Below are 72089 nucleotides of genomic sequence, written 5' to 3'. Positions count from 1 at the left end.
AACATTCATATAGTGTGCTAAACCAGGATGCTTTACAACAAATTACATAGGGCTGCAATGAGTCCCTGCCACAATTTACAATCTATGAGGATAATCTTCAAAAGAATTTACATGCTTAAAACTGGATTTTACATATACAAATGTACTTTACACATGTAAGTGGGCTTTTGAAAATTGCTACAATATGTGCTATTGAATTGTCAATAGGTTTTACATGTGTAAGTGCACTTTTTAATTTATTTATCAGATTTTACAAACTAAACAATAGGGATGTGAATCGGGCACCCAATCGTTCCCACTATCGGGATCGTCTGGCCGCGGGAAAAAATCGTTTCACCACGTTTCCCCATTTTTTTTTTAGCGAAAAATCTTTTTTCGGGTTAGTGTGCACTAACAAAAAAAATAAACGGTTTTTTGTTAGTGCGCACTAACCCGAAAAATGATTTTTACGAAAAATCGGGGGTAAAATTGATCGTTTCCTTCTTTTAACCAATTTTTAATGAATTTAAAAATATCGTACGATATTTCAATTCATTAGAAAAACGATTCACATCCCTACTAAACAAAGCATAACACTCTCCCACAGAAATAAGTGACATAACATAAAAAATCATACAAAGTAATCTTTAAAAAATAGATACATTTAAACTCTTTAGTCTCTATAACCAAAATCTAACAACCTTCATGAGAAAGGCAGGAAAATCACAGGGAGTACAAAAAAAGAAATTAAAAAATCTCATAGTTAAGAAACAGGCTTGACATGGATCAAAATAGCACAACACAAATGCCCTATTAAATAGACACTGAAGAAGATGTCACAGGTGTCCTGGATTTCAAGAACTCTTTAAGTTGACCAGGTAAAAAGAATATGAAACAATTGTTAACGCATCTATAAGGTTAGTGAAGTTTAAGAGAAGATTAGGGATGTGCAGAGCAAAATTTTATGTTCATATTTTTTATGTCCAAAAGGGGGTCCCACTTGCGGCCAATATGGACATAAAAAAAATCCAATGAGTTGGGTATATGTACATATGTGCAAAAAAAAAATTTAAACCCCCTCACCCTCCTTAATCCCCCCCCCAGACTTACCACAACTCCCTGGTGATCGAGCGAGGAGTGAGGACGTCATTTCTGCAATCCTTGGCGAGAAGCATGTGACGTCGGTGGCACGTCGAGTGACGCGGCATCACGTGATTCCCGGCTCGTTCGCGCCGGACAGCTCGTTCGGCCCAAAAAGAACTTTTGGCCAGCTTGGGGGGGCCTCCTGACCCCCCCAAGCTGGCCAAAAGTTCTTTTTGGGCCGAACGAGCCATCCGGCGCGAACGAGCCGGGAATCACGTGGCGCCGCGTCACTCAGACGCGACGTCACGTGATTCCCGGCAAGTTCGCGCCGGACGGCTCGTTCGGCCCAAAAAGAACTTTTGGCCAGCTTGAGGGGGTCAGGAGGCCCCCCCAAGCTGGCCAAAAGTTCTTTTTGGGCCGAACGAGCCGTCCGGCGCGAACGAGCCGGGAATCACGTGATGCCGGCGTCACTCGACGTGCCGCCGACGTCACATGCTTCTCGCCAAGGATTGCAGAAATGGCGTCCTCACTCCTCGCTCCATCACCAGGGAGTTGTGGTAAGTCGGGGGGGGGGGGGATTAAGGAGGGTGAGGGGGTTTATATTTTTATTTTGGCTCAACAATCGCGATTTCCCACATATCGAACATATCTATGTTCGATATGTGGGAAATCCGATCGTTTATGTCGAATCAATTTTTTAAGTAAAAAAAAAATATGAGTTGCGTTTTACTAATGCGGTCAATCCGAATGCACACCCCTAGAGAAGATCCTATAGTGATGGCTTCTTGCAGGGGGCAAGAAAACCTCTACGTTGATCTTGTGTTATCCGAGCTAGATCAGAGAAAATTCTAACTACCTGACCATAAAATAATGCAGATATATTCCTAAAATACATGTGCATTACCTTATTTAAATCCTGAGAAGAAGGAAAAAGAAACTAAAGCTCTGCATTTGATAAAATGAGCAGTAGAATTTTATAAAATGTTAGTTAAATCATGCAAAGTATTAGATACAACAGAAGAATTTTAGGAAGAAACAATAACCGAGAAACAGAAGGCAATTGGTCAAAAGAAAAATCCAAAATTTCCAAAAAATATCTTCTAATGATGTAGTTTCAAATTCAAGTTCCTGGTGTAATTTTCAAGATGTTCTATCTTTCTTGAAAGAATATTGCAGTCCTTAAGTGTTGCCTCATTGAAGGTTTGAATTTGCTTTAAGTTATCTTCAATAATAGAAGCCTTAGAGCTAATAGCAGCGATTTGACCCTCATTGTTAGAAACCAATTGTTCAATTTTCGATGAAAGAAAATTCATTTTTTGTATACAATAGTTCAAGGACTTCCCAAAGCCTATTAGTTCCCAAAAGGAACCTAGTGTTACTACAGCTGGCCAAGCTGGAATCACAAGGAAGTCACAGGATGTATGCTTGGACTCACCCAGGGCAAAGCAGATGAAAAAGTGCCCAACCCTTCCTCCAGCTGACCCGAATTCAAAGCAGCTGGAGGAGAAGGGAAAGACACCATCAGACCTTGCTTGTGAACATCTTCTGCAGGCGAAATCAAAAGCAACCACTCCAATGCAACTGCACCACCAGCTCCCTCTACCGCAGTCACTTCAGCCACATCAAAGGTGGGCGCTGCGGAGCTGGAAGTTGAATCGCATCTTTGTACCGGCGGTGGTCAAAAATCCAAAGGGCTCAAAGAAAATCCTCTGTAGGCAACTGCCACGCTCCCTCACGGCGGGGCACATCAAGGTCATCGGTTGCTTGGAATGCTGAAGATTGGGAGGTGAAAGCAGTAATAAGCCGCTGTCCCAAAGGGTATAAGTGTTCAGAGGGGTAAACCCTAACCCATCTCTTGCGCTTAGAAAGCATATTTCCAGAGAAGAAACTACAAAAATAGTAAGGTAAGGAGCAGCAGCTGAGCATCTCCTCTACCATGCCACCATCTTGCCCCATCTTGCCAAATACCTTTTTTAAGCACGTAAATGGGCTTTTGAAAATTGCATACGATAGTATATTTACAAATGTAGCTCCTTTGAAAATTACTTCCTAAATTAGTTCCTGAGACGATGACAGATAAAGTGACTTGCCCAAGGCCGCAGCAGGTACCAGTAGAAAAAAGATAATTTGAACCCAAGGTTCTTGGATTCCAGTCTATTAATCTAACAACTAAGCAACCTGCTTCTATAAGTAGAGCTGTGTTTTGGGTGTGAGGTAATGGGGAATTGGACTCAGACAGCCACCAACAAGGGCCCTGACTTTGATGGTCCGGGAAACTGATAAGTATGGAATAACAAGTATGGCGCGGCTGATGTTAACATAAGCAAGCTGGGAAGACTAGATGGACCATTTGGTCCTTTTCTGCTGTCACTTCTATGTTTCTCTATAAGCAGGAGATATCACTCTATAAGGTAGTGCAGCTTACTACTATGAATTTTTAATATGGGTTGGTCATGCTTGCTATGTATGAGCAATATCACATTATTGTATGTGTCTTCTGATAGCCCCACGGTCATGGTAATAGCCACAAATTTTGTGCACGAGAAGCAAATAAGCAGTTCATGTATATTTGGGTTAGCTGGTGTTTATTGGGGTGTATACACAGAATTATTTTTTTTTCCTTTAGCTTTTTCTTTCATTTGTTGTTTGTTTCATTTCATTTCATATATGTAAATTAAAAAAAAACTATGAACATTTTTTTAAAGTTGCAAGGCAAAACAAAATTAAAAAAAAAAAAAGATTGGATCTTGAGCCAGCTGCTCCTCCCATCATGAAAACAAAAAATGCTCCCAAGTCTTCTCCCAATTACTCCCAATCCCCAGTCCATTATTACCTCATCTATGATATAAAAACAGGCAGAAGTTATCACCAGTTGCTCCTGTCCTGCTAATGCCTATTCCATAATAGTGCCAGATAACTCAAGGCTGGCACTATTTTGAATGTTTGCCATACTACAAAATGGCACTGGTCACTTGCTGACTGCTGGAGAAATCCACAAAAAGAGGATGGAGTGAATGCTGCACTTCAAGCATACATTAGTGGACAGAAGGGGAAGCGCAGCAGATTTTAATAAGTCCCAAAACAACTTCAACGTTGTAAATTTTTCAACACTTTATTAGCGGCAACTCCATTGCTTAAAGAGACACAATGTTAAAACAGGGCCCCCGACACGGACCCGTGTTTCGAAACACGGGTCCGTGTCGGGGGCCCTGTTTTAACATTGTGTCTCTTTAAGCAATGGAGTTGCCGCTAATAAAGTGTTGAAAAATTTACAACGTTGAAGTTGTTTTGGGACTTATTAAAATCTGCTGCGCTTCCCCTTCTGTCCACTTGTTGTCTGCTGCCATTATTTTGTATGGCAAACTTTCAAAATGATACCTGCCCCAGGTCAGCAGGTACCATTACGGAGTAGGCACTAGCAGGGCAGAAATGACTGGGAGTTGCTCCTATCCTGAGGGACAATCCCTAGCATAGCCACTAGATGAAGAAGAAATCCAAGGGTCTCTGTGGGGGCATTGGGGAAGCTTCAGGGGCTGTTTTAAAACTTTTGGCCACATTTCTACAAATGTTGGCACTAAACAAAAAACAAATTATATTTCATTAGTTTTTCTTTCATTTTATTTTGAAAGCAAAATGAAATGGGTAATGGCATTCACATTTCCTATTTCATTTCAAATGACAGCACATCCCTAGTATTTATGATTATGTCTATGGGTGAAGTGAAGCATACTATTGGAGCATCTATAGCAAATCTTTCACTTGTGTTTTCCAAATAATGTTTTTGGGCTCTGCCAAATACCTTTTTTTTTTTTGCTGAATATCTTATTAATTTCTCTTTTTATGACAACTGTTATTTGTCAGGGGGCAAGACAGAGGCTTGGATCTCTTTTTTCCTATGTGAGTTATCTTCCATACACTTCTGAATACATTTCAGCTAACTCTTTCTATCTCTGTTTCTTATATATTTATGTTCTGTCCTGTTCCCTGGTTGGTTCTGCCTGTGTTCATGCTTCATCTTGTCTTCTGCTCTCAGATTAGCAAAGCAGGAGCCCAGTCACTATCACCCATGTCCTATGTAGATGTCATGATATAATTCTACTTTTTTCAACTATTAGCCCTCAGAGCCTAGAAATAACCCAGCTGAACTGAACCCTATATGGCTATGTAATTCTAACAACCAGCCCTGGATCTATCAATAGGTAACCATTATGCCTGTGCCTAGGGTAGCAAAACTTTAGGGGCCCCAGGCTGGCTAAATTTTGCTCCCTTCCAGCTCTGCTAAATCTCATTCATTAGAGAACAACCCTCCGTTACCCTGAAACAGATCCTTATAGGAGGTGGGAGGTTGAAAGCACAAAAAAATGCTAAAACCTAAAGTCATCCCTGCCTAGAACATATTTTACCTAGCTGAAGTTTACAACCATGATAAAAGTTTCTACCTATGAAGAATTTTCTGAAGTCTTTCAACTGCAGTAGAATCAAAAAAGCATTTTAATCAAACTAGAATTACAGACAGCTGAGTGTACAATATGGTGCAGCAATGTGCCAGGAGTAAATATTTGTGAAACCCACCTCCCAAGGGAGATGTAGGTTAAAAAGCATGCTACCATTTAAGTGAACTGCAGCAGAGAAAATAAAAGGGGACGATGCAGCTATGTAACATGAGCCACCAGCCCAGAAAACCCAGGATGTGATTGAAAAAGTTGCCAGACCGCTTACTATGAAGGTGCTTAAATTACCATTGAATAGATGAGTGAGAGACTCAGGTAGGAGATTTGCTTGTCAAAGCCCTGCTGGACTACTGTTGGTAACTTGCAGAGAAATATCACTTTAAATCAAAGGAAATTAAATCCCAAATTACAGAACTATGACTGGAAAAGTCAAACATTGGAGAATTCTGAATGAGAGAGGGATTTGTGAGAAAAATGTACTGAAAAACAGTTCTAGAAAGTAAACAGATTCTCACCCTGACTAACAAAGGGAGTCAGACCGTTGGGTATCCAGGTCTCAGACATAAAGCCAGGCAGAATGGAAGGGTAAAGACCCAGTCTATTTCCATTGTCCTGCCTGGGTCTTGGCCTTTTGGCTGAGAGAAGGTGACTCATCTATGCTGGGTAACAGCAAATGATTGGCCATGAACTTAGTGGAACTAACTGAAAGCTGAGACTGTGGAAGGCCTGAATCACTGAATATTAAATAAGCCATGGGCCTAATGGAACTGTAAACTCAAGCCAAGAGAAAACCCTCCAACCAAGGGAGGTGATTCTGGGTCCCCCTTGAGCAAGGGGACCCTAGCAGCAGATCAAGTGGTCCCCCAGGAGGGTGTGGACTCCAGCTGCAGATTGAGTGATTCCCCATGAGCAAAGGGACCCCAGTGGCAGGGAAGAGTGAGTGGTCCCCCAGGAGGGTGTGTTCCCAGCGGCAGATCGATTGGTCCTTCAGTGAGAAGGGGACCCCAGTGACAGGTCCAGAAGCACAGTCGGGTTCCCCAGGAGGGCATGGGACCCAGCAGCATTCCAGGAGGCAGAGTCGGGTCTCCCAGGAGGATATGGATCCTAGCGACAGACCAGGAGGTGGAGTCAGGTCCCTAGAAGAGTGTGGACCCCAGCAATTGCATGGACCTTTCTGCGGAGCGGAAGAGGCACCAAGGAGATGATAGCGGTTTAGATTTAACGGATCCCCCAGGCCAACACTGCCCACCAGCCCAGTTGCATCTTTTCTCATGGGTGAGACTTGGGATAAAAGGGGGAGGATAACAATATTATTTGATTAAGCGGGAAAGCAAGAGGTCCCTTCTATATTGTGGTATACTGTGGCCAGCAACTCTAAATTGCCAAATATTAAATGTTCTTGCTACCTTGTAGAAATGTATGTAGTTGAGTGGCCTGAGACTATTAATCACAAGTAGATAAGTGTGCTGTTTGACATCCTATTAGCATGTACATAGTCATGTAGACATGTATATACTTATATAGTCTAATAAACCTATATATATTTGTACATACTGCTAGCCTTGTTCACATTCCCATCTGTTTTCCTGGGGTGAAGGGAGGGAAATCCCACCCACCTACACCATCTTCCCCAGATGGAGGCACCAGGCACCAAGATCGTGAGGACTAATGGTCTCTGCCCTGGGGGGGCTCCTGCCAGGTCAGTCACAGACCCAGGAATGCCCTGCGAGGTAAGCGGTCAAGAGGGCATTACAAATTATTTTCTACATGTCTATGGAAGTTAGAATATAAATTTTAGTTAGCTTGAAGAATGTTTTTGTTCAATATTTTATCTGTACGGGAGTAGGGCTAGAGAAAGGGTTGTAAGTTCAGAGAGCATTTAGTCCGTTCATTGTGAGAATGCCGAGGGGGGGCCTTCATTCTCGGGTTTTTATTTCTTTAATTTTTCCTGAGAATTTATCAGGGTTTATTATGACAAGAACAAAAAACAGGAGATAATCACTCAGTGGAAAATGTAACTCATCATTCTTCTGGGTGAATATCAGAGTTTATTTTGTTGACAGAAATAAAGCAATATTAAGCAGATTTTGCCACTCACTCAGCAGCATTCCTTCCTCTATCCCCCATCCCCTGCCTAGCATGTCACTTTCTCTCCCCACACCCAATGCAAATTTCCTTCTCCCCCAATTGCAACAGGATTCATCCTTACCAGTGGTGGCTCCAGATTTCTCCTGTTTCCTTCGGCAGCAGGCTTGCTGAGGCTCCCATTTTCTGCAGGACTGCACTTCATTTTCACGAGGCCACTGAATCCTACTGGGAAGTGCTTCAAATGCTGCACTGCCGGCACCAAACAGCAGGCATTTTGGCTGCTGGGGGAGGGGAAGACAGGAGGCGGGACTTGAAGCTCCACATCGGTGGCATTGGAGGGTGAGCGCTTTTTATGGTGGGGGTGGGACTTGAAACACTGCAAATGCTTTGGCCCACGCTGGCTTCCAGCAATGACCGGAGGCCTTGAGACGCTGCATCTGCAGCTCTGGAGCTGCTCTTTAATCAACCTAAAATTAGGGTGAAAACTGGTTTAAACTGAAAATGAAAGACCCTAGAAATGCCTAACATCAGATACATAAGTGATTTTAGCTAAATTAAGATTAATTACATTTTGAAATAAACATTTAAATCATTAACCCACTAACTGTTGCCTTTTGAATATGTATGAGAAGCTGTGCTCAATTGGCTAAATATATATCACAATGCAAAAAGTTTTCTGTTTCAGACAAAAACACAATGTTTTTGCAAAGCCTGAAATAGTTTGTGCTAATTTACGAGCTCATGTAGAATTAATTGCTGGAAAATGTCATTCATTTTTCTATCATTCAGTAATAAATCTGTGAATCCTGATTCTAACAAAATGCATTTTCTGAAGTGGATAACAGAACACTTTAATTACTTCTGAGAAACCTTATATTGTTCCATAGACTTGAAGGTAGAGGTAGTAATCTTATTGCATCCAAACACTGGGAAAGTGCATCCAATTTAGGTTCAGGAAAATCAAAGGTGACAGGATAATTTAGAGTTCTGTCTCCCTTCACTAGAAAATCCAAGCCTGAAGTGCACACAGGAGGGCAAACTGAAAACAAGGATAACAGTCGAAATGATAGTCTTGTCTTGAATGTCAACTACTTAAAAAATAGCTCACCTGAATGTTCTATGATTTCCTTTAGCAATGCTTCCTGGGTCTCGTTCTCGGGGTTTCCATATTCCTGTTTAAAGCATTTTGGGCCAGATTCATTAAGGCTTTTCTCCCGTTTTGTGTCTATGGGAAAAACCCTTAGTGAATCAGGTCCTTTGTTATCTGATGTTCTTATTTTTAACTGAAAGATAAGACTACAGAGACCAAAAGCATATGGAATGAGTCTGCAATTCCTAGAAATAAGTGATTAATAAAAATGTGGCCGGATCCTCCAGTCCGCCACTATATGTCCCTGGGTTCCAGTCTAGATATTTCAGTTCTATTAATGAGCCATCCATCCCCCATCAGTCCCTTCCACTTGGAGGGCTGTGGTTGGGTGCCTTAACCCTATTTAACCCTGACATTTTGTCATCATTTGGTTAGACACAGGGCAAGAATGATGCTTGGTTTCTCCATCCTGGTGAGGCCTCCCTGCCTCCTCAGGCTGTTGCTTTTTGAAGAGGAACTCCACTGTGCACTCCCTGCCAGAGGGTCCCTCTGTTCTGAGTTTCAGTAAGAGAGACTTTTTTGCCAGAACCCCTGCGGGTCTCCCGTTCCAGGACTGAAGACCAGTGAGCCCATTCACTTCATGAATGTGCCAAGCATCTGTGACAGGCTTGGCAGAGTGAGATGCTTGATGGCTTGAAAATATCTATTTTTTTGAACAGGGGCTGTGTTTAAACCGTGCTCCTTTGGGGAAAGTCATCCTCGCTGGCCAGACACAGAGGACAGGGGCTGGAGATCAGTGAGCCCGTTCGCTTCTTGAATGTGGCAAGCACCTGTGACAGTAAAAGACCAGTCAAGGAAGATTTTGGATTAAGGAAGTATTTTCTCTTTTGTTAGGAAGAGGTTTTTTAGCCACCCCCTCCTCACCGGGATCCAGGCTTGTACAGCAGGTTCTCAATCCTTGAGACTTTTCTACACAAGGAGTCACTATTTAAAACAACTAAGGAGACTAAGCAAGACCTGGAGATTCCCTTCCGGATCTCCACCTCAGATGGGACCAGAATATATGGCTGGGTGTTTAGAAATGATCTGAATACTCGGGTAGGACTGTTTTTCTGTATTTGAAGGGACCATGCCACTAGAATTCCCAGTAGGCCAATGGGATATCTTTAGTGCACTTAAATATCACCAAACGAAGCTCTGCCCAGATTGCTGAAGTAAAGGAAACCTACCCAGGAGAGACACCCCTATCTATTCTATACTAGAGTCAGATGTAAATGCATATCAAATGGTCTTTAATTTGGACTTTTAACAAATTAGTAAATTTATGATTTAACACCCAGTGCCTTATTCTTTCTGGGTTTTCTTAGCATCTCTCCCCTTGGGATGCCGCAGCTATCAACACACACAGGGAATAACACTCCACTGCCCAGGCCGTAAGCGAGAGCTTCCTCTCATAAAAAGAATCCACATCTGGGATGGAGAGTACAAGTCATGGGAGGAGCGCTAGCTGGAGAAGCCCCAAAAATATAAATGTTAGTGTGCTTTTGGGACTAACCACCCTGCTAAGGATTACAAAAATAGTCTTTTTGTGAGAGGAATGTCAGTGCAGGCTACAATGGCTCCAAGTGGCCTGGAAAAAGCAGAAAATGTGAAAGGGCTTAGCTCTTTCACATTTACTGTTAGTGCTTACCTAAATACTTGCATTGTTCCAAAGGGAATTTCCATCTGGAGTTCATAAAATCTAATATGTATAGGCAATATATCAAAGGTATTCTTAGAAATTCCTTTTAATCTGACTATGTGAGATTAATGTACCATAGGCGTGTTAGTGTAGTGTACTACTGTCCCATTGGGAGGGTTCTGTATGTTAACAAATCTCCTGTGCCTATGTGACATAGGGAGAATCTAGAATCAGCCTGAGCACAGGGTTGAGAGAGCAGAAAAAGTTATAAATTGCTACTAATAATAAGACCATTAACTACCAACCATCAAGGGAACTCCCTGATGTGTGGTGATGTGCGGTTGCTATATGTGAGGAAACCACTCTGTGATTCTCTCATTTAATAGCTACCTCCTTTATTCTTTAAATACTTTATTTTGCATATTTTTTTATTTTTTATTTTTTGCAATTCAACTATGTACTTCTTATTCATGAATCAACCATGTACTTCATTTCGAGTAAGTGTCCTCCCCCTGGCAGTCAGCTCGACCTTATTTAGTGTTCTCGCTCCTTTATCTGAGTACTTATCGGTTCTGGACAAACTCCTGCCACTTCTGAGGTCGAAGGTGACATAATTGAATTACAAAAAAATAAAAATATATGCAAAATAAAGTATTTGAAGAATAAAGTCAGTAGAGAATCACAGAGCGGTTTCCTCACATATAGCAACCGCACATCACCACACATCAGGGAGTTCCCTTGATGGCTGGTAGGTAGTTAATGATCTTCTCAGAAGGAACAGAGGTTTGGTTGTTGTTTAGTGAACACTAATAATAATAATATTTTAGTTCTTTCAGAATTCTGGGATGTATACCATCCAGTAAAGGTGATTTTTTTGCTCTTTAGTTTGTTGATTTGCTCTATCTTCCTGGTTCACTGTTATTTGATTTGATTCCTCTGAATCATCATTCTCAAAGAATGTTTCTGAAAAAGGTATCGCCCCAACACCCTCCTAAGTAAAAACTAAAGAAAAGAATTAATCTAGTTTATCTTATTTGGTCTTGTTTTCCAAGTGCCCCTTTTGCCCCTTAGTCATCTAGTGGTCCAGTCGACACCCTCATAAGCTTCTTACTTCAGATATACTTGAAAACGCTTTTGCCTCTCCAGAAAGCTTCTTTTTAAATTCTCTTTTGGCCTGCCTTACTAATCTTTACATCTAACTTGCCAGTGCTTATTTGCTCTTTCCTATTTCCTTCATTTGGATCCAACTTCCAGTTTTTGAAAGCCGTCCTTTTGGCTTTTATAGCCTCTTTCACCTCTCCATTCACCATGCTGGCAGTTGTTTGGTCTTCTTCTATTTTTTTAATGCATGGAAAACATCAAGTCTGGGCCCCCAGGATGGTGTTTTTAAATAGCAATCATGCTGGATGACCTAATTGTGCACTTCTATTCATGGAATAACTGGATCTTGTCCAAAATACCTCTTCATGATCCTCTTGGACGCCCTGACATTTCATAAAAATTTGGTGTGGCTCAGACGCAAAACAAAAAATGTTATCAGGAGATGACAACTGGGCATGCATATTCATGGAATAGGCAGATGGAAAAAATGACTCCTTCAGAATCTTCATCTTCCTCTCGACATATCCTGACAATTTGGTGCAAATCAGATAAAAAACAAAAAGTTATTAGGTGACATAACTGCACATGTATATGCGTGTAATAAGTGGATCCCTCCCAAAATATCCTTTCATGATCCTTTTGGACCACATGGCATGTCAGAAAAGTTTGGTGAGGCTCAGATGCAAAATGGATGCAAAGCCAAAAAGTTATCTGGGAACGATAAATGGAATATATAGAATATATGGATCCAAAATTAATACCCTGTCAGAATCTCATGTCCCCCCTGACATGTCCTGAAAATTTGATGTGGATAAGACACCAAGCAAAACACTTATTAAGGGGGGACACACACACTGGTATAAAGGCTGATATACTAACTAGGTCCATTTTATTCAATTTTGCAAGGGATATTAATGAACTCTGAGCTCATTAGCATTGGTAGCAAAATTGTGTATGATTTTTTTTGTGTCACAAATCACTGCATGGATTTAAAGGGACCTCATAGCCTATCTGAACATCTGCCTAAATGTAAGTGAAATTGCCTGGTGGTTATACTGGCCTCTCCACCCCAACCTCCATGTCCCTTGTAAGGCCTCAATGTAATGTCCAAACCCCTTTGAAAAGCCCCCAACCCATCTCTCCCCGCCCCTTTCCCCCCCAAATCACCAAGGGGGTCAACCCCCTCACTCTCCTGTATCCCCAAATTCTAACTCCATTGAAGGGGTGGTCTTCTGGGAGCAGAAAGAGTCCCCATTCCCTCCGACCCCACCAGCATTTTGTTGGTTGACCACATGAGCATCTTTCCATGTATCAAAGGAGCTCCTGAACTTAACTGGTGCCATTTTGAAACTGGGCACTCATGACTCATGGAGCACAGGGATTGGGGGGTGGCCACAAGAACCACCAGGCAATTTCACATACAATTAGGGGCTTGTTCACATGGGCTGCAAAGTCCCTTTAAATCCACACAGTGGTTCACCTGAATTGCCATTTGCTGGGCCTGGCGTGAAAAATAACTACATCTCACTAAGATGTGGTTTTTTTATTTGTGAAAATGGGCCCGCAAAACTTCGCACACCCATTTTTGCAAAATTCCCTAGTAACAAACTATCTTGCATGCTTTTAATAAGTATTTATTTTGTAACCACCAGGCAGGTAGTCTCTGATATGGGCCAAGGGTCTCACATGTCCATTCAGGTATTTAGTGCTCGGTTCTCAAAAAGGTGTTAAAATTCTCTGAAGGACCAGAATTCCCTATGCGGGAAAGCTTAACCTCTAAGCCCTTTCATGCTGTCTTGATAATAAATTGCCCTTTTTGTCCCTTGTAAGCAGCATTGATGATCTCATAAAAGTGTATAGCAGCAATAATCACACTGGAAACTGGATGGCTTCCAATTCAATTTTACTGGTAGTTAAGATGGATGAAAAGATCTCTACCAGTCACTGATGTTAAAGTCCAATTGATTTACAATCAGAATTCGAAATAAATTTGTTACTTTCAACTTCCAGCCAATGTCTTCAATTAGATAAGCCAATTACTTTAACAATTTAGCGCCTTCTCCAGTCCAATTAGTGAATTTATCTGTTGCTTCTCCCCATTGTGGAATGGTTAAAATCTAATCCCAATTAATTAACGAATGAAAAGTCCCATGGTCAGTACCAGGTTACTTCTCTCCTTCTAGGAGGTGAATTTGAAAAGCCTATCGCACGCCAGAATCAGGAGATATGTACACAAGTTGGGCTAGTTCACGCCCATCAAATGTTAAAAGCTGCCCAGATGTGTGCGGATCTCCCACTGCACACATCTCACAAGTTTTCAAAAAGGGGCAGAGAATGGACGTAGTCTGGGCTGGACATAGATGTTTCGAGGTGTGGCCAAGAGATGTGTGTGAAATACTTATGCACTTGGGTGCGTACCCAGATCCCCTGCCACGTAAATTTACTTCTGCTAGGGATGAGGTATAAGTTAAAAAATAAAAAGAAAGAGCCATTTCTCAGAGATTTAAAGTGTCTGGGGTAAATGGGGGGGACTGCAGGGGGGTTTGGAGGACCTAGCTATTAACTGGTGGATGAATTTGTAAAACTGGTAACGGCATGGATACGCACCCCTTTTTAAAATCCCCTGCTTTATGCAGTAGAAGCGGGATTTGCTTGCATAAGTGCCTGCCCACTTAAAACTGGGCGCACATGTGCACGCAGTCAGGCTATTTTATAACATGAGTGCACATACGCATGCAAGTTCTAAAATGGTCGTGGATCTGTGCAGGCGCCAAAGAGCGCCCACAAGCCAGTTTGAAAGTTACCTTCCCAGTGTTCCTTGCCGGGGGTCAGTAGTAATATGCTCTTGAATGATACTCTCAAACTCCTTCTCCCTCTTGGAATGGGAATGTAGGAGTAACCTAGTGGTTAGAGTAGCAGGCTATACACCTGAAAAACCAGGGCTTAAATTCCACTGCTGCTTTTTGTGACCTTCAGCAACTCACTTTACATCCACTACCTCAGGTCCAAACATAAAGGCGGATTTTAAAAGCCCTGTGCACATAAACTGGAGGAAGCGCACACAAGTCAGGCTTACGCATGCCCAGTGAATTTTAAAAGCTTCCCAGCTGCATGCGCCATCTCTCACAAAGCACACTTCTCACTTGATTTAAAACAAAGATTTGGGGGTGGGGGTGGGGGTGGGGCCAAGAGATGTGTGTATAAATACTTACATGCCTAGATGGGCGTCCCCAGGTCCAGTACCACATAAGTTCACTTCTGCTATGGAGGAGGTGTAACTTAAAAAAAAAATTTAGCTATTAGGGATGTGAATCGGGTGCCCAATCGTTCCCGCTTTCGGGATCGTCTGGCCGCGGATTCTGTTTGGTTTTTTTTTAGTGAAAAATCATTTTTCAGGTTAGTGTGCGCTAATGGGAGTTAGCGTGCACTAACAAAAATAGCAAAAAGTAAAAAAAAAATAACAAAAACAAACATTTTTTTGTTAGTGCGCACTAACCCAAAAAACGATTTTTATGAAAATTCGGAGGGAAAAGTGATCATTTCTTTTTTTACCCGATATATTAACGAATTTAGAAATATCGTACGATATTTCAATTCGTTAGAAAAATGATTCACATCCCTATTAGCTATTTCTCATGGGTTTAAAGGGTCTGGGGTAACTGAGGGGAGTGCAGGCTATTAAACCAGGGGAGGTTTGAGGACAAACTGGTGAAATTGGCAATGGAGTGAACACGCGCCAGTTATAAAATACCCTGATTTACATGGTAGAAACCTGATTTACGCGGCTAAGCATGAGCACACTTAAAATTGCGTGCACATGGGCGCGTGGCCAGGCTATTTTATACTTGTGCACTTATTTATTTATTATTTTTATATACCGACATTTGATCTCAATTGAGATATCACACCGGTTTACATTCAGGTACTGTGGGTATTTCTCTATCCCCAGAGGGCTTACAATCTAAGTTTTTGTACCTGAGGCAATGGAGGGTAAAGTGACTTGCCCAAGGTCACAAGGAGCGACAGCAGGACTCAAACCCTGGTCTTCTGGTTCATAGTCCACTAACCACTAGGCTATTCCTCCTCCCTATGTGCATGCACTAGGCTAACCTCCCTATCTGCATGCACTTGTCTAACCACTAGGCTATTCCTCCTCCTTATGTGCATGCAAGTTATAAAATGGCTGCATCCTTGGGAACACATTGTCATACGCACACTAATTTGAAAGTTACCATCCCTGTTTGTAAACCCTCTGGGGATAGAGAATTACCTACAATACCTGAATGTAAAGTGCTGAAAAAGTGGAATTTATACAAATAATGGATGTGAATTCATTCCTTTACGATTTCACAGCTATTCTTCAGGTTCTTTCTAAGCGAAAGGTACCACTTCCTTCTAGATGACCCTGTATCCTACTGCACACAACAAATAGAAAAAGGAAAAATCTTACTCAAACGGACCCAAGCAAGAGGCAGGAAGGATGGAAAAACGTTCCATCCTTCCTGCCTCTTGCTTGGGTCCGTTTGAGTAAGAAAAGTTTCCAAAACCATGGGCAAAAATAAGGGTAAGGCATTCTGTTTTCTTTTCTTTACCAAGGCCTCTGTCCACCAGAATCCTTTTCTCATAATCAGAAATGAGGATAGCACAGATAGGCTGTCCCTGTGAGGGGTTAACTCAAGAAAATCAAACTAGGAATCGAGATGGTGGCAGGCGTTTATAAACTGTTAGAGTACAGCATTTATATCTTCCATAAGGGGAGCCAAACCACAACTATTGCTAACCACATCAATCTTCTCCTTCCCCCCCCCCCCCTCAAGGTATTGGTTCAGTCATTCTGGTAGTGGATCCTTTAGGTTCACTACTGTTTAAAAGGATTTGTTTCCTGCTTTATAAATCATTCAAGGCGGGGCACATCAAAACATGCATATTTAATACATTGCAGCAGCTCATCACTGGGGAATTTGAATAAACTTTCACTTGTGGCAGACTACATAGGAAAGTTCACTACTGCAAAGCTGGCTTTTGCAAAATTTTTCACAAAAGGATTTTTTGCAAAAGGTTCAAGCAAAACAACCACATTTTAGCATTGTTCCACATTTGTGGGCGCTTTCCACTATTTCTCATGCAAAAACTGCTTTTGCAAAACAATTTGCACTTTAGCCCATCAGCCTCATAGTATTTCATAAGCCTTCTTTTTCTTCAGGTAATAGGTGAATAAATATTTTGAAAAACACTCTGCTGCTTCAAGTTTCAAGCAACTAGTATTTTTTTTTTCATTTTCTTATTAAAAAAAAAAAAAGAAAAACCCTGCTGTGATTTACCAAGGGTAGCCTTGAACTCCCACCTCACTAAAATGGTTCTAGGGACTCAAGTCCAGCCCTGTTTAAATTTAAAAAAAAAAGATTCTGAGAAAAGAAGTCATAGGATTTAAGGGAGAGAATTAGAATCCAGGCTAAGGGACAGAAAATAGATGATGGAGAACAGGAGCTGAAAGCAGCTCCTTCCACTATCTGACCAGCACTCTCCCAAGTCTGCTTTTAGAAACTATTCTAAATCATAAAATCACAGAACATAGTTAAACATGGTTTAATGGGACATAGTCAACATGGATTTACCAAAGGAAGTCTTGCCTCACCAAGCTTCTACATTTTTTGAAGGGGTTAAGGACATAAGAACATAAGAAATTGCCATACTGGGTCAGACCAAGGGTCCATCAAGCCCAGCATCCTGTTTCCAACAGTGGCCAATCCACTGTTAATAAACATATGGATAATGGTGAGTTGCTGGATATCATGTATTTCGATTTTCAGAAGGTACCTCACAAAGTCCCTCATGAAAGACTCTTCAGGAAATTAAAAAGTCATGAGGAGACAATCTCATACCGTGGATTATAAACTTGTTAAAATATAAGAAACAGACAGTAGGAGTGAATAGCCAGTTTTGTCTGAGGAGGAAGGTAAATAGTGGAGTGCCCCAGGGATCTGCACTGGGACCAGTGCTTTTTAGTATATTTTTAAATAATTTGGAAAGGGAAACAACAAATGTGGTGATCAAATTTGTAGATGACACAAAATTATTCCAAGATGTCAAAATACAAGGGGATTGTGAGATATTGTAGGAAGACCTTGAGAGAGACTGGGCATTCAAATGAAAGATGAAATTTAATGTGAACAAGTGCAAAGTGACACACATAGAGAAAAATAATCCAAACTGTAGTAACATATTGGTTTCCATTTTAGGAGTCACCACCCAGGAAAGGGATCTAAGCATTATCTCTAACAATACACTGAAATCCTCAGCTCAGTGTACGACAGCAGTCAGAAAGTAAACAGAATGCTAGGGATTATTAGGAAAGGAATGGAGAATAAAACAGAGAATATCATAATGCCTCTGTATCGCTCCATGGTGCAATCACACATAGAGTACTGTGTGCAATTCTAGCCACCGCATCTCAAGAAATATATAGCAGAATTAAAAAAGGTAAAGAGAAAGGAGACCAAAATGATAAAGATGATGGAACAATTCCCCTATGAGGAAAGGCTAAAGAATTTAGAACTCTTCAGCATGGAGAAGAGACAGCTGAGGGGGAGAAAGGATAGCGGTCTATAAAATCATGAATGGAATGGAATGGGAAACAGAGAAACTTGAAGGCAAAAAAAATCCATCTGGCCTATCTATCTAGTCCACCTATCCACCCAACTAATTCAGCTTTACAATTCCTGTCACTCTCTCAGACATCCCCTGTGCTTATTCCATGCTTTCTTGAATTCTGATGCTGTTTTTCTCTTTACCACATCCACAGGGAGGCTGTTCCATGCATCTGCTACCCTCTCTGTAAAGACATATTTCCTATGATTACTCCTAGGTTTACCTCTTTTACCCTAATCCCATGACCCCCTCATTTTAAATTCTCCTTTCCATTGTAAAAACCCCACTTTCTATACAAGGTAACCTTGGAGGTATTTAAATGTTGTTGTTGTTATTATTATTATTATTATTATTATTAATAAACATTTGTTACACACACTCACATAGTTCATGGTGAGTTACAGAAAAAAACCTACAGATTAAAAAACACTCATAGTCAAACAATAATCAAACAATGTTCAGACCAGCAAAAAAAATTAAGCTCATAAATAGCACATCGCTACTCAGATACCTGTTTAAATAGAAATGCCTTCCTGAAAGATGCATGGCAAAAAAATAGAATGAAGCTATGTTGAGAAAGTATTCCAAAAGACAGGGCCTGCCACTTAGAATGATCTCACCTGAGCCTCAGACAGGTGGATCATTTTCGGGGATGCAACATCTAGAAGACAAGCCCCATTAGTCTGAAGTGTTCACGAAGGTCTATACAAAACTGATACACACAGGAGCTTGGTCATTTAGAACCTTCTATACCAAGATGGCAACCTTAAATTTTATCTGCCAAATGTTCGGAAACCAATGGATAGACTTTAGAACTGGAGTGATATGGTTTCGGGAATGCAATTCAGAAAGGATACAAGTGGCAGAATTCTGAACAATCTGCAATGATCTAATAATGGTGTCGAAGTTACAATAATCCAGCCCTGATAATACCTGGGACTGGAGCACAGGATGAAAATCCATAGATGACAAGTAGGGCTTTGACCTATGTACTAATCTTACAGCTAATTTTAAAACGAGCACGCATGCACCCATACACACACACATATCGGCATACAAGCAGAGATTTATTTATTTATTTATTTATTTTTATATACCGACATTCAACGCATGTTATCACATCAGTTTACATAGAACGAGTTGAGAAGGTTATATTGTAACAGGGTGTGGTAACTGGGAGAGAAAAACAGGGGGAGAGAGATTTAACAAGCAGATAAGGCAACTAAAGAAACATTTAACAAGCAAATAGAGCAGATAAAGAATAACTTTGGGAGAGGGTTTCTCTTATGTTCATTTAGGTATATGGAGGTTTGGCATTCTGCATTAATTGAGTCACACAGGTTCAGTGTAGGAGGGCGTGGGATGGATATGGGTGGGTGGGAGATTGGGCATTTCATGGAGGAGATGGGATAGTGAGTGGAGTGAAGGGTTAGTGGGTGAGTGAAGAGGGGGGAGGATAGGATGGGGCTGGGGAGGGACTGGGTGTGAGTGAGTTGAGTGGTGATTGTTCTCATGATGTCGTAAAGGCTTTTTGGAAGAGCCATGTTTTTACTTTCTTTTTGAAAGTTTGTGAGGTTGGTTCGAGTCTTAGGTCAGAAGGGAGGGTGTTCCATGGGGGGGGGGGGGGGGGGGTCCGGCTATGGAGAAAGCACGTTCTCTGGTTGAGTTGTGGTGGGTTAGTTTTGGGGAGGGGGTTGCGAGAAGACTGTGGTGCGTAGATTCCTTTGTGGGTTTTGGAAGTGAAGTGTGACATTCATCCATTCCATTTTGTTGCTGTATAATGCTTTGTGGATGAGGGATAAGGTTCTGTATTGTATTCTGTAGGGGATCAGTAGCCAGTGTAGCTCTTTGAGAATTGGGGTGATGTGGTCGGATCTTTTGCTGCTGGTGAGTGGTTTAACGGTGGAAGGGTGGAAGGCTGGAAGGGTAGAAGCTGGTAGACCTAGGAGAACAGCGTAGCAATAGTCTAGTTTGGAGAACAGGAGGGCTTGAAATGCTGTTCTGTAGTCCTGGGGGTGTAGGAGAGGTTTAATCTTCTTTAGGACTTGGAGTTTGTAGAATCCTTCTTTTATTGTGTTGTTAATGTGTTTCTTGAGGTTAGTTCGGTGTCTAGTATGATTCCTAGATCTTTTGCAGTGAGGATGATTTCTTTATTATGCAGTTATTGAGTTGGGGATCAGGTATGGGTGAGGTTTTGATGTGGTTGAGGGTGAGGGCCATTTGTGTTAGTAGTTGTTGGATTGCTTTGAGGTGGATGCTCCAGAGTTTTAGGGTATTAGCCATGGTGTCTCTTATTGGGAGGAGAATTTGGACATCATCAGCATATATGTAGTATGATAGTCTGAGTCCGGATAGGAGTTTGCATAGAGGTAGGAAGTAGATATTGAAGACGGTGGATGATAATGAGGATCCTTACGGGACGCCATGTGGAAGGGGTATTTGTCTGGATTTTGTGTTGTTGGTTCTATGTATGATCTGTTAGATAGGTATGATGTGAACCAGCTGATGGTGGTGTTGCATAGTCCAATTTCTCTTAGTCTGTTCAGGAGGATGTTGTGGTTGATGGTATCAAAGGCTGCAGATAAATCAAGGAGTATGAGGATATATCTTTGGCTATTGTCTAGGTCTTTGAGGATTGTGTCTGAGAGGGATAGTAGTAGGGTTTCTGTGCTGAGGGTGCTCCTGAATCCGTGATGCTCTAGGAAAAGTATTTTGTGGTTTTCTAGATGGTCTGAGAGTTGTTGATTGATGATTTTTTCTAGTGTTTTGGCTATGAAGGGGAGGTTGGATATGGGTCTGAAGTTGGTGATGTCGGATTCATCGAGTTGGGGTTTTTTGAATATTGGTTTAATGACAGCGCATTTGAGTTTGTCCGGGAAGATGGCCTCATCTAGAGAGAGATTGATTATGTTGGCAATTGGCCTGGTGATGATGTTGGAGACTAGTTTTAGTATATTTATTGGGAGGGCATCAATTGGGTGTGATGCAGGGTTCATTTTTTGGATGATGGTTTCAACTTCGGTGGCTGTGCTCTTGAAATGTGACCATCTGGTATCAGGTTTGCTTGGAGGGGTTGCAGTCTCTTCATCCGTGGTTGGGCTTTTTATGGTAAGGTTGAGGATTTTGTCCCGGAAGAAGTTGGCGAATTTGTTGCATGTGATCACTTGGTTGCCTGGAAGTGGGGGGGATTTGTCGGGTTGTGTGAGGTCTTTGATGTATGTGAAAAGTGCTCTGGGGTTGAATTGGTAGTTGTGTATCTTTCTTGCATAGAAATCTTTTCTGGCTTTGTCAATGTCCATTTTGTATATGTAGAGAATGGTTTTGTATTTATCTTTTAGTTGATCTGTTGGGTTCTTTCTCCATTTTTTCTCTGTTGATCTTGGGATGTTTTTGATGTTCTGGAGTCCTTGGGTGTACCATGGGGCTTTGTACTTGGAGGCTGGTTTAATTACTGTCTGGATGATTGGGCATTTCTTTTCCGCTATTTCTGAGGTGATGGTGAGCCAGGAGTTAACGGTGGAGTTGGTGTCGGTCTTGTTTAAGGATTTTAAATTGTTTGGTAGGACTTCGATTAGCTTGTCACTGGAGTAGGGTTTGTTGAATTTGATGCGTTCGACTTGTTTGTGTCATTCATGATGGATGGGGTTCAGTTGTAGTTTGGTTTCTATGAGTTTGTGGTCTGACCATGGGAGATCCGTGGCTGAGGGTGGTTCTTTGAGCTCAACTTTGTCATTTATGAATATGAGATCTAGAGTGTGGCCTGATCTTTGGGTTGGGGATTTTACTATTTGCTTGAGGCCGAAGGCTGTCAAGGTGTCTAGTAGGAGTTGGCAGATGGTGGGGGGGGGGGGGGGGGGGGGGGGGGGGATTGTCAACGTGTAGGTTGAAGTCTCCTAGAATTATGGCTGGGGTGTTCATATTGATGTCGTTTGTTATGGCTTCGATCAGGGGTGACAGGTTGTGTTCTAGGAGACCAGGTGGGGCATATAGTAGCATGATTTGTAGGTGCTTTGATTTGTAGAGGGTGATTTCAAGGGGGGGGGGTTATACTGATATTGTGGAAAATGAATTTGTATTTCTTTAGGGCTAAAAATAGGAGACTGCCTCCTTTTGTTTTTTTCTGGGCAGTGAGTGGATGTCGTATAGTGCTTTGGGTAGTTGGTTTATTAGGGCTATGTCTGATTCTTTCAGCCAGGATTTGATTACTCAGCAGATTTCTGGGCGGTTGTCGATTAGAATGTCGTGGAGGACTGGAAGATTTTTTGCAATGGATTGAGCATTGATTAGGATTAGTGTTATGAGTGTGAGGACTGTTATGTGAGTGTTGGGAAAGGTGGGTAATGTGAGGAGTCTTTGGGGTCTGTTCGTGATAGGCGTTGTTTCTTTTTTTGTGTGGCTGTTGCAGGGTAGAATGGGTATCTTCTTGGTAGTTCCATGGTGGGTGCTGGGGGGTGGTGGTGGTTGGTTAGGGGGTTGGGGAGTGTGGAGTGTGGAGGAGTTGGATGCTGAGTGGGTTACAGGGGTGTCTAGAGGTTTTTGGAGTGTGTGTTGGTTGGGGGGGGGGGGGGGGAGGGAGGGAAGAAGGGATTGGTAGGTTGTTGAGTCCTGCGAGCTAATGTCTTAGGCAGTTGGGGCTGCACAAAGGGGCACACTAAGGGGGGGTGCCCCTTAGTTGCGCGCCTGTTTTTAAAAGGTCCTCTTGTCACGGGCTGTGGCGTGTTCAGTTGGGCGGGTAGAGGCGATCCATTGCGGTGGAGTGCCTGCGGCAGTCTGGGGGAGTGATGGCCTGCAGTGGTCTTTGAGGCCTTTTGGAAGTCTCCTCCCCCCGATGATGTCGAGGGCAGTCAGCTGGCCGATTCGGGAGTGTCATGGTGGGCTTCGGGTCGGGCCTAGGAAAAGCCGCGGCTCTTATCCCGGAAGGTGTGCGCCGTTCTCGTGGGCCGCTGGGTTTGGGTCGCAGACACGTGGTGCCGGGTCATGTCGTCCACTCGAGGGTCGCCGGTCTGGTCTGGAAGGCAGTGACTGGATGGAAGTGTGGAGCTCCAGGTGGAGGGCTGTTGTGTGTGATGTTCTAGTGTCGTCGGTCTGGCTGTGTTAGGAGGCAGTACAATGGGGGCTGCACAAAGGGGCGCCCCAAGGGGCCTGCCCCTTTGGTCGCACTCCTTAGGCGTGCGACGCCTGGCGCATGGCGCCTGAGGGAAGTGCCGGGAATTTAAACCTTTGTTGGCGCTTCCTGTGATGTTTTCAGGGGCGGGCCTCGGCATCAGGGTCTGGAGCAGCAATCGGATGGGCCTCGGGCCTTCAAGGTAGGTGCGGGGAGGCTCGGTGGGACCCCGATGGGTCTTTGCCGGGAGCGGGTGGCCGCCTGATGTCGCGTCGGCTGGGAGATGGCGCCTGAGGGGAAGTGCCGGGAATTTAAACCTTTGTTGGCGCTTCCTGTGATGTCTTCAGGGGCGGGCCTCGGCGTCGGGGTCTGGAGTGGCAATCGGATGGGCCTTGGACCTTCAAGGTAGGCGCAGGGAGGCTTGGTGGGACCCCGATGGGTCTTTGCCGGGAGCGGGTGGCCGCCTGATGTCGCGTCGGCTGGGAGATGGCGCCTGAGGGGAAGTGCCGGGAATTTAAACCTTTGTTGGCGCTTCCTGTGATGTCTTCAGGGGCGGGCCTCGGCGTCGGGGTCTGGAGTGGCAATCGGATGGGCCTTGGACCTTCAAGGTAGGCGCAGGGAGGCTTGGTGGGACCCCGATGGGTCTTTGCCGGGAGCGGGTGGCCGCCTGATGTCACGTCTGCTCGGAGATGGTGCCTGAGGGGAAGTGCTGCGAATTTAAACCTTTAAAATCCATAGATGACAAGTAGGGCTTTGACCTATGTACTAATCTTACAGCTAATTTTAAAACGAGCACGCATGCACCCATATACACGCATATCGGCATACAAGCAGAGATACGCTGCAATTTTAAATCTTGCGTGCACTTGCGTGCGTATGATTTTAAATACACCTCCCATGCATAAGTATGGGCCTATTCTTAAGAGATTGCTTGAGTAAATGTACTTTGCATATTTTGCCTAGGACTTTGACAGTTTTTATTTGCATATGGAAGCCTATGCTTACGCGAGGGACAACCCAGTTTTTCCAATTAGTTCACTAGTTTGCACAGTTAATATTGAGGTCTCCAAAATCTCTCTGGTTCCTCATCCTGCATGCCCCCCAGTTGACCCAGATCCCTCACCCTGTATTGTAAGCCCTAAAACTCGAGACCTACAGACTTGCTCCTCATCTGGGTCAGCAGTAAAATTTCGCGGAGAGCAAGTTGACACATGCCGCGGTCTCCAGTTAAAAAATATGGAGTTACCTGCGTAACAGCCTCACCCCAGAACGCCCATGTCCCTCCCCTTTTCTGTCCTCTTATTTTTGACATCTGCACAGATATTTTCGCGAATACTTCACAGCTTTTTTAAATCCTCATTGCTTGTGTGTGGCCCATATAAGCGTGAATGTGGGCATTTTTGCATGAGCAATGCTTTTAAAATTGACTTATTAAATTGTAGAAAGAGTTCTTAACAAGATTTCTAACATAAGATCAAAAGGAAAGATTTGTTTCGTACATCACACTTAGGTTTTTCAGTTGATGAACAATTTGAATCACATGTTCATTGAGGGTAATCTAAGTAAGGAAATCAGATCTTATGAACCTACTCAGAATTATAGCCTTTGTTTTGTTGATATGTAAAGCTAATTTATTTAAATTACATCCATTTCTTTTTTTCAATAAGACAATGAGACGCAAATTTAAATGTGTCGGGCCAGGTATCCTTCGGGACAACTAGCTGGATGTCATCAGCAGAGGCGGATTGCCCTATTGGGGGATCAGGCTTTCCCCGGTGGGCCGGTCACTCCCATCACGTGACTTTTTTTTTTTTTTTTTGTTTAAACTTCCCGGCCGAAGAGAAGAGAGGCGGCTGTTAGAGTTTTCAGGCTTGCAGTGCAGCATCCAGTCAGAAGGCCTGACCAGACACTAAAAGTCCAGTTTTGCAGGTAACTCCTCCTCTCCCCCACATTCTCTTAGTTAACAGGGAAAGACAGGCAGGGTGGGAGCCTCTCTGAGGAAAGCTGCATTGTATTCCTGCCCCCAGCTCTTTTCTTATGCTGATTGGACAGCATAGGGAGAAGAGAGGGGGGGGGGGTGGAGGCACAGCAGAGCTCCAGCAGCTCCACAGATTTCTGTAGCAATGACCTTCTTGGTCCCATCTCCCCCTCCCTCTCACAGCATGCTGGGCCAGGACCAGGATAATGTGGAGAAATAGACATATGGAGGTACAGGGTGAGGAGAGCAGAGAGATAGCAGGGGGGGGGGGGCAGAGACAAAAGGGGAGGAAAGAGGAGATAGACACATGGGGAGCATGGTAGGGTTGAGATACAGAGGGGAGCATGGAAGGAGGGAGTGGGTCACAGGATCTCTTGCTCAGTCCAACTGTCAGCTGCAGCTGTCTGGGAAATTGCTCTATAGGCTGTACCTTCCTCCCTCGGGTCTCACTCTGAACCCATGCCTTCTCCCATAGCAATTTGCAACTTACCTGATGTTAAACAAAAACATATAATGTACTGCAGGGACCCCCTTCCCCTCTCTGCCCATGCCTGTACCCCTTTCCTGGCTTTTTCTTTGCTCAGCATCCCCTGCCTGTTATCTCACTGCTCCCCTCAAGCCTTTTGCTGGGCTGCTCAGTCCTCCAGGTAATGTAACTAATATGGCTGGTGGAGGGGGGAGGGGCAGGCAGTATCTCCTTGGATGACATGACTGGCAGCCGGAAGAAAGCTGTTCCAGGGCCAGGAGTGAGGCCTGCAAGGCTACGGCAGAGCCCATCCTGCCGTGGCTGGAAGAAAGCCATTCTGGGGCCAGGAGAGAGGCCTGCAAGGCCTCGGCAGAACCCATCCTGCAGCAGCTGAGAGACAGCCATTCAGGGCCATCGTTCAAGTGCCGGGAGAGAGGTCTGCAAGGCCTCGGCAGAACCCATCTTGCTGCGGCCGAGAGACAGCAGTTCTGGGGCTGGGAGAGAGGCCTGCAAGTCCCCTTGACCCTCCCCCACCCCACTAACTTTGCAGGAGCTGCACAGTAGCAGTGGCTTCCTTCCACCTCCCTTCAGGCTGTGAGGAGCAGTGCTGCCATCCAACAGCATCAAAGACAAGGCCCAGAAGAAAGGGGGAGGCCTGAAAGCTGTAGATGTGTATGCTTGAGTTTGTGTGTGAGAAAGCGCCTGCACTGAATGTTTGAGTCAGCCTGCATGTGGTAGTGTGTGAGGGCCTGCATGTGTGTATGAGAGAATGAGTGAACATTTGTGTGTCAGAGCCTGCATGTATATGAGAGTGACAGAGCCTGCAAGTGTGTGTGAGATCCTGCGTGTGTATAAGAGACCGAGAGAGCCTGCCTATGTCTGAAACTGTGTATGCATGAGAGAGCAAGACAGCCTGCATGTGTCTGTGAGAGTCTGTATGTGAAAATGAGAAAGACTGCGTGGGTGTGTGAGAGCAAGAGAGCTTGTGTATGTGACAGCATGTGTGTGTGGGAAGGGGAGAGAGGATAAAGATTGTGAAGCCCCCTTCTCCAATCCACAATAATCTGTGGGTGACTGGAAATCAAAAGATCCTAGGTATTTGTTATGGCTGCTGGCCGCGGACTCCCATGACCGGCAGCCGCCACTCATCGTCCCGGCGCCGGCACCACTCTCCTGGGCTCAGGCACGCTAGCTGTGGCATCCAGCCTCTCCCGAGGCTCCTCTCACAGTCTGCCTCCACCGCCGTGTGGGTAGGCTTTCCTTCGGCCTCTCCCGACGCGCTACACATTTCAGCGCGGGCCCCTCCCCCGCTGAGCCTCTCTAGGCCCACGCGCGCGTCTCTCTTCAAAGATTTTTTGAATTGTTTATTTATCATTTTATAAATACATCATAAATGTTGCATTTAAGGAAAAGTCATGAGATGACAGTCACAGAAATATTAACAACAAAAAAAACAAACTATCAATATAATAAGTAAATCTACTTAATTTAACTGACTTCATCTTCATTACATTATCAATCAATAGGAGAGATGCTATGAAATTATCCATGAAATTAAATGGGAGAAACAAAAACAATACTACATATAATTCAGATAATTATGTGGCAAATCCTATCACATCTTCTCTAATTTCCATTACTGGATAATGGAAATTTGAAGGGATCACAGCAGGAAATTGCCGTGACCCCTCCTGCTGACCCCACCTGTCCGTTTCCTATTTAAGGCAAGCTCTGGCTCCCAGACCTTGCCTTGGCTTCTTGTTTTCCAGTTCCTGTTTCCAGTTCCTTCACGGAGGATTTCTTCTTCGCTTGCCTTATCCGGATCCTGACCCTTGCTCGCAAACCTCGCTTACGAAGACTGCTGCTTGCCCCGACCCACGCTTGGAAACTCGTTTACCCGAATTGCCGCCTGCCCTGACTCTTGCCTGGTACTCCGTCTACGAGCTTTGCACCCTACACCGGACCTTGTCCACCTCAGCCCTTGTCCACCTTGTCCAGTCTTCTCACCCCTCTCTGGACCCGTTCCTGGTATCCAGCCCACGCCGACTCCTCTCCAGTCAGAGACCCCATGTAAGTCCAGCCGGCCCCGGTACCCACGGACTCCAACTGAGGGGAGCGTAGGCTGGTAGTGGTAAAGCTTCAGCGGGGTCTCTGCTTCATCCCGGCCTCGCCTTCCAACAGTGGGGACCTGTGGGATTTTCCCCAGGTGGTGCCAACTCTACCTCGGGCAAGGGGTCCACCTTCCAGAATCATAACAGTATGGAATGTTGGATATTTTTAATCCTATTATTTTAAATTTCATGTGTCTGCTGTTTGAAATATTTGGAATTTGGGAAATATAAAAAAAAAGTGAGTCATTTTAATTACTGAATATTCATTGGCTGTTGCCTGCTTGACATATTTATGCTTTTTATTAGTATGGTTTTAATTTTATGAATGGTGTTTTGTATTTCTTGACTTTATGAATGATGATGTTTCTGCTTTTCTGTTGTTGCACTGCATAATAATACAGTCAGGCTTGCTGTGGTTTCCAGAGCATGTGAGTGAGCAAGAGAGAACAGTGAGTCAATGAGCCTATATGTGAGCAAAAAGACTATTTAAACCAGTGAACATGTGTGAGCCAGAGTTTGTGAGCCAGTCAGCATGTGTGTGAGAGAATATAAGGGAGTTTGTGTAAGAATGAACATGTATGCTAGAGAGTGTGTGTATATATGAGAGAGAGGAGAAAGTTTGTGTACATCTCCTATCTCTGATTAATCCACGACAATCTCAGGGTGACTGAAGTCTAAACTTCCCAGGTATGGAGAGCAAGGGATTCTTTTTTTAGCTTTAGTTTTAATTATTGGGTGTTTTATGATGTGTCTGCTGTTTTTAAATATTTTATTGATGTTTGGAAAATTTAAGAAAACAATGTAAAATGTTTTTAATCATTGGATGTTCTATACATCAGCTACTTTGAAATATTTATTCTTTTTATGAGTACAGTTTTACTAATATAATTGATGGTTTACATATCTTGATTTTATTGTTTGATGTTTAATGAAAAATGGTGATATTTGTTTTTTCATTGTTGCACTGCATACGGATTCTGTCTTGTTCCAGTTTCCAATTTAGTTTTTGTCTGCATGTTTCTAGTTTTACTTTCTCTTTATTCTGTATTTGATGAGGGTCTGTCTGTGTTCTGCATGTGTGACTGAGGTGAGGTATTCTGCTAGCATGTAATTTCTGTCAGGCTCTTCAGCTTAGCTTGTTCTGTTTTCTTAATATTAGGTGTATTGTGCAGTGTTATCTTTTCATAGATAGGGTTGCTATTATTTGAGTGCTGATGTGCTGTTTTTGTATGGGAAGTTTACTATATTGTAATTCAGTTTACTTAAAGCTTTCCGACGGCTGACATGCTTTACAATAGTCCTAATTACATATGGCTGCAGGTGTCTTTTTTTTTTTTTTTTTGCAATTTTCTGGTTGGTTCCACAGTGGTGCATGTAATTAATACACATATTATAAGTCATATTTTTTACCTTAAAACACCGAATATTCTTTTTCATGTAAAATTTGTTACTATAAATGCATGTTTTTAAATTATTTTTGGGAAGGATGGAGCTAAGAGTATGTGCAAGGCTGTAAGGTTCACCTATGATACCTAATACCCTTGCACCAGCCCTGGCTGCACTAGCTCTGTAAGAGAAAGCAGGATTCCATCTGGAGCTGTGCTGCTTTGGGTTAGTGGCTCTTCCCAGTCTTGGCCAGTGCTTCTGGTCCCCCCTCCCCTAGAGTCAGTAGGCAGAGCACAGCCTGGGAGCCAAGAAAGCAGCAGACCAGCAGGCTGTGTAGCCTACAGTCATTGGGAATGCACTAGAGTGGAGGGAGGGTTGTGGAGAAGTGGAAGCAAGCTACAGGCACAGGAAGGAAGGGGGTAAGCCAGAAGAAAGTGCCTATGCAGTGTTGGGGAGGCTGCTGTCTGAGGTAAATGTATTGAGCTGTGAGAGAAGAGGTTGGCTGTGGAACCAGCGAGTCTCCTAGAGAATGAAATTGGGAAAGGGAGGGAGCTGCTACAGAATGTAGAAGGGCTGGCAGCAAACAAGAACTTTACAGCATGATGCAGCATTGCCGGGGTGGGGGTGCTCACTGTGTAAGCAGTACAAAAGTAGCATGTCAGAGAGTGTACACGTGTGTCTGTGTCAGAGAAAGTGAGAGAGAAACACACCCATACACACTTTGTCTGTAAGAGAGGAGTGTGTGTGTGTAGGTAATTTCTCTCTCTCACACACACACACACACATACACACGCACATTGTGTGTGGGTGTGTTTTTGTGTCTGAGGAAAAGTATGTGACTTTGTGTGTGTCAATGTGTATGTGCCAATAATGTTTCTGCAATCTGAAAATCTATTTGTGATTGAGCGCATGTGTGTCTGACACTGGCTGGCAGTGTCATTACTTGCAATTGATTCAAGAACCAGAGTGAGAATCCAGGATATATCTCTATAAGAGAGATAAGCAAATGTGTAAGGGCCCAACCAATTTGCATGGATGGAACAGGGACTGCAGCTCTGCTCACCCCTGATCTAGAATGTCCTTAACTTCTTAGTTATTTTGGAAAGATGAGTTTTATTTTGGAGATATTTTGGCTCAGTGCTACTAGGTTCCAGGGTTGACTTGGCATGCTTTTGGGAGCTGTTGACACATGAGCTACAGGGAAAGTGCATGAGGGCGATAGGTACTCCATGAGCCAGTTTTGAAAAAATCCCTGGGCCGATATTTTCCTGCAGTCTTCCCCTGGTCAACAGCATAAACAAGATATCTAACTCCAAGGCTGTCTAAGAGCTTACAGAGAGGTGCCAAATAGATATTAAATAAAGTTGTGGACAATGCAGAACTCTATGATAACTTGTCTTCATTTCATGTCATTGGGAAACCTGAGTACTTTGCTGAATCTGAAACATCCTGCTCTCCATAAAGGAAACAAATCATGTTAAAAAAAAAAAAAGAAAAAGAAAAACAAGCCCGATACTCCAAGACCCTCCAAGCAGGTTAGCAGGATCCGATGATTTAAAGTGTCAAAAGCTGTAGAAATGTCATTGTCCAGTTTTACCAAGATATATTCTGTACCTTGATCAAACCACCTGTGAGTTACATCAAGAGTAGAAAGATGCAATATTTCTGTAGTATGGTACTTTTTGATCCCAAATTCAATATTTGGTGAGTTGTTTCAGTATGATAGTCTCAATACATTTAGTCAAGAAAAACAGGAAAGTCATCTTTCCTGTAGGGTATACATGTTTATAATTCTAAGTATGTCCCCATATATTTTAGAACAAAGACTAATGACCATTTTAGTAGCCACCCTCTGTTACATTTGCTGGCTCACGGGCTACTCCCATGAATCAGCTCACTCACCCAACTCCGCCAAGACTGCCCAGTACTGCCGCTTCATGTGGCCAGGAATGCCACCGACTCTAATGTCAGGCCTTCCCTCTAGGCATGCATGCACAGTGAGCTCCATCATATGAAGACCCCATGGTGGCAATAGACTTCACTGGTGCTCCCTGATGACATCACATGGCCGAGAATTTAAACCCCAGCTGTACAACATGGAATCGCCTCAGTATATGGGTTACTTATCCTCTGAAAGTGTAAGTTGTTGCTCCAGCATTCCAGCTCATGTTCCAGCCTTGATTCAGCCTTGTCCCTAGCCTTTTCTTCAGCCTTGTCTTCAGCCCTGCCTTCAGCCTTGCCTCCCTCTCTTCAGACTGTCCAGCATTGTCTTCGTCTCTTCAGCCTTGTCCAGCCTTGCCCTCCTCTCTCCTAGTCCAGCCTGTCTTTGGACTGTTGGAACATACCTTAGCCTGTATTCTTGCCTGCTGCCTGCCTGAAACCCCAGCCTGGACTATGACCACCCTTGCATGCCACCTGTACACTCGTCACCCCTGCTTGCCACCTGCCTCTGATCTTGGTCTGACACTGGATCTACTCTTCTGCCTTCATCTCAGAGACTGCCACCTAAGACCTGCCAGCTCCTAGAACCCAAAGGCTCAACCCAAGGGAAAGGAGGTGTTAAAAGGTGAAGCTCCAACACAGTCTCTGCACCATCTTCTCTTTCTACCAGTTGGCAGTGAGGACCTACAAGGCCTTCTCTGTAGGTTGCATCAACCTCACCCCAATACAAGGGTCCACAATCCTAACACCCTCTATATTGACCATTTTAAATCCTTCAGCATTGTGCACAATATTCCAAATGAGTTCTCACCAGGGAACTCCCTTTTTCTGCTAACCATTCCTCTCCATATGCAACCAAGCATCTTTCTGGCTTTTGATGTTGCTTTATCTACCTGTTTGGCCACCTTAAGATCATCAAATATGATCATCTCCTAGATCCCACTCTTCTTTCATGCTTAGAAGAATTGTACCCCTATACTGTACTTCTTCCATAGATTTTTGCTTCCTAAATGCATAATTCTGCATTTTTTAGCATTAAATCTTAGCTGCCAGACCCTAGACCATTCCTTGAGCTTTGCTAGATCTCTCCTCATAGAACTCCTTCGCTAGACCTTCCTGGTAGTCCATCCATTATCAGAAGAGGTAAAGAACTCAAAGGCACGTAGACTGTGGCAAAGCACCACAAAAGTTGCATGAATAGCCTAAGGTGCTGTAAAAGGGCATAGGGTACCAGCAGTGACAGGAGTTCTCTAAGGCATTGTCAGAGGAGCAAAGCAGCAGCAAGAGGAGAAGGAACACCCCAAGGCTTCAAAAGAGGATACCAACTGTGGCATAAACCCTTGAAGGTAGCAAAAGAAGTGGCATCAAGAGTAGCATCAGCAGTCTAAGGTTCCATGAAGGGGGTACAAAGCAGAAAAGGTGGCAAAAAAATTCCAAGGCACTAGTAAAGAGATGAAGCAGCACAAAGAGTGGAATCAATACACAAAAGCATCATGAGAAGTACAAAGTAGCCCCTCACAGTGGCAAGAGCACCCCAAGGTGTACAGTCTGAGGTATGGCAGCAAAGCAGAGTGATGGTGTTAAAAACACCCCTGGAGGCAGCCAAAGTTCCCCTCTAAAACATTATATTTGTGGGAAAAACCCCATTCAAATATCTCACCTCAACCCCTTCCTTTTGTTTAAAATAGACACACACACACACACACACACACACACTGGGCTGCCAGACTCTGCATTGCCCACCCTAACCCACCCTCCCAAACCTCATAGAGCCTGGTGGTCTAGTGAGAGCCTAGGAGAGAGCCCTCCATTCCTAGACTTGTGGTCACCATTTTCAAAATTGGTGCAAGCCCACCAGTACCAAAAATCCAAAAAATTAAAACTGTTGTTAAAAACTCTGTGAGAGTGTTCTCCTAGAACATCCTTCCCTGACCAAAGCTAGACCGAAAATACAGTGCTTCTTGAACATGCTCAGACTTTTGGTTGGGAATGGGTCAGTATTATATGATACAGATAGCTGCAATAAGCTAGAGTAGAAAAATGCTTCACTGTGATTTGTTGTATGTGTGGTTTTCTTGCCAATGTGTCCTGACTCAGCTCTAAGAAGGCAGTGAAGTCACACAGGGAGGGACTGGTTGCTGTAGTTACTTGCATTTATTATAGAGCCATAGAATTCAATGGGCCATAGAAATGAATAAACACATTGAAAGAATATTTGTTTCATTTCCATTCATTTTGTGGACTCACATATGAAACAAATAGGCACCCATTCGTAATGCTTTACCCATTTGTTTCAAATGAATACACATCCTTAGTAACCAGGTAAAAAGCATGGAGTCAGAATTTGACAGTAGAGGAGATGGGCATAGATAGGAGTGACGTGCCTGCTGACTAGAGTTTATAAGGAAGGGTGTAGGCAGAAATAAGAGAGGAAATATAATGAGGAGCTACAGAGTAAAGGCTCTTATAGATGAGTAAAAGTAACATTAACTGTATGTGACAATGGAAAGGGAGCCAAGGTAGTTACTTGAGATGATATATGGGTGTAGAGACTTTGGGAAAAGATATGTTTTGTGCAGCTGAATTTTGGCTAGATTGAAATGGAGAAAAATGGTTCATTGGAACCAGTGAGAATCAGGTTGCTGTAGTCTAAGTGAGAGATGATGAGAGAGTGGTAGTGGGTTCAGAAAAGAAGGGGTGGATTTGAATGATGTTATAGAGAAGGAAACATTTTAGCAGTGTTTTGGATATGTGTAGAGAAGGAGAAAGAAGACAAGCATCATCTGAAAGAGCTGATTGAGTATCTGACTAAGCTATGCATGACCTTGTAAGAGTAATCACATATATATGTATCCCAAGTAGAGCCTCTCACAGTTTGACTTTAGATTTTGAAATGTTGACCTTTTTGTATTATCTGATTACTGACTCCTTCCAAAAGGCAATGGGATGTATGTCTAGCATCAAACAATTCTCTGTCCAGATGTGTCAACTCCTTTATAGATACAATGATTTCCTGTATGTCTGACTACTACATCGAACACTCTTTTATGCAGCAAGAGAAGTGAGACATCCAAAGGGGCTTCTATGAGATAACTTGCTTCCACATGGTGATCAAGGATAGTCATTACACTCACATGGGCTTGGCTCCTCCAATGGTCCAGGAAGCTATCTACTATAACTGTTAAGCATCATCACAGTATGAACGTTTAGAGGGCAATTTTCGAAGCCATTTCCATTCATAAAATAATGTTTTAGATTTGGACATCGGGTCTTTGGAAATTACGTACCCTATATACATGTAAAAGTATGTGGATAGTGCCGGTATACACATACTTTTATGTATAGAGAGCAGAGGCACTTCTGGGGTGGAATCTGAATGAGGTCAACATATATATGTGTGTGTGTGTGTGTGTGTGTGTATGTGTGTGTGTGCGTGCATATACACCTAATTTCAATAGGAAAAGTACCCAAACAAATAAGAGGTGCAGGTTTGTATGTGTACTTTTTCTGTTTTCAAAGGGAACATTTTCCCTTTGAAAAATAACAGTCTATAGCTTTTAAGGTTGCCCTCTGAGACCAATGTTAGCTGATGATGGATATGGTGTCCAGGTTTGTGGGCCCTGCCATGAATCCAAAATGTTAAGGCAGTATCCAATTTATGAGTACAAGTGTGTTCATGATCATTAGAACAAATGTCCACATCATCATTGTTTATTCATGAAACATTTTTGCAGCAAAATAGTTACATTTTGTTAAATAATAATCAGGCACAATGAGATAGAACAGGAGGTAAGGAGAATGATACAAATCAATTTAGTTTATATTATCTAAAAAAAAAAACTCTGGAAAGGGGTAAGAAGAAGAAAGAAAGAACAGAGCTTCAGTGTAGTTAAAAAAAAAAGAAGAGGCATGTGTTTGTAAAAGTATTTTTTTTTCCCTGATGTACAGTGCAACTGATAAGGCAATGAGGATACAATGTGAGCCAATGATAGGAAGTGAAAGACAACAGCAGACTGGAGTCAAGTGATTTGCTTAATAATTCTGTTTGGTTGGGATGCCCTGTGCAGATAAAATGGAGCTTTTTGCTGGTCCAGATATGTAGAGATATCAGGAACTGAATAAAGCATTGTGATGGTAACTTTTAAACAGGTGCACAGGTGCACTTGTGTGTGCATTCATCGACCTGCGGTCACAGACACGTCCATTATATAACATACATGTATACATGCATGCAGGTTATAAAATAGGCTGGATGCGTGTACATGTGCGCATACTTTTATATGGATGCTTGCATGTGCGTGCAAATGCAGCGTCTACCACACAAGTGGGGGAATTTTACAAGGGACGAGCGCCAGCACCATAGCTATTTTTCCTAGTTCACTCCCAGTTCACCCAGTTAAGGGACAGGACTTTCAACCCCCCCCCCCCCCCAGGTTAATAGCCTCCCTTTCCCATGTTAGCCCCAACCCTTAAAACCCCACCAACTAGCCTAGATTATTTTGTTTTAATACTTACATTCCATCCATAGCAGGGGACCCCTGTGCATGCAAGGACACATAAGTATTTATGCACACATTTCTTGGCCAGGCCCTGGCAACCCTATGCCCTGCCCAGACCACGCCTTCGCTCCACCCATTTTTAGAAACTGTTGCGACTGCGACCTACAGGTCCTGATACGGGCACAGCCACTAGCTCATGGGAGAGCGTGAGCCCCTGAACCATGGCACGACTCAGAGAGGAGCCCCGAGCCACACCGTGGGAGGTGAATGCATGCAAGCATGGGCGGAGCAGGAACAAAGCAGGACTGGAACTAAGCAAGGAACTCGGAACAGGCACCAAATAGGATCAGCCCTCCTCTGGACCTCCATGCACCAAGGAGAACCAGCAACGCAATGCTGGTCTCAGGAGTAGCACTCCGGCCACTTGAAAGCCCTTTTGGACCTGCCACTTGGGAATGATGAGTGCGTGAGGCCAGACGGAGGCTGAGGGCAGGAACAAGATGAAGACTTGGAACTTGGAAGGACTCAGACGAGGACTCAGGATACTCGGAAGACTCAGACAAAGACTTGGAACTTGGAAAGCCTCGGACAAGGATTCAGGTTACTCAGAAGACTCGGAACAAGGATTCAAGTTACTCAGAAGACTCGGAACAAGGATTCAGGTTACTCAGAAGATCTCAGGCAAGGTTTCAGGACTCAGGCAAAAGTACTGGGTGAGAACTGCATCGCAGCGCGCCCTACACAGCCAGACTCTAGGCGAAGTAGTGGAACTTGAGACTGGAACATGTCGAAGATTCAGTAGAGACCTGCACTGGGGCGCACCCTACACAGCCAACTGTGGCTGGTCGCAGACCACGCTGGAACGGAGCAGGTTCTGGCAGAGTCTTGGACATGGATGGAAGCAGGCAAGGAACTCCGAAGACTGGGACAGGATTCAAGACTCAGGATTCAAGACTCGGAACTTGGAACTCAGAACATTAAAAACAAGGGTCTTCCGGAGACTTGCGCTGCAGATGAGAAGAAGACCTTGTACCACGAAGTGCCCTACATAGCCCCCCATGGGCTAGTCACAGACCACAACAGTGGTACACCAGGAAAGATGGATGCAGGAAACTGGGAACTGGTTGCAGAGGCGAAGACATCAGGACCAAGACATCAGGAACACAGAACATCTGGAACATCAGGACTCAGGAACAGAACCACGGAACATTAGGACATGGAACAGGCAACGAAGGAGCTCTGACAGAGGACAAGACCAGGAACATCAGGACGAGGAGACCAGGAACACATAACGAAGAGCCATCTAAACAAGAGAAGACCACAGAGGACCTTGACCCAAAGAGGAACACAGACAACTATGGATTCTGGATCTGAAGGCCCCGAGGATCAGGAACTGAGCTCTTTTATAGGGCTGAAGCAGGAAATGGAGTGGTCGACTTCCGGTGGGGCCACGGGTTTTTCCCGCTGCTGGCCCTTTAAATAGATTGAAGAGGTGTGCGCTGGCACCTAGAGGTGGGCCCACGGAGAAAGCAGGACCACGGACAGTGACACTGGCGTCCACGCTGCGAAGAGGAGCAGGCAGAGGCAGCACTAGGCTGCGAAACAAGGGCCTGATGTCAGTGGCTTCCTGCCGCTAAGAGACTCAACAGCGGCGGCTCTGCCTGCCGCGAAGATGGAACATCGGTAGCAGCCTCCGGGCTGCACCAGAAAGAGGCGGTGGCAGCGACGACCTCTGGGCTGCCCTAGGGACAGCGTCGGGGTAGCAGCGGCCTCCCTTGCCGCAAAGGAGGACGGTGATGGCAGCCGGGCCGCGGGGAGCGGCCTAGTGGACACAAGGCACGCTGAAGGTGAGAGGCCTGCTCGCGGGACGAGGTCCGCGAGCAGGATCATAACAGTATCCTTTGTCCATAGCAGTTAACTCTGTTCCTGCATTCACCTGCTTATTCTAGAGCATGACATGAAAAATGCAATGAAACCACCCAAAATTCATTGTTTTCTTTCCTTTTGTTTCAGAATGCACCTGCCGCCACCATCACCACAACCTCCATCAACCGTCCAACCCATCCCACCCTCCCCCACTCTGTGGCCCTTCCCCTGTCCTCCCATCAACCCTGGATACATGATCTTACCCCATTCATGAGATCAAATATGTCAAAATGGGATAGAAGGGATCCCCATGTTGCTCCTGCCCTGCCAGGTCCCGATGTCGGAATGGTGCTGACCTCTGGATTAGCCGACACCATTTTGACAACAGGATCCAGTGGTGCGAAAGCAACTGGGGATCACTTTTATCCAATTTTAGTTATTTGACCCCCATGAATGAAACAAGCTCATATGTCCAGACAAGGTGGGAGCAAAGAGGAAGCGCTGGAGGAATAGCTTTTTTATTTTGGTGGTGCTGAAGAGGAGTTGTGGTAGGGGGAGGGGAAGCCTGGCTCCTTTGTTTCATTTTTTTTGTTTCCTCAGTTTTCTTTATATTTGCTTCATTTCATGTGAATTCAAAGAAATTACATGGGAGACAAGGAGATGCTGGGCTCAATCAACTTTGGTCTGATCCAGTGAGCGTGGCACACATCTTATGTACTTATGTTCTTAAATGAAATGAAAAACAAATTAGAAAAAAAAAAAAAGGAAAACAAACATAAAGTGTGCCATTTTCATCTCTATAATTTTTCATCGGCTGTAGCAGCATTGCAACAAGATCAGCTCATCAGCCAATACTTCATCTGAATGCCGGAAGGTGAGTGCATAGATCTTTGGATTGGAATTAGTGTCCACCACTGACTGGCTTAGGTGTGAATTGGTATTTATAGAGTTTGTGTGTCTGTTGTAGCTGGGTGCTAAGGAATACTGGAGGTTAACGATGGCTCTGATGCTTGGGGTGGATGTGCATAGCTTTCCCCCATCTGGTATCCTTCCTGTGCTTGGTTGTTTTAAACAGTGCATCTCTAAACTTGTCAAATCGCCGTATCTTAGGAGGCATAACCTACAGCAGTATTTCCCAAACCTCTCCTTGAGGCACACCTAGCCAGTCGGGTTTTCAGGATTTCCATAATGACGATGCTTGAGAGAGATTTACATGCTTTGGAAACCCAGGGTATGCAAATCCTTCTCATTGTGGCAATCCTGAAAACCCGACTGGATAGGTGTACCTCCAGGAGAGGGTTAGGAAACACTGACAAGAGACTGAAGCTTCAAAATAGGAAAAAGAAGTTATGCGAAAAAACTTTTCCTCTTTATCTGTGGCGCTGCTGATGAGGTAATGAAGGGAATGCAAAATATATAAAGAAATTTGAAATTTTTTTTGCAGACATATGAACAAGCCATAATGCCTGTAATCCATGGCCTTTAACTTACATCTACTTACTTTTTCCCCATTGATTCCTATAAGAACATAATAAGTGCACAGCTGAGTCACACAAATGGTTTATTAAGCCCAGGATCCTGACTCTGACAGTGGCCTGTCCAGGTTATGTGGCATCCCCGTCAGGTAATGCTCACTCGCCAAAGTGGGAGGTGAAGATAAGAACATAAGAAATTGCCATGCTGGGTCAGACCAAGGATCCATCAAGCCCAGCATCCTGTTTCCAAAAGAGGCCAAATCAGGTCACAAGAACCTGGCAATTACCCAAACACTAAGAAAATCCCATGCTACTGATGCAATTAATAGCAGTGGCTATTCCCTAAGTAAACTTGATTAATAGCACTTAATGGACTTCTCCTCCAAGAACTTATCCAAACCTTTTTTGAACCCAGCTACACTAACTGCACTAACCACATCCTCTGGCACAAATTCCAGAGCTTTATTGTGCATTGAGTGAAAAAGAATTTTCTCCGATTAGTCTTAAATGTGCTACTTGCTAACTTCATGGAATGCCCCCCTACTCTTTCTATTATTCAAAAGTATAAATAACCGATTCACATCTACTCGTTCAAGACCTCTCATGATCTTAAAGACTTCTTTCATATCCCCCCTCAGCCTTCTCTTCTACAAGCTGAACAGCCCTAACCTCTTCAGCCTTTCCTAATAGGGGAGCTGTTCCATCCCCTTTATCATTTTGGTTGCCCTTCTCTGTACCTTCTCCATCGCAACTATATCTTTTTTGAGATGTGGCGACCAGAATTGTACACAGAATTCAAGGTGCGGTCTCACCATGGAGCGATAGATATAAAGGCATTATGACATTTTCCATTTTATTAACCATTCCCTTCCTAATAATTAATTCCTAACATACTGTTTGCTTTTTGACTGCTGCAGCTATGGCTATCTGGCTAAATAATGGTTAATGGGCATGCTCTCTAGAAACATATCCAAACTTTTTTCAAAGTCAGCTATGCTACTAGTCTTGACCACATTTTTTGGCAGCAAATTCCCTAATTTAATTATGCGCTGACTGAAAAAATACCTTTTAGAATTTGTTTTAAACCTGCTACTAGTTAGTTTCATGGAGTGTCCCCTTTTCGTGTACTATTGGAAAGAGTAAATAACCGCTCTTATTTTCTTGTTTCATTACACTCTATCATAAAGCAATGTAGTACCATTTGAACAAGTGTGGAGAATTAAGTAAGGGCCATCATTTTGACTTTTTGCCTTTAGTTTGAATTGGCATCAGAGCAAGGACATGCTCATTGTTCTTCTACTCAATTCCAGATGTTGACAATGTCAGGAGATAGGATTCAAATTCCAAAAATGAAAATGAAGGACATGTATTTTATAATGAAGCTGATAGTATATTACATGATTTTGATTAAGGGCCATCCTAAAAACCTATGGGGTAGATTTTATAAAGTTGCGCACACGCGTACTTTTGTTCACGCACCAGGCATGTAGCTGCGCGTATCCATTAAAATCTGTGGTCGGCACGCGCAAGGCTGCCCAAAATTGGCAGCCTGCACGCGCCGAGCCGCGCAGCCTGCCTCCGTTTCCTCCGAGGCCGCTCTGAAATCGGAGCGGCCTCGGAGGGAACTTTCCTTCAGCCTCCCCCCACCTTCCCCTCCCTTCCCCTATCTAACCCACCCCCCGGCCCTATCTACACCCCCCCTACCTTTGTCATGAAAGTTACACCTGCTCGAGGCAGGTGTAACTTGTGCGCGCCGGGCCGGCTGCCGGCTCTCCATGTTCCAGTCCGGGGGCTGGTCCAGAGGCCGAGGCCACGCCCCCGACACACACCGCGATGACGCGCCGGTCGCAACACGCCCCCGACACGCCCCCCCCCCCCCAGGAAAGTCCCAGGACTTACGCGTGTCCCGGGGCTTTGCGCGTGCCGGAAGCCTATGCAAGATAGGCTCGGCGCGCGCAGGGGGGGGTTGGGGTAGGTTTTCGGGGGTTACGCGCCTAACATAGGCACGTAACCCTCTGAAAATCTACCCCTATGTGAAGAGAATTTGTTTTTTTAATCCCAAGATATGCAGGGCTTCTGAAATACATTTTGTTATAAACTAGGATGTAGTTTATTCACCAATTAATATCTTTCCGTTGATTTTTTTTTTCCAAAATCTCAAATTTGGATGAATCAAGCCCTTAATGATTGAATCAGGACTTCAAGATCCTGCAACATTAAATTCCAGACATCACGGAAATGCAATTTGAAATGGATGATTCTGTTTTAAGCATGCATTGTTTAATACAGTATATAAACAAATCAAATGTGTGTGGGGGGGTGTAGATTTGATCATTTGACTTTTCAAACCCAAGCTCCAGGTGAGTTGCATTCAGGTATAGTAGATATTTCTCTGCCCAACAGGGCATGCAATCTAAGTTTATTCCTGAGGCAATGGAGTGAAGTGAAATGCCCAAGTTCACAAGGAGCATCAGAGGAAGAAATGAAATATGAGTCCAGGCTTCCCTAATTGTCAGCTTTAGGGATGTGAATCGTGTCCTCGATCGTCTTAACGATCGATTTCGGCTGGGAGGGGGAGGGAATCGTATTGTTGCCGTTTGGGGGGATAAAATATCGTGAAAAATCGTGAAAAATCGTGAAAAATCAAAAAAACGTAAAATCGCAAAACCGGCACATTAAAACCCCCTAAAACCCACCCCCAACCCTTTAAATTAAATCCCCCACCCTCCCAAACCCCCCCAAATGACTTAAATAACCTGCGGGTCCAGCGGCGGTCCGGAACAGCAGCGGTCCGGAACGGGCTCCTGCTACTGAATCTTGTTGTCTTCAGCCGGCGCCATTTTCCAAAATGGCGCCGAAAAATGGCGGCGGCCATAGACGAACACGATTGGACGGCAGGAGGTCCTTTCGGACCCCCGCTGGACTTTTGGCAAGTCTTGTGGGGGTCAGGAGGCCCCCCCCAAGCTGGCCAATAGTTCCTGGAGGTCCAGCGGGGGTCAGGGAGCGATTTCCCGCCGCGAATCGTTTCCGTACGGAAAATGGCGCCGGCAGGAGATCGACTGCAGGAGGTCGTTCAGCGAGGCGCCGGAACCCTCGCTGAATGACCTCCTGCAGTCGATCTCCTGCCGGCGCCATTTTCCGTACGGAAAACGATTCGCGGCGGGAAATCGCTCCCTGACCCCCGCTGGACCTCCAGGAACTTTTGGCCAGCTTGGGGGGGGCCTCCTGACCCCCACAAGACTTGCCAAAAGTCCAGCGGGGGTCCGGAAGGACCTCCTGCTGTCCAATCGTGTTCGTCTATGGCCGCCGCCATTTTTCGGCGCCATTTTGGAAAATGGCGCCGGCTGAAGACAACAAGATTCAGTAGCAGGAGCCCGTTCCAGACCGCTGCCGTTCCGGACCGCCGCTGGACCCGCAGGTTATTTAAGTCATTGGGGGGGGGTTCGGGAGGGTGGGGGATTTAATTTAAAGGGTCGGGGGTGGGTTTTAGGGGGTTTTAGTGTGCCGGCTCACGATTCTAACGATTTATAACGATAAATCGTTAGAATCTCTATTGTATTGTGTTCCATAACGGTTTAAGACGATATTAAAATTATCGGACGATAATTTTAATCGTCCTAAAACGATTCACATCCCTAGTCAGCTTGTTGCTCAAACCATTAGGCTACTCTTCTATGCTTTTACATAGTTCTTGTCAGGGAATATTTGCAAAATTGGAATTGTGCTTATGCCAGCCTCCTAGATCTGAAATCTGCTATATAATTCTGATGGTTAGGTGTATCTTGATGGAAGAACATTTACTAAGTGGCTGCATTCACTCCCTGTTTTAAATTTGTTTTTCGAGTGATACCCTCATACATCAAGTAGATTTGAAATGAGTAATTGCTCCTAACAAGCTAAACAAATACTTGCTGTGTATAACTCATACATAGGTATGCAGTTTCTACAATTAAGAAGTTCTATGTACTGTAAGCAAAGATAATATCTCTATTAAATTTATCATGCAGGATGAGACTATGATATTTAGAGATTTTGATTGAATATGCTTTATTTTTTTTAAATGCCTTGCACTCTAAATGGGCAAAAAAAACCTCACATTACTGCACATATAAAACAGGCTAACAATGTATATTTCCCTAAAAGCTCGAATTTTGTTCAAAAGGTTTTACAAATGTATTCTAATAGGACAACTTGAATAAATGTCTAGGATCAAATGAAATGCAGTATTATTAGCTGTTCAACTGCAGTATCACTAGTTTCCTACCCATTATTCAGAAGACCACCTACTGCAGATTATACTGAAACTTAACAGAGGATAAAAAAAGGGATTAAATTAGCAAAATTGGTTATTTATTCAAAATCCTTTCCTGAAAAGGCACGTGCAATTTTAATCTATGATAGCCTATGTAAGACAGTGGTTCCGAAACTATCCTCGGGAATCATCAATCAGGTTTTTGGGATATTCGCAATAAATATGCATGAAATACATTTGCATACACTGGAGGCAGTGCATGTAAATTCAGCATATCTTGTGCATATTCAATACAAACCTACTGAAAACTTGACCGGGAGTTCAGGTTAGGGAATTACTGCTCTAAGACAGTTGTTCTCAAGCCAGTCTTACAGCAGGGTTTTTCCAATTCGGTTCTTCAAAGGCCACAAGCAGCTCTGGTTTTCAGGCTATCAACAATAATATTTATCAGATATCTTTGAATCTATTTGGTTTATTTAGTTACTTTGCATGTTTTGATTATCATGAAAACCAGTTCAATCTGGTTTGGGGACTATTTTTATGCATGAGATATATTTGCATAGCTCGGATATCCTGAAAACCAGATCTGTTGTGGGGAGGGGCTTCTAGAACTGGGTTGAGGACAACCTCATTAAAATACCTGGGAAGTTATTTTATATGTACAGAGGAGACCAGGCCAGGGGTTCAAATTTCAGTCACACATCTGCTCCTTGGGTCAGCTGTAGCTGAGATCACGGCAGAGGCTGCATCCATAGCCCCTGGGATGGAGACTCCTTCAGGGTCCCAATTGCAGGATTCCAAAAGGAGCTCTGGTGTGTGGCCCCCAGCCTAGGATTGTTGATGCAATGGCTGGAATAAGTGCGTTGGGAGGGGGTTATATAACAGGAAAAAAAAATCCCTGGGTAGCTGCAAATGAAGGCATAGCCCAAAAGAGACAAGTTCCAATTGATCTGGAGAACGTACGAAAACTGCCAGGCCAGAAAAATACAAAATATGTGCAGGTAAAGTGAAAACAAAGTCTAAATCAATGAAGATCTTTTAACTGAGTATAATAAAACTAGAATCAGAATTTGTGATAAATATAAAATAATATCTTTACCAATTACCTCACTCCATACATACTCGTTGAAGAAATAAAGTAGTATCACTATAAACAAAATGCTTGTTCCAAAGGGTTTATAGTAGCAATATTTACAATCTATTAATTCCCGCACATTGTTTTAATTATCTTGCATTTCTTTAGACTGAGTTTCTCTTCAGCAATATGGTTGGACCATTGTCCAAAATTCTTTCCAAAACATCCAAATAAATCTGTTTCCAGCAATTAGCATTTCTCTTTTTTTTGTGCTGACAGGTTTTTTGTTAGATAATGGCAAGGTAGAGATCCTGCCATGCTCACTTCCAACTTTAACACATATTTGTCCTAGAAATATAGTGAGAGCAGGCACAAGGAGAGGGGTTGCTTCTTTCATGGACTTTGGCATTAGGTCATAGTAGATCCCATTTTTGGAAATGATGGCACGGTTAGAGAAGGTGGGATCTGCTATGACATAATACCAAAGTCTATGAGACAGACAAAAAAAAAAACCAAAAACCTACTCCCTGTTCTTGCTTTATGCCTAAAACAATAATAGTTACTTACTGATGTGCCTCTGTTTTTCTTGCCAAAAGCCCATAGCTACTAGCACACAAATCAAACTAGAGCTTGAAGTATTTGTTCATATGGGCATATTGTTGGCTACTGCCTGTTTAGTTATTTTTGTCTCAGAAATACAGCTTGAATTAGTCTGTTTTTACCATATCTGGTTTTATACTGAAACCACCAGTGCTTTGGTGCCTGTTCAGTTTCTTGAAGACTAAAGTTTCCCATGCATTAAAAGCTAAAGTACTGTCCAGACTGATAATCCATGGGTGAGACAATCACAGACTTTATTGTTCGTTACAAGAGCATTTAACAGTGCTGCACAGGCAAATCATGTCCATGCCAGCAAGACATTTAATTCTTTCAAATCTTCCCAACTATATTGCGTTTTCTTAGGTGCCCTGACACCAGAAATATTTTAATGGCCTTACCAAAATGTGATGTGGATGAGGCTAGCAGTAATCTGAATTGACCCACTGGAAAAGGAGAAGGGTGGGCGGGGAAAGGAAAAGCAAAATTTACAGTGCGCACTCTCAAAGCTGAAAGGTTCCTTCTACGCTCTATTTACAAACTTGTTAAGCCGCCCCATTCCATAGTGCGGCAGTGATCAGCACTTTATTTACAGCTCTGCAGTCTGGTCCTGTGATGTTTCTCACCCGACAGGAGAGGGATAAAAGTGTCACTGTGAGAGAGCTTGAGACTGCTGCTCCACACTGGTACCCCCATGTTTTTTCTTTTATGTCTGGCGTCCTCCGGCTCATTCCTGACACCACCCACTTTCCCCTCACCCAAGTTGAGCTCCATCAGTTCCAGTTCATGTTTAGCAGCCGTTTCCAAAACTCTCTGCTTATTGTAGTATTTGACAAAGTTATTGATGATGGGATGAATGGGGAGGGCTATGGCGATAACTCCACAAAGGAAGCTGATGGCGGCATTCAGTTTACCCAAAGTTGTCTTGGGGTAGATATCCCCATATCCCACTGTGGTCATGGTTATGATGGCCCACCAAAAGGACTGTGGAATGCTTTTAAATAAGGTGTCGGGGTGACTCTGTTCCATAGTGTACCCCAAGGCTGAAAAGACAAAGATTCCAACAGCCAGGTACATGAGAAGCAAGCCGAGCTCCTTGAAACTATTTTTAAGGGCATAGGTCAAAGTCTGAAGCCCCGAGGAGTGACGGGCTAATTTAAAAATTCTTGCAATTCTCATTATCCGGAGTGCTTGGATAGCCTGCTGCACATTGATTAGTTCCATCATCGTGGCACCCACATGGGTCAAGATCAAGCTGACATAAAAGGGGAGAATTGCCAAGACATCGATGATATTCATGAATGAGAGGGCAAAATGTAGCTTGTTAGGGGATGAGATGAGTCTGAGCACGTACTCGATGGTGAACCAGCCTATGCAAACTGTCTCGATGCTGTCCAGTGTTGGGTGCTCCACATGGTTCCCCTCGGAGTCTTCTATCTGCAGCTCAGGGATGGTTCCCACACACATCACCACGGACGAGAGCAAAATGAACAGAAATGACAAAACTGCAGTGACTCTTGCTGGGAAAGAGGACTCTGGCTTCTCCATAAACTTCCAGATGCATTTTTGGCATCGTTTCCACCGGTTTTCAGTGGTATCCAGTCCTAGGTCGTCCAGGATCACTTGCACCCTTTTGGCTATCTCTTCCAGTTCTTCTTTTTTCTCACTGAGGTGACTTTTGCAGCAGTCGTCCAGTAACCCCAGGTCCACTTTCCAAAATTCCATTTCATTCTTGAAACAAATAGGGCATATCCCTTTCTTCATATGGACTTCCCCAAAATAATAGACATCTACTATGCACTTGAAAGCGTCAGGGTCTCTGTCAAAGTAAAACTCTCTTTTTCCAGGATCATAGTCATCACAGAGAGAGAAAATAGCATCATATCCTCCTGACAAACAGTTCATCAACTCAGACAGTCTGGTTTCTGGGTAACGGTTCAGAATATCTCCATATAGAATCTGTCTAATTCCTCCAACATTCACTATAATCTCCATCTCTTCACTGCTCTCTGATCCATTGCTGTCTTGATCCTGTAATCCTGAGCTACCCAGCATGGTTTTTGGTTATTTTATTGTATTAATTTCACAGTTCAGTTCAAAATCTTTTCTGATGTATTTGCTTTGTACATCAAAACGTGCATCAAAACAGGTTCCACATATCTGGAAAACAACGCAATCAAATGACTTTGCAGTGAATGCTGCACGCTGGCACTGTCATATAAACGGATGTACAACCAGTAAAATCTTGCAAGGATTGCAAGCCATGCAACAAGCTGTACTGAAAAGCCCAACTAGTCCCCAGCAAACTGCTGTGCCGGAGCGCCCAGACGTTTGACAGAAACCTGCCTGGTGAATGCTCCAGTAAGTTTGAAGGGGAAGCAATCTTTACCAGAACTCACCCTCTCTTCTGGTGCCTCAAACTCTTTTTTTGGGGAGGGTCTGCTTCCTCTTGCGAAGTGGCAGTTATTCCGAGGTCACCGCAGCAAAATTCCTAGCTCCGGTCCATGGAAAGTGGACGTAGCTGACAGCTCCGAGGGATATAATCAGTCATCAGAAGTGATCCATGCTGCGCTTCCATGGGCTCCAAAGCACTGCGAGGCGAGCTCTTTCATGCTCTCTGAATGCCCCGAGGAATTCCGCTTCCAGACTCCATCTGACTGGGACTGGAAGTGAAGAGGAAAGAAACTTGAGCTTATGGTGTTTCTTTTTTTTTCTTGTGCTGTTTCTGAACCCAGTAGGAATCCCAGGCTTGTGCACAGATTTTCCAGAACTCTACCCTCTTCTGGTGAAGCCTAGCAAAGCAACAGGCAGGCAGTAGCAGCGCAGGAAAGATAAAGGATCAGATAAACCACGCACGGTGCTCTGATTCGACCGGCGTTTGCATTTACTTCGCTTAATCTCCACTATTTTATGGAGCTTTAAAAGATATTTACCTTTTTTTTAATTGGTGTACGTATTCCTTTTCTGATAGTAATTTTTCTGTTGTATACTTCTGTAATCCTTTTCAGAAACAAAATGGCAAAAGCTAATTATGTGTTTTTTTTACCAGATTATTTTATTTTTAGGGGGTTTTGGTGGGGGAAAGGTGAGTCTGAAAGAGTAAAGAAAATAACTTTAACCAAAAAAAAGCCTGTAAAACTAACACAAATTATATAGTACAATAGATAAAGTTGGAGGAAGTGGGTTTACCACACACAGTTTACAGGGCTTCTTTTGCTGTTCCTCCCTGTGTCCTTTCTCCTGCACAGAGAAGGGACTTGGGGAAGAGAGACTGCTGCCTGGGGAGGGAGATGGAAAGAGAGGGGGGAGCCAAACCTGCCTGCTGGGAGGAGGGAAAAGAAAGGCAGAGAGGAGGACCCAGATGGGGAGAGAGAGATCCAAAGTAGTATCAGGAAGGTGGGACATGTAAGGTTAGGGCCTCCGAGCCTCCATCATCATTCTTTTTGTGGGTGTGTGGCAGGGAGGTCATACGTTGGGGCCACCGAGCCCCCGTCATCATCCATTTGTGCGTGGGGGGTGGGGGTGGGGTGAGGTTTTATGTTGGAGTTCCTGAGTCGTTGTCATTGTTGTGAGGGGGTGGGGAGGAGGTGTATGATAGGGTCCAAAATGTCCAGACAACAAAGATAGAATTTTAAAAAAGCTTTTTCCTTTCAGTTTAGTGGTTTTATTATGTCAGATTTGGGAATATGAATGTGCAGTATTTCCGAAATCTTTGTATGTATTGTATTGTTTCTATTTCTGCAGTGTTGTGCTGCATGCAGAGTCTGGCTTCTTGAGGTTTTCTGTTTAGTTTTTGTCTACATATTTCTATTTATAAATTTGTAGTCACTTATTCTGTATTTGCTGAGGCTGTAATCATGTTCTGTCCGTGTGATCAAGGTGAGGTATTCTGCTAGTGTGTAGTTTCCATATAGATATTTGTAGCAGTCCAACTTGTTCTGTTTCCACAGTGGGAGGTGTTTTAGTGTTCTAGGGTCAAGTGTAATATTTGCAATGCTGTCATTTCATAGGCTCTGTAGCCAGTTGCTGGCAGTGGGGCCCTGGGTGGTTATCACTTCCCATTCCACTCACAAGGAAGGCCCTGTCAGTACTGGCACCTTTTTTTGCCTAGAAAAAAAGCACTGACAGTTTACAATCTGAGTGGAAAGCTTCAAAGCTCACAGAAGCAATCCACAATGCTCCAGCCTGTTTACTAGCAGGGTATCTTGGAAATTTTTTGATTTGGAAACCTCTGGTCTCACACCAGGGACTTTATTACTGAGCACTAAGAGAAACCCCATCTCCCTTAGTCTGCTTCAGGTTTTCCAAAAGCTATCCTATTACTTACATAGAGGCCGATACAGTTCTCCCGGCGCGCGCACAGGCCACTCTCCTGTGCGCGCGATTCAGAAAAATAAATTATTCAAATTAGGGCCCGCGGTAAAAAGAGGCGCTAGGGACACTAGCGCGTCCCTAGCGGCTGTCAGCGGGTTTGACAGCCGACGCTCAATTTTGTTGGCGTCGGTTCTCAAACCCACTGACAGCCACAGGTTCGGAAACCAGACGCCGGCAAAATTGAGCGTCCGGTTTTCAACCCGCGAGCCGCAGGCTGATTTAAAATTTTTTTTTTAAAATTTTTGATTATTTTTAACTTTTGGGACTTCCGACTTAATATTGCCATGATATTAAGTCGGAGGGTGTACAGAAAAGCAGTTTTTACTGCTTTTCTGTACACTTTCCCGGTGCTGAGAGAAATTAACGCCTACCTTTGGGTAGGCGCTAATTTCTGAAAGTAAAATGTGTGGCTTGTCTGCACATTTTACTTTCTGTATCGCACAGTAATAACTAATTGGGCCATCAACATGCATTTGCATGTTGCAGGCGCTATTAGTTTCAGGGGGGTTGGACGTGCATTTCCGACGCGCTATTACCCCTTACTGAATAAGGGATAAAGCTAGCGCGTCGAAAACGCATATCCAAATGCGGGTTAACAGTGCGCTCCACCGGAGCGCACTGTTAACCCGCTCCACCGGAGCGCACTGTACTGTATTGGCCTGCAAGTCAGTTGGGTTATTAGGATATACTCACTGTAAATGCATAATATAAACTGGTGTATACTGGATGTCAAATGTATGCTAATCTTTCTCATGCATATTCAGTCTAGGTATCCTGAAAACCCAATTGGCTGTAGGGCCAGTATAACAGATACAGTAATCATCGGTCTGGTTGCTTGTATTGAAACCTGGATACTAACATAACACAGAATCTGATATGTATGAAGGGTAACTAATTTCAAAAGCATTTCCACAGTGCTTTACCTGTGGAAATGGCTTGTTACAAAATTGCCCGCTGATATGCAGGTAAAAATTATATGCATATGGTCTGTGTGCATATAAATTCACCTGCAGTGCATGGAGGCATTCATGGGGGCAGGCTTGGGGAAGGGTTTGCACTTATATGCACACTTCTGCATGTTCAAAAGTATGCATATAAATTTGCCCCCAAAATCTCTGTGCACAAATTCCTGTGTGGGTAGTTTTGACAGGATAATTTTGTAAGGGAAAGTATATGTGCACTTTTCCTATGAAAATTGATGTAAAGTATATGTGCATTTGATTTAAAATTAATGTAGGCAGTTACAAAATTACCCCTAAATGCATTTTAAGTTGTGCCTTAAATAGCACCATATGTACTAAGGGGCTACTGTGAACAGTAAACCCCCTGCCCTCAGGCTTCCATGCTGAAAATAGCATGGACACCCTCAATTTAGCACAGCCTTCTGTGCAAAACATGTGTAACCCTTGGGCTAGTTTGTACCAGATATTAGTTCCAGAAGCCATATCTCAAATCACGGTTTTGGATGGTACACTTTCCTTGATATTAAATTACTTTAATCTTCAGTATTCCCTGAACAGGGATGGGGGTGGGGGGTGGGGGAGAGAGAACTTTCATGTTGGTATCAAAACAAAAGATTCAGTTCACGCATAACAGGGGAGCTAAGATGGGAGCATGACATGGGCTGTGTTTAGCTGCTCGTTGTTTTCTTTTTGAATTACCTCCAGCATGCTAAGTGAAAGGGGAAGGTTTGGGTGTTTCCCCCTGAATTTCCTCTCCCCAGGCAATATCTTATGCCATCCTTCATGCCCAGTGGTCCAGCACTAGTGGGGGCTGAACGCGCCATTGCAGGGACCGATGAGGGAGCACCCGTCTTGCCAGGAGAACTAAAGTTTAGTCCCAAGGATCTCAGGTTGCCTCCCATGGAGAAACTCATTGCTCTGCTTCCACTGGATGCACGCACTGATGATGTTCTTGTGACACACTCCCTTGGTGGGGGCTGAGGGTGGAGTGGCTCCGAGCAGTTGTTTGTTTTTGTTTCTGCTCGGGAGCCCATTGGGAGAGCTCTGCAGCCCAACTGTCTTCTTCTCTGGCTGTACCCCAGGGTGGATCTCTGTCATTCAAACTGGCCTTCTTAGGCAGTGCCAGGCTGACTTTGCAAGATGCTATCGGTGGGTCTTCACTTTCGATAGATAAGGTGGCAGTAGTTATGTTGGATTCCAATAAGAAAATTGATTTTTTGACTTCTAAGTTTGAATCTACTAAGAGAGTGACTCCAAATTGCTGCTATCCATGAAAAGCTGGCTAGAACTGAACATACAATTAAAAACATGCAAGTCTTTCATAAGTCTGTAGCAAAGGACTCTAACATCTTGTCCCGGTGTGTGGAGCATTTGGAAAATCAGGCCAGACATTTAAATTTAAGATTTCTCAATTTTCCTAAAGTGTTTGGAGAGATACCACTTACCACACGTAAAAAATACTTTGTGGATATATTACAGTTTGACTTTGGACAAATTCCTTCTATTTATAAAGCTATTTTTCTCCCTGTTAATCGCGGAGCAAATGCTCAGAATCTTCAGCCTGTTTCCCTCAATATTGCTGATAAGTTGTCTCAATTTTCAGAAAGTTCAGGGGCTTAAGTAGTTGAGCACTCTAATGTGTTAGTTTCTTTTATTTTTGAGTAAGATGTTAATGAAGTTATGAGGAGATTTTTTAGAAATCTATCCTCTCTTTTCCTTGGAGAGACAGTTCATATATTTCCTGATCTTGCTCAGTCTATACAGGAGAGGAGAAAATGCTTTATTGCCTTGAGATCTAAAGCCACCTAATTAGGATATTATTTTGTATTATGTTACCCTTGTAAATGCATCATTAGGGACTGCGATAATTCTTCCTCATGTGGCAGCCGCCGCCCCTGGAGCTCCCAGTGTGGTATAGGGCTGCTAACGCCGCCGCCTCCAATGTCGGGCCTAGTCGAGGCCTGCTCCGGCTCCTCCTCAGCATCAGCAGCATCATGGCCGCTGTCCATGGTCCTGCCCCTTCCTCCTAGGGGTGGGCCCATGGCTCCTCTTCTGATTTAAAGGGCCCATGGCTGTTCCGCCCTGGGCCCCACCCTGGACTCCTCCCTGGGCGTCTTCCTTCTTCCAGCCCTACAAAAGGGCTCAGTTGCCACTTCAACCTCGCCTTGGCAAGGAGCGAGCTTCCTTGGAGCAGTCCTCCCATGGACTCCTTGTTTCTGCTCCGTTGGACCTCCGTCTTCCGTTCCTGCCTGGCATCCATCTTGGATCCCTCGTCCATGTTCCTATGATGTCTTCAGTCTTCCTTGTCTTCTCGTCCTTCATCTCCTGATGTCTCCAGGGTTGTGCAATTCTCCTGAGGTTCCTGGCTTTTAACCTTCCTTCACTGAGTTTCACCTCAATGTTCTGGCTCAGAGTTCCGCCTCTGGGTACCTGGCTCCGAGTCCCGTCTCCGAGCTCTCCCCTGAACTGTGCCGGGTCCTCGAGCTCCTTGCTCTTGCCTCCATCTCTTCAATGTCCAAGTCTTCGTCTTCAGTTCCAAGAGCCAAGTCGTCTCTTCAATGTCCAAGTCCTTGTTTCAGTTCCAAGTGCCAAGTCGTCTCTCCTAACTTCAGTTCCGAGCCTTTGTCTCTTCAGATCTCCATTCCCAGAAGAGGTTTGTCTCACCGCAGGGGCACACACCACTTGTCCCATAATTGGGAGCACCCCCTAGCGCTCTCCACTATCGCAGCGCAACACTTTTTTGCTTTGTATATAATTAAACTTTAATAAATTTAAAATTAAAAAAAAAAGATTGAGCCCCTAGTTCATGGGAACCCAAGAAAAATATAACAAAAATACTGTTACAGAAAAATGGAAAAAATAAATGAATCCAGGAGGGTGGGAAAACTCCCAGTTCAGAAAATAAAATGTTATTTAAAATAGTTCTTCAAAAGTAAAGGAAAGCATTCTGACTCCATCTCTATACCAGACCTCAGTTTGAGAACCACAGAGGCCTTAGCCCTTCAACATAATATAAACCATAGAACAATCACAACATGTTGCCCCTAGATGTTATAGTTTGTGGGTTTCGTGGACCCTCGGCCAGAGGTGAGAGTTGTTACCACCTGTGGGGAGGAGCCCCCAGGTCCATACTGTCAGGAGGCGAGGTCTTGGTCCAGCAGGAGCTCTGGGAGAGAATCTGTGGGGAGGTCCCGAGGAGCGGGGTTGGAGACACAGCCAAGAGGGACATCATAGTAAGCAGGTTAAGCTGGAGAGCAGTATCTGGGCAGAGACCTCCGAGAGGGTGGTGCTAGGCAGGCCCGAGGAGCGGGAGGCACGAGGCAGGGAGCACAGGAGGTATACTGCAGAGGGAACCCCAAGGGGCAGAGCTGCGTAGTGAGGAAGGTACTGATGCAATGATGTAGGTTAACCCGCAGAGTGGGGAAGCCTGAGTCAGGTCTCCAGGTAATGACGTAGACAACCCCGAGGAGCGGAGGATTGCCGGAAATCGCCAGTGCTTGAATGTAGGTACTGCCCCGAGGAGCAGGGAAGCACAGACAGACTCAAGTGTAGAACGTAGCACTGCCCCGAGGAGCGTGGAAGTACAAATAGTCTCTGGTGTAGAATTTAGACACTGCCCCGAGGAGCAGGGGAGCACAGAGATGGATCTCCCAAGTGGTGAGAGAGTTCCCAGAGGAAAGCCTGAGGAGCGTGAAGCCAGGAGACTGGGTCTCCGGAGAGAGTGCATGCAGGCCCCTGAGGAGTGGGTACCTGAACCAGGGTCCAGATCCAAGAAGAGTCCGAGACAATCACCCCAGATCCGAGGAGACGAGATTCAGTAGAGTAGCAATGGAACCCGTTACCAAGTCGGCTAGCTAGGGGCAAAGGTGGAGCTTAAGAACCCAGATCCCATGACATCATCAATGAGTGACACCCCCGAGGTTCCTGCCATAGCAGCTGCAAAAGAGGGCCCGGTGGTGCATGCGCATGCCTAGGAAGACCCGGAATCAGCATGGGTGGTGGTGGCTTCCCGACCGTCACAAGGAACCATGGGGTACATGGCAGTGGAGGCTAGCTCCCGCTGCAAGCAGACCCGGAGAGGGAAGCAGGTCAGTGCAGGATGTGAGTAGATGCGGTCGCAGCTGTCTGTGACTGACGGTCATAACAGAGATCTCCAAAAGCGTGTGGTGAATTGAATTCCAAGGTCCAAGAGGATATGCTTGGGGAGGCTATGGAGCTGAAATGCATGCTGGATGAACAGCTTAGCGAGCTGTGGTGCAGAAGGGAGACTAGATAGGACCATGAAGTGGGCCATTTATAGAAATGGTTGACAGTGACCCATATGGTATTGTTAGCATTGGAGACAGGCAGATCCACTATAAAGTCTGTCACGATATGGGTCCATGGCTCGCTCGGAACGAGGGGCGGTTGCAAGAGTCCCCATGGTCTTCCTGCTGGAGGTTTATGACGGGCACACGTAGGACAGGACTCTAGGTAAGCTTGCGTGTCCTTTCTTATAGTAGGCCACCAATAGTACCGCTGGAGCGTACTGGACTGGACCGGATGTCCTGAGGTCAAAGAGTCATGAGCCCATCGAAGAACCCTCCATCGTAGTTGGCGAGGAACCACCATCTTCCCCGTAGAGACTGGAAAGGTGGCGAACAGAATGACCTTGGCAGGGTCTATTTATGTGCTGCCAGGTATCGGGTTCATCCTATGCAACGAAGGATATGGAGAGGGCATTGGCGCGACCTTTTTTATTGGCTGGGCAGTAACGCAGCAGGAAATTGAATGAGGTAAAGAAGAGGGCCCATCGGGCCTGACAATGATTTAAATGCTGAACATCATGTAAATACTCGAGATTTTTGTGATACGTATATACTGTGATATGGTGTTGGGCTCCCTCGAGCAAGGGTCACCATTCCTCAAAGGCCAGCTTGATGGCCAGCAATTCTTTATCCCCAATGGTGTAATTAGGTTCTGCTGGAGAGAAGCGACGTGAAAAAAATGAACAAGGGTATAGTGTGGGTAATTGAGTACTGGCTCAGAACGGCTTCTACTCCAACATCGGAGGCATCGGCCCCAACGACAAATGGCCGCATAGGGTCCGGATGGCGGAGACATGGTTCCTTGAGAAAAACGGACTTAAGATCCTGGAAGGCGGTCATGGCTTCAGGTGACCACTGAGAGGGCTTGGCCCCTTTGCGAGTCATGGCCGTGAGTGGTGCGGTCAGAGTATAATAATGGTGAATAAAAGAGCGATAGTAATTGGCAAAGCCAAGGAATCTCTGAAGAGCTTTTGAGGCCCATAGGCTGAGGCCAATCACGGATGCTCTTCAATTTCTGAGGGTCCATTCTGAAACCCTGGCTGGACACTATGTAGCCAAGGAAAGGAACAGTCTCCTGCTCAAAGGAGTACATCTCGAGTTTGGCGAAAAGTTGGTTGTCGCAAAGACGCTGGAGAACATGAGAGACATCCTGGCGATGGCTTTGAAGGTCTTGCGAGAAAACTAGAATGTCGTTGAGGTACATGACTTCGCACTGGTATAGCATATCTCTGAAAATCTCGTTCATCTGGTTCTGAAATACTGTGGGTGCATTGCAAAGGCCGAATGGCATCACAAGGTATTCAAAGTGACCGTCACGCTTGTTAAAGGTGGTCTTCCGCTCGTCACCTTTGTGGATCCGGACCAGATTGTCGGCTCCCCGGAGGACAAATTTGGAGAAGATTTTTGCTCCTTGAAGCCTGTCGAAAAGCTCCAAGATCAGAGGCAGTGGGTAGCAGTCTTTTAGAGTGATTTCATTTAGGCCTCGGTAATCGATGCAGGGACAGAGGGAGCCATCTTTTTTCCCTTCAAAGAAAAATCACGCTCCTGTGGGAGACTTAGAGGGCTGAATGAAGCCTTTGGCCATGTTCTCTCAGAAGTACTCAGACATGGCTTGGGTCTTAATCTGCGATAGAGGATAGATTCTACCCCGAGGAGGCTCTGTGTTGGGTAGCAAATTAATCACACAATCATAGGAGCGGTGCGGGGGTAGAGTATTCATGGCCATCTTCAAGAACACATCGGCAAAAGAAACATATTGCTGTGGAAGGCCGGGAAGAGAGAGCGAGTTAGTCCTACAAGGCAGAGGCAAGATGGACTCTAGGCAACATGGACTCTAGGCAGTTCTCATAACAGGAAGAACACCAACAAGAGAGCTGTAGGGTAGCCCAGTCGAAGTGTGGTGTGTGTTGCTGTAGCCACGGCAGTTCCAGGACCACAGGATGAATGGCTTTGTCCAGTATATGGAAAGAAATGGTTTCTAAGTGTAGGGTCCCGGTACGAAGTTGAATAGGGGCTGTAGTGTGGGTAACCTCACCAGGAAGAGGTTCTCCATGGATGGATGATAGTAGTAACAGCACAGGGGAGTGGATGGTGGGGATCCGCAGGTGTTCCATTAGTAGTTTTAATATAAAGTTCCCACCAGCCCCGGAGTCCACTAAGGCCAGAGTGTGGAACTCCTGGTTATCCATTTTAATGGAAACGGGGAAGGTCAATGGAGGAGATGGCGAACTCAGGTCTAGGAGTAGTCCTCCGGCAGAACCTAGGCCTGGGAGTTTCATGGACAGACTGGGCATGAGGCTATGGCATGTCTGGGTTGGCCGCAGTACAGGCAGAGACCGGATTGCTGGCAGCGATGTTGTTCCTTGGGAGAAAGTCTGCTCTGGCCCATCTGCATGGGTTCATCCTCCACTTTGATCTGAGTGGTGCTCACTCTGGGTGAAGATAAACATCGGGTTCGGGACGAGCCTGAGATAGACTTCAGGGATGCTCTGGACTCTTGAGAGCGTTCTTTCAGACGGTGATCAATACATCCAATAAGGTCTATCAAGAAGTCCAATGACACAGGTAATTCCCGAGCTGCTAATTAATCTTTAATCCGAGGGCTCAAACCTTCGAGAAAGATGGAACTTAAACAGTCTGAGTCCCAGTGAAGTTCTGAAGAAAGGGTTCTAAACTCAATAACATAGTCCGTTAATGAGCGAGAGCCTTGTGGAGATGGAGAAGTGATGACCCGGAAACGGCTCTTCGGCCTGGATCTTCGAAGATGGAATGGAATAGGGCCAGAAACCCTGGGAAATCTCACAGGACTGGATCAGCACGCTCCCAGAGAGGTGACGCCCAGGCCAAGGCCTTACCATCCAAAAGGGAAAGGATGTAGGTAGTCTTGATGATCACGTCTGGGAAGTAAGCTGGTTGCAGACAGAAGTGCATATTGTATTGATTCAAGAAACCCCTGCACATAAGAGGGTTCCCTGAAAAGCATGGAGGTGCCAGCAAGGGCACGGTAAGCTGGGGAATCGACGTAGAGGTGGAGGTATTGAGCTTGATAGATGTCATGGTGGCAGTCACAGTAGTGCTCAAGTTGTCGACGGCAGCTGCCAGAGACTCCAGGAATTTTTGCTGTTCGCTGATTCTTTGTGCCAGGCCAGGGATGGCCTGGAGGGCCGAGACCTCTGCTGGGTCCATGGACTTGGCAATCTGTTATGGTTTATGGGTTTTGTGGACCCTCAGCCTGAGGTGCGAATTGTAACCACCTGTGGGAAAGAGCCCCAGGTCCACACCGTTGGGAGGCGAGGTCTTGGTACAGCAGAAGCTCTGGGAGAGAATCTGTGGGGAGGTCCTGAAGAGTGGGGTGAGAGACACAGCCAAGAGGGACCCCACAGTAAGCAGGTTAAGCTGGAGAGCAGTACCTGGGCAGAGACCTCCGAGAGGGTGGCGCTAGGCAGCCCCGAAGAGCAGGAGGTGCAAGGCAGGGAGCGCAGGTCAATGCAGAGGCAACCCCAAGGGGTGAAGCTGCGTAGCGAGGAAGGTACTGATGCGATGATGTAGGCTAACCCATGGAGTGGGGAAGCCCGAGTCGGGTCTCCAGGTAATGACATAAACAACCCCGAGGAGCGAGGGAGTGCCGGCAATCACTGGTGCTTGAATGTAGGCACTGCCCCGAGGAGCGGGGAAGCACAGACAGTCTCTGGTATAGAACATAGGCGCTGCCCCGAGGAGTGGGGAAGCACAGTCTCAAGTGTAGAATGTAGACACTGCCCCGAGGAGCGGGGAAGCACAAATAATCTCTGGTGTAGAGTGTAGGCACTGCCCCGAGGAGTGGGGTAGCATGGAGATGGATCTCCCAAGTGGTGAGAGCATACCCAGAGGCAAGCCCAAGGAGTGGGAAGCCGGCGGGTAGGACTCCTGGAAGGCGCTGGGCTTGCCCGGGTCTCCGAAGAGCACACACACAGGCCCCCTAGGAGCAGGTACCTGAGCCAGGGTCCAGAGTCCAAGAGGGGTTCGAGACAGTCACCACAAGTCCGAGGAGATGGGAGTCAGTAGAGTAGCGATGGAACTCACTGCCAAGTCGGCTAGCTGGGGGTGAAGGTGGAGCTTAAGAACCCAGATCCCATGACATCATCAATGAGGAACGCCCCCGAGGTTCCCACCGTAGCAGCTTCAAAAGAGGGCCCGGTGGTGCACGCGCCTAGGAAGGCCAGGAGTCGGCGAGGGTGGTGGCGGCGTCCCAATCGCCACAGGGAACCATGGGATACGCTGTGGCAGAGGCTAGCCCCCGCTGCGAACAGGCCCTGGAGAGGGAAGCAGGACGGTGCAGGATGTGAGTAGATGCGGTCACAGCCGTCTGCGACTGACGGTCATAACACTAGGAAAGATAACTGAAAAATCCACACAATAAAATGGCGGTCAGAGTATTTATACCAGAGGAACTCACCCTATGGAGGAGTTATATAATTCATGCTACGAGATTGTTTCTTGCCACAAAAGACTTAGTTTAACCCTGCACTAGTAAAGAACCAAAAGGGGCTCTATACACGTAAATGTTATGGTAATGAGTTCATTAGCTATTACCATGGTATTTACAATGCTATGGTAAATTGACCATGGGTATGTTGCTCAGGTATATTTACTGCCACCTCTGGAGATGCAATTAACTGATATCACCCTGAAATTGGTGTTATTAGTAACTAGGAGGTAAGGCAAACTCCCTACTCCAAAGTGATAAGCAACCACCTCCTCGAAAAGAGCAGGAGCCCCTTTTCCACCCATGATCATCCCTTTCTTCCGGAAGGATCCTTCCAGGCATCCCCCTTAACTCCACTGAGACCTTCCCCAACCCTTCTAGGCTTTCTGTTCTCAAGACACTCATTCACCCATCCAGTCCCGAACCTCTCTAGGATGACAGGTCAGCACAAGGAGAAAAGTGACTTACCTCAGCCTGCTGGCTCACTATCCTGGATCAAAATGGCTGCTTCAGTCCTTCACCTAATGACCTTCATGTGCAAATGTGTAATCATAGTGCAAAGAATTTTAAATGAACTATTATTCTGAAAACACTGCAAGTTGCAGAGGATAGTATCACCATATCACTAGACCTACTGCTGTTGGATGCTATGCTTTTTAATTGGTAATTATTGTTGAGAAAATCAATACTAACATTTATTGAACATGTCCAGGAATACCTACAAAACTGTGCCTCTGCTTTTTTAAAAAACATTTTTGAGCCATCTTCAACATAATTCATAAGTTATTTAATTAATATAAATTCAATCAAATTATTTAAATAATGGCTCTGCTCCATCTGGACTGGCGTGAAAACACCAGCCAGGTGTGAGACTTGTTTGGGTAGGTGGATGAAGGGAAGTGGCAGTGAAATCTTGTCAGAGGACATGAAAAAAGGACAGTTAAAAACAGACCCTGTCTTCTTACGCCTCCAGATTCTCAGCAGTTTAACAATCCCTGTAACTCTGCCCAGATCCAGGCAGCTTCGCTTCACATGCTGTCAAACAGTAATTGCAGACACAATAAATACAAATATACCTCATCTCGTTCCAAGAAAAATTGCCAGCCTAAGGCTGGCTGAACCGAAACTGGCAGGATATTCTGCCTCATCGCAGCAAGACCTGAAACTTTATCTCAGAAGCAGAAACAAACATGCAAGGCACCTGCAATAATTCAAAGACAACACAGTTAACAGTGCAAACAATATAAACTTTAAAGCACCCCTGTTACACTGCTTTACTTGACATGTAGTGGGTCCCCCTTTTGGGCAATTAGCTGCAACCAGGGGTGCTACAGGTCTGGATTTAAGTCCAGATGGGGAGAAAGAATTTTCTTTCAAGGCCCCTGGCATGGTTAGTTCCAACCATGGTCACAGGCTCACACTCTAGCTGAAAGATCTCCACAAGATGCAAAAAAATGTACAGTATAAGAGCAAGGAAACCAAGATTAGTAAAATGGGTAGGAAACAGAATTCAAATCCACGTCCATCTATTCAGCCAGAGCATGGGGAACAAAAGGGAAAAAAATCAAGCGGAATCCAAAATGGTCTTCAAAATAAAGTCTTTACTGCAACTTAAAGAAAAGCATCCAGGTCAAAATTACAAAACTCAAAACTAGCATCAAACAAATCACAATGAAAAATGTGGTTTCCTTGTCCGTTCTAGATCTTCTTACCTTTCTTCATCCATGGAAAAAGCAAGTTTGCTTACAGTAAACGGGGTTTCCGTAGATAGCAGGATGAATTAGCCATGCTGTCATGGGAACTGTCCATCAGGGCCCGGGAGGCGGAGCTTGTTAAGCACAGGTCAGAGTTTTGTTTCCTCTGCGGCTGCGCGTGTGTTCCCGTGCAGGAAGTAACAGATTCTCCTCAGTCTGTAATTAAGCATAGGCATATGCATATAAGAGAAATGGTCGACTAACAGGGAGGAGGGCGGGTCAGCATGGCTAAGTCATCCTGCAATCTACGGAAACACCGTTTACGGTAAGCAAACTTGCTTTTTCCCGTTGATAGCAGGGCTGAATTAGCCATGCTGTCATGGGAGACCAAAGCTCCCTATCACGCTGTCGTATTTGAGTCATTTTGAGTGTGATCTTGGAAGTGGTAGTCGGCCCTTTGTTGCACTGCATAGTTGTATGTCCTCCTTCTTCCTTTTTTTTTTTTGTTTTTTTGTTTTTTACACTGAGAAGGACTGCAGTACAGCTTGACTGACGTTTGCATCAGCCATTGATTATTGGTCTAACAATAATGGGAAGTGAAGGTATGAAGAGATGACCACGTAGCCGCTTTACAGACGTCTATTGGTGAAATGTGGCAAAGATGTGATACGGATGTTGCCATAGCTCTAACTTGATGAGCGTTTGGAAACTTCAGTAGAGTTTGACCTTCTTTATCATAACAAAAAGTTATACATTGCGCTATCCAGCTGGATATTGTTCGTTAGGGATGTGAATCATTTTTTGACGATTTAAAACAATCGTCAGATATATTTTAAATCATCAAAAATCGTTAGAGCCGCGATACAATAGCAATTCCCCCGATTTATCATCAAAAAATCGTAAATCGGGGGAGGGGGAGGGCGGGAAAACCGGCACACCAAAACAACCCTAAAACCCACCCCAACCCTTTAAAACAAATCCCCCATCCTCCCGAACCCCCCCAAAATGTTTTAAATTACCTGGGGTCCAGTGGGGGGGTCCCAGCGCGATCTCCCGCTCCCGGGCCACGGCTGCGTTAATAGAAATGGCGCCGGTGGCCCTTTGCCCTTACCATGTGACAGGGCAAAGGTAGCGCCAGCGCCATTTTGGTTCCTGGCACCCGAAATCATGAGTGCAGGAGATCGCTCCCAGACCCCCGCTGGACCCCCAGGGACTTTTGGCCAGCTTGGGGGGGCCTCCTGACCCCCACAAGACTTGCCAAAAGTCCAGCGGGGGTCCGGGAGTGACCTCCTGCACGCGGGCCGTATTGCCAATATTCAAAATGCGCTGGCGCTACCTTTGCCCTCACTATGTCATACGGGCGACGTCTCCTGGACCCTGATGGACAGTTCCCAAGACAGCATGGCTAATTCAGCCCTGCTATCAATGGGAAAATATATCCTCACTAATGAAGGTGGGATAACTAGAGTTTAGCTCAAGCATAAACTGGTCAGGTGGAAAATATCCTCAAGCACAAAAATTGGTAAACTGGGTTCCAAACGTCAAAAAAAACTCCAGCTGAAACACAAACTCTCAAAATCTTCAAGTCTCTTGAGTTCACTTCCCAAAAGCCTTAGTCCTTCTCTTCACCCCTGCTGTTAACTGGTCACTTGGCAAAAAAGATCTTTGACCCAGACGTTTGGGATTCTGGAGGTATGTCCTTCCCTCTAGACTGGTCAATTTTCATCCAAAAAAATTCTCTAAAGAATTAACAGCTCTCCAACACACTTGCTTGAGATCCTGGGGAAATCTCTAGCTTTCCACTCTGTTTTCCACTCATTTCCAACTTTGCAACATCTAACCCATTGAAAACTGAGCATGTGCCAGGGGACTTTAAACTTCACTGAAGTTTTTCCGCTAAAAAGGTGGGGTTATAACCAAGGGAGGACTCAAAAATTTTATAAAAACAAAACCTCCTAATAATTGACTGGCAAAGCCCCTTTACAGACGACTTTAAGGTAGGTCTGCAGTATGATTTCCAGGTCAGATTTACTAAGTTTAGATGTTTAAAATTGTATATTACTACTGCACAAATTAAATTGCATCTGAAGGGTCATCTGTTTGTGCAGTGATCTGCAGAAGGGACACTATGTTTTATCCGTGGTGTATCCAGACAGTAGCTACAAGCTCAGAGGAAAGGGGCTTGTGAGCTGTCATTCTTTTGGTTTTTGGAGACATCAGCAGAAGGAAAGAAGTTACTGAAACTATCTATCCCCTGGTTGTGTTTCCAAGCCCTAAGATTTGGGACTAATGAAGATGTAAGAATCACCCCACCTTTTGGATGATAGCTCTTGAGTTTAGGATTTCATGAGAAACATAAAATAGTAAATCTTCAAAGAATCGTACCTTGTGTCAAATTATTTCCACCAGTGAAGATTAATATTAAGTAAAGTTCATTTTGTTGGAACACTAGCTAAGAGTACAAAGTGTTTTGTTGAAGTTGCAAGGGATAATATTATACTCTTAGACAGTAAGTTTCATAGTGACTCGCAGGCGCACATGTACGTGCGTTCATTGGCCCGCACCCATGGATGCAGTCACTTTATAACATACATGCGCATATGCATGCGGCGCTGGACCACCCGCCCATGAGTGACATCCTGCATGAACCGTGACAGCATGCAGCAGCAAATATGTGCGTATCTGGGTGGCTTTTAAAATCCACTTGGCCCAACTTGTACTTCTATCTCCTGGTTTTGACATGCACCGGGCTTTTAAAATGCACCTTCAAGGCCCTTGATAGTTATCTCCCCCTGATGTTGCTGGAAGACCCTTGCAACACTTCAGCAAGAAAAGACCCCCTAAGCAGTGAGGACATGGAAGTCGGGCTGCGTACATAAATGCTCCTTCAGTATCTTTTTCACTCAACGCACAGTTAAGATCTGGAATTTGTTGCCAGAGGATGTGGTTAGTGCAGTTAGTGTAGCTGGGTTCAAAAAAGGTTTGGATAAGTTCTTGGAAGAGAAGTCTATTAACTGCTATTAATTAAGTTTACTTAGGGGAGTAGCCACTGCTATTACTGGCATCAGTGGCATGGGATCGTCTTAGTGTTTGGGTAATTGCCAGGTTCTTGTGGCCTAGTTTGGCCTCTGTTGGAAACAGGATGCTGGGCTTGATGGACCCTTGGTCTGACCCAGCATGGCAATTTCTTATGTTCTTAAGATGGCGTAAAACAAGAGCCAGAAAATGGGAAACAAGAAGAGCAAACTGAGCTTTGAAGCAGTTCAACATAGACGAATACTACAGAGGAGCAGGGCATGCACTAAAAAGGAAAAAGGAAGCAAAAAGCCAGTAGTGTAAAAAAATATATATTGTACCTCTGGCACACAAATACTAAATGCCACTGACAGAAAATTGTTGAAAAGCATTGCCCCTGAGATGACCTTGTCACCTTCAAAAATTAAATTGGCAGTGCATTGCTCTGGTAATCGTTAGGCTCTTTCTCCCCCAGAATAGTTTTCTGCTATAAAATCTAATGTCAATCAATAGTTCTAAATTACAATTGCATATAACATATACTGGTGCAGGTGGAATACAGATTTTATTTTCATGGTTTCCTCACAGCTACATCCATTCAGCATTAACTTTCTTGGCCTCTCAAGAAAACCAAAAATGTTAAAGGTATAATGACTTTGTGATCTGTTAAACCAATGTTGAGTTACAACTTTACACTTTTATGACCTCAGATATTGATTCTAGCAACTCCCAGTTCACTTCTGTTATTTACACTCTATCAAAAAGGACATTATTGTATTACAGAGCCTCAGCAGCAATAGTATTTATTTATATTAAATCAGTCCACTATGGGTTTACCCATCAAGCCCTTTCTTGGGTCCTACAGGATTCATTTTATGACCTTTGAAAGACTTTTTTTTTTCAACCTGACAATGATTTTGGAGTTGATTTTCAAAAGGATTGATGTGCATAAAACTTGGTTCCATGGATTTGAAAATCAACCCCTTTATTACTGTATGTATGGGATTCTTATGAACAAAAACAGTCACACTCCATAGGACCGATGTACTAAATGTTGCTAATATTGACGGCTAATAAGCATAAATGCAGTGATTATGACACTTATTAATGGCCAAAGCTAAAGAGATACAAATGAGGCACACATTCTGCAGATGCTAAAGTATGTGCATACACATGGTTGGTATCACAAAAACTTATCAATGCCTCCCTGATGTGTAGTTAAATTGTTAGCGCTGTTTCTGTGAAGCATTTCGGATGCACACTTTTGCTGATGGGTAATAAGCTATTTTGCATAGTTTTTAATCTCCTTATCTCATCAGCATAGATTTCATATTAACTCTTAACACAAGTTAATTTACATATGTTATTGTAAAACTAGCTTGTGTGGGTTAACAGCACCATTAATACATGTTTACCACTTGCAATTGTGTTTTATGTGTACTAACACTTGCAATAGCATTAATACATGTTGCGCTGGAGGTGGACCCTTGGGCTGGTGCAGGATTGGTATGGCCCTCCGGTCGGACCCGGAGAGCGCCTGCCATCAGGAGGCGGAGCACAGGAGGAGACAGAGGCTAGCTGGAGCTTCACCAATAGCAACCCAGGGTTCCCTCAGGTTGAGCCCTTGGTTACCCGAGCCGCCTGGTCTTAGGTGGGCCTCGCAGGATCTCCTAGAGAGGAAGTGGAGAGGAGTGCCCACCACGAACAAGGGTGCATGGTCAATGTCCAAACAAGAATGTCCAAAGGTCACAGGAGGCCAGAACAGAGAGTCTTTGTGGATAGCGAGGATCAAGGCCAGAGTAATAGTTCAGCATGGTCTGCCAAAGCAGGAGTCAGTACCTGATTTCAATCCGGAAGTAGTCAGGTCAGGCAGAGGTCACATTCCAAGCAGCGATCAGGAGTAGTCAGAGAATAGGCAGAGGTCAGGTCCAAGCAGCAATCAAGAGTAGTCAGGAGCAAGCAATGGTCAGTAGAGATGTGCATCGTTTTTAGGTATCGGGTCGGGCTTTGGTCGGCTGCTTCGTTTAAAAATTTAGTTTTCCCACGTGTTTTTTTTTTTTTTTTTTTAACGAATGGAGTTAGTGCGCACTAACGGGCTTACTGCGCACTATCGGGGCGTTAGTGCGCACTATCAGGGCATTATTGCGCACTACCAAAAACTGCAACTTTATAAGTAATTTATAAGGAGTTCGTTAGCTAGATGTATGGTTCTGGGCTCCCACTGGTTCGCACCACCTTGAAAACAGCCAATGGGAATGTAGAACCATTACTTTAACTCATCCGTAGGTAGTGCGCACTAACGCGGGTTAGTGCGCACACAGTCTTCCCTTGTGCGCACTAACCCGCGTTAGTGCGCACTGCCAAAAACTGCAACTTATAAGTAAAACGTATCAATTTATAAGGAGTCCGTTAGCTAGATGTATGGTTCTGGGCTCCCACTGGTTCCATTGAAAACAGCCAATGGGAATGTAGAACCATTACGTTAACTCATCCGTAGGTAGTGCGCACTAACGCGGGTTAGTGCGCACAAGGGAAGACTGTGTGCGCACTAACTAAAGTTAGTGCGCACTACCTTGAGCATGCTCTGTGGGGTCCCCAGGGGCCATTTTGCTTCAAATACACGCACTAAGAAACACGCACTTAGTACGTAGGACCTGAACACAGAGACTGTGAGCTCAGTGACACTGAAGAGACAGACTGTCATCAACTACTTCGATCTCTACCACTGTAAGTATATTATATATAAATATATAAGGTTTTGTTTTAGTTTTTATACAGTATTACTTTACTAGTTAGTTGGTTAAGTTAAATAGTTAATGCACTTTTTTCGGTAAAGTAGCATAAAATAATATTAAAATAATATTAAATGAAGTTACATTAGGGGAAATTAAAAGTTTAACACACAAAGTACTTCATTTTATTTTATGCTAATTTAGTGAAAAAAAAGTTTAACACAGAGATTGTCAGTGTCAGACAGCTCCCTCCCTGCATTACTAGTGAGAGGCTGGCTTCACAGACAAGGGGGGAGCTGCCCGACCCTCACTCCTCCCCTCCCCCATGTCCCAGCCAGTGAATGGTGTGTGGGTGAGGGGTGAAGGCTGAGATAGCTCCCTCCCTGCATTACTAGTGAGAGGCTGGCTTCACAGACAGGGGGGGAGCTGCCCGACCCTCACTCCTCCCCTCCCCCATGTCCCAGCCAGTGAATGGTGTGTGGGTGAGGGGCGAAGGCTGAGACAGCTCCCTCCCTGAGAGGCTGGCTTCACAGACATGGGGGGAGCTGCCCGACCCTCACTCCTCCCCTCCCCCATGTCCCAGCCAGTGAATGGTTTGTGGGTGAGGGGCGAAGGCTGAGACAGCTCCCTCCCTGAGAGGCTGGCTTCACAGACAGGGGGGGAGCAGCCCGACCCTCACTCCTCCCCTCCCCCATGTCCCAGCCAGTGAATGGTGTGTGGGTGAGGGGTGAAGGCTGAGACAGCTCCCTCCCTGCATTACTAGTGAGAGGCTGGCTTCACAGACAGGGGGGGGAGCTGCCCCATCCTCACTCCTCCCCTCCCCCATGTCCCAGCCAGTGAATGGTGTGTGGGTGAGGGGTGAAGGCTGAGACAGCTCCCTCCCTGAGAGGCTGGCTTCACAGACAGGGGGGTAGCTGCCTGACCCTCAGTCCTCCCCTCCCCCATGTCCCAGCCAGTGAATGGTGTGTGGGTGAGGGATGAAGGCTGAGACAGCTCCCTCCCTGCATTACTAGTGAGAGGCTGGCTTCATAGACAGGGGGGGGAGCTGCCCGACCCTCACTCCTCCCCTCCCCCATGTCCCAGCCAGTGAATGGTGTGTGGGTGAGGGGTGAAGGCTGAGACAGCTCCCTCCCTGAGATGCTGGCTTCACAGACAGGGGGGGAGCTGCCTGACCCTCAGTCCTCCCCTCCCTCATGTCCCAGCCAGTGAATGGTGTGTGGGTGAGTGGGGGGGAGGATGGTGAAGGCTGAGACAGCTCCCTCCCTGCATTACTAGTGAGAGGCTGGCTTCACAGACAGGGGGGAGCTGCCTAGCCCCTCCCTGCATTAGTGTGTGAGCTTCTGAACAAACAGGTGTCCTATAGCACATACTTTTTTTCATCTTCTTTTTTATTTTCTCATGGTAGGATGGAACGTGAAAGGGAGTCCGGTGAGGACAGGGAGAGGGAGTCTGATTCCTCCCCACCGTCCTCCTCCAAGGTGGCAGCAAGGTCCAGGAAGCTCCGCTTTACCCGGGAAGATGTGGACCTCCTGGCTCGGCTCATCCTCCTGGATGAGAGGAACCTGTATATCCCCCCAGGCAGCAGGCCTAACTTGGAAAGGGAGACTGCTGCCTGGGCCTCTCTCCAGGAGGAGTTTTGCCGGCGGGCCTCCTACCCTCGTGAGGTTGAAGACCTCAAAAAGAAAGGTGAGAAATAATAATGTTGATCATATTATTTAATTATAAATTATATATATTATTTTGTCATTGAAATTTGAATTCAATAACATAGTCTGGTAAAGGCTTACTTCCTTGTGGAAGGTGAAGAAGATTCGACCCTGCGATGGTCTGACGTGCTGGATCATCAAACACTGATTTGAACAGGTTCAAGAAGTCAGTCAGATCATTTAAAACAGGGTCACTGCATTCCCAGAGAGGTGAAGACCAGGCCAAGGCTCTTCCATCGAGTAGCGATAGGTTATAGGTAGTCTTGGAAACAGCACTGAGAAAGTAGTTCGGTTGCAACGAGAAGTGCATACAGCACTGATTAATAAAACCCCTGCACATCTGGGCATCACCAGAGAAGCGTGTAGGAGCTGGAAGGGGTACAGTGGTGCGAACTGCAACCACTTGAGGAGAAGAATCTCTGGAACTGTCGGCGTATTCAGTAGGGCATTCAACTGTTTCAAAGTGGCGGCTAGTGTCTCCAGAGATTTCTGTTGCTCTGCAATCCACTGGGCCAGGCCAGGAATGGCCGGTAAGGCTGAGAGCTGCCGCTAACCCCCGACGTCCCCGTCGCTCACCAAGGCCTTCCTCAGCATCCCCATCCTTGCAGGCCTCACATAGGAGCTTCCGTCAGTGCTCCACGTCTTTGACCGTCTAGGCCCCGCCCCTAGGTGCGCGCTGCCGAAGTCCATACCTTTAAAGGGACCAGTGTGGGAATCCCGAGGGAGGTGCGTTCAGATGACATCACCAGAGCCCTGTATATAAAGCAAGGCTCTTTCCCCTGATCCCTGCCTTGGCAATCGGGTCATAAAAACATAAGAACATAAGAAAATGCCATACTGGGTCAGACCAAGGGTCCATCAAGCCCAGCATCCTGTTTCCAACAGTGGCCACTCCAGGCCATAAGAACCTGGCAAGTACCCAAAAACTAAGTCTATTCCATGTAACCATTGCTAATGGCAGTGGCTATTCTCTAAGTGAACTTAATAGCAGGTAATGGACTTCTCCTCCAAGAACTTATCCAATCCTTTTTTAAACACAGCTATACTAACTGCACGAACCACATTCTCTGGCAACAAATTCCAGAGTTTAATTGTGCATTGAGTAAAAAAGAACTTTCTCCGATTAGTTTTAAATGTGCCCCATGCTAACTTCATGGAGTGCCCCCTAGTCTTACTACTATCCGAAAGAGTAAATAACCGATTCACACCTACCCGTTCTAGACCTCTCATGATTTTAAACACCTCTATCATATCCCCCCTCAGTCGTCTCTTCTCCAAGCTGAAAAGTCCTAACCTCTTTAGTCTTTCCTCATAGGGGAGTTGTTCCATTCCCTTTATCATTTTGGTAGCCCTTCTCTGTACCTTCTCCATCGCAATTATATCTTTTTTGAGATGTGGCGACCAGAATTGTACACAGTATTCAAGGTGCGGTCTCACCATGGAGAGATACAGAGGCATTATGACATTTTCCGTTTTATTCATCATTCCTTTTCTAATAATTCCCAACATTCTGTTTGCTTTTTTGACTGCCGGGTCAACACCGTTGGTGTGCTAGTTTGCCTCATCGTATTCCAGTGTCTCCGTTTTCCAGTATCTCCGTGTTCCAGTGTCTCTCCATTCCCAGTGGCTCCGTGTGTTCCTGTATCCTTCTCAGGTAGTACCTCTTCGGACTGACCTCTGCTACTGACCTCTGCCTGCCGGACCATTCTTCTGCCTGCCGCCTGGAACTGACCTCTGCCTGCCTGATCATTCTTCTGCCTGCTGCCTGGAACTGACTACTGCCTGCCTGATCATTCTCTTGTCTGTCACCTGGAACCGACCCTCGCTTGCCTTGACTATACTCGGACTGACTCTGGTATTGACCCCTGCTTTGGCTGACTTCTCCTTGGACTGATACTCTGGCTCTGACCCTTGCGCTTCACTCGGACACTCTCATTTGGCCTACTGTGACTACCAGACCAAACTGCTTGGAAACTAACCGCGGCTTCCACGTGACTAGACCCGCAGGCGCTGCCTGTCTCGCCCGGAGAACCTTCCTAAACTGCCTCCCTGAGGTCTCCGGAGCTTCCAGTTCGGGCCTAGTCCATCCGCTCTGCATCAGCCACACACCCTTGCTTATGGTGGGCACACCCCTCTGCTACCTCTCCGCTACCTCTCCGGGAGACCACCAGAGGCCCACCTAAGTCCAGGCGATCTGGGTACCCAAGGGTTCAACCTGCAAAAATCCCAGACTGTTATTGTTGAAGCTCCAGTTAGCCTCTGGTTCCTTGTGTGCTCCGCCTCTTGGTGGCAGGCGCTCTCCGGGTCCAACCAGAGGGCCATACCAATCCTGCACCAGGCCAAGGGTCCACCTCCAGCGCAACAGTATAGCTCCATGGTAAGACTGCATCTTGAATACTGTGTGCAATTCTGGCTGCTGCATCTCAAAAAGATACAGTTGCACTGGAGAAATTGCAGAGAAGGGCAACCAAAATGATAAGGGGCATGGAATGGCTGCCCTATGAGGTAATGTTAAGGAAGTTAGGGTTGTTCAGTTTGAAGAAGAGATGACTGAGGGGGGATATGATAGAGGTCTACAAAATCATGAAAGGATTTGAAAAAGTTAATGTAAATCAGTTATTTACTCTCTCAGATATTAGAAGGACCAAGGGGCACTCCATGAAGTTAGCAAGTAGCTCATTTAAAACAAATCGAACAAAATTCTCTTTCACTCACTGCATAATTAAGCTCTGGAATTTATTGCCAGAGGATACGGTTACAGTAGCTAGTGTAACTGGGATTAAAAAAGGTATGGATAAGTTCCTAAAGGGAAAAATCTATAAACTGCTATTAATTAATAAACAATAGTAGCTTGAGATTTATTTAATGTTTGGGTACTTGCCAGGTACTTGTGACTTGGATTGGCCACTGTTGGAAACAGGATACTGGGCTTGATGGACCCTTGGTCTGACCTAGTATGGCATTTCTTATGTTCTTATGTTTTTGCGGTATTCTATCACAGTGATGGCGGCAAACTGGAGTTAGTGTGATGTCTACTTGAAAGGAATAAAACTCAGAGACTGCTTGAGGCCCATTGCATGGTGAGAGGCAGTAGATTACACCTTTTGCACATTTGTTCTTATATCAGAGTCAGTACTTTTTAGTTTAACAAGTGATTTTTTGATTCTTGTTTATTTCTCCTTTTTTTTAATTATTTGATATATTGGAGAGCGTCCACTATTTTTTGTTTCGGTTTACCTGTTTTATATTGTTCATCAGAAATTATAAGACCTTTAGGGGACTCTCTCCTTACTGGCAAACCTAAATCGGTCACCTGTTCAACTCCTAAGCCTCCAATTGTCATCTTAGAGACATTAAGGACTGGTATTATAGGGATGGAAAGCTCTTTGACTGCACAAATTGATAATGTTTTAGTTAAAATAGATGCTTTAACTATTAGGGTAGCAGAACACTCTTTAGTATTGCAAAATCATTCAGGGAAAAATTGAACAATTAGAAGAGCAGGTTAAGAAATTACAAGATTGTGATCTTTCAAGAAAGCTCAATTTAAGATGTTTACATTTTCCCAAAGTGTCAGTGATTTCTCCTCTAGAGTTATTGCAAACATTTTTCTTGGAGGTCCTACAGATTCCAGCTGAATCCTTTCCCCCTATCTCTACAATGTATTACCTTCCCACTTCTGGGAGGGGGGAAGATGGTGATTAGGGATGTGAATCGTGTGCGCTATCGTCTTAACGATCGAAATCGTCTGGCAGGAGAAGAAAATCGTGTTTGGCACGATTTTTTAGTTAAAAAATCGTTAAAAATCGTTTTTTCCGATTAGTGCGCACTAACGGGAGTTAGTGCGCACTAATCGGAAAAAACTAACAGAAAATGATACAATTTGACACTTTTCAGGTCAGTTAAGGTCAGTTTAGGAATGAATATGTATTCCTATTGGCTGCCCTCTTATTTATTCATGTT

General features: G+C 44.8%; 1 protein-coding gene across 1 annotated transcript; it reads right to left on the bottom strand.

The window, feature by feature from the left end:
* Nucleotides 1–44781: 44781 nt before the first annotated feature.
* On the bottom strand, nt 44782–47576 carry KCNF1 (potassium voltage-gated channel modifier subfamily F member 1). The gene is made up of 2 exons (XM_029595894.1): nt 47271–47576; nt 44782–47031 (listed from the first exon to the last, which is right to left on the bottom strand). The coding sequence occupies exon 2, from the start codon at nt 46924–46926 to the stop codon at nt 45457–45459; it is 1470 nt and encodes a 489-aa protein (XP_029451754.1). The 5' UTR covers nt 46927–47031; nt 47271–47576; the 3' UTR covers nt 44782–45456.
* Nucleotides 47577–72089: the final 24513 nt, after the last annotated feature.

This window comes from Rhinatrema bivittatum, chromosome 3 (assembly GCF_901001135.1).
Source record: "Rhinatrema bivittatum chromosome 3, aRhiBiv1.1, whole genome shotgun sequence".
Lineage (NCBI taxonomy): Eukaryota > Metazoa > Chordata > Amphibia > Gymnophiona > Rhinatrematidae > Rhinatrema > Rhinatrema bivittatum.
Note: the sequence above shows the minus strand (reverse complement) of the source record. Positions and strands in the feature narration are given on the sequence as shown.

Coding starts and splice junctions, on each gene's coding strand:
- KCNF1 (XM_029595894.1), bottom strand. CDS start 46,926: ATGCTGGGTAGCTCAGGATTACAGGATCAAGACAGCAATGGATCAGAG.